The sequence below is a fragment of the Herpailurus yagouaroundi genome, unplaced genomic scaffold (assembly GCF_014898765.1).
Source record: "Herpailurus yagouaroundi ecotype Mexico unplaced genomic scaffold, PumYag 557, whole genome shotgun sequence".
In the NCBI taxonomy this organism is placed as follows: domain Eukaryota; kingdom Metazoa; phylum Chordata; class Mammalia; order Carnivora; family Felidae; genus Herpailurus; species Herpailurus yagouaroundi.
Window position 1 is genome coordinate 395,478 of NW_024412774.1, and position 71,424 is coordinate 466,901.

The 71,424-nt window shown below is 45.0% G+C and overlaps 2 protein-coding genes and 1 long non-coding RNA gene across 7 annotated transcripts in view; all 3 read left to right on the forward strand.

The window, feature by feature from the left end:
- The first annotated feature begins 21,604 nt into the window (after positions 1 to 21,604).
- On the forward strand, positions 21,605 to 34,857 carry ZNF329 (zinc finger protein 329). The gene is made up of 2 exons (XM_040465273.1): positions 21,605 to 21,669; positions 32,147 to 34,857. Exon 2 carries the CDS (start codon positions 32,155 to 32,157, stop codon positions 33,778 to 33,780), a length of 1,626 nt encoding a protein of 541 aa, XP_040321207.1. The 5' UTR covers positions 21,605 to 21,669; positions 32,147 to 32,154; the 3' UTR covers positions 33,781 to 34,857.
- Positions 34,858 to 41,974: 7,117 nt separating this feature from the next.
- On the forward strand, positions 41,975 to 54,032 carry LOC121023429 (uncharacterized). Of its 2 annotated transcripts, XR_005787384.1 has the most exons (4): positions 41,975 to 42,200; positions 43,104 to 43,262; positions 43,611 to 43,705; positions 53,893 to 54,032. It is a non-coding gene; the product is annotated as an uncharacterized LOC121023429 (long non-coding RNA). The 2 variants fall into 2 exon arrangements; XR_005787385.1 differs by lacking the exon at positions 43,611 to 43,705.
- A 4,747-nt stretch (positions 54,033 to 58,779) lies between these two features.
- Positions 58,780 to 71,424, forward strand: part of ZSCAN18 (zinc finger and SCAN domain containing 18) — a 13,759-nt gene continuing 1,114 nt past the window's right edge. The window contains exons 1-7 of one of the 4 annotated variants that reach the window (XM_040465285.1): positions 58,780 to 58,877; positions 64,435 to 64,916; positions 65,536 to 65,598; positions 66,646 to 66,737; positions 67,776 to 67,875; positions 69,235 to 69,327; positions 70,580 to 71,424. The exon at positions 70,580 to 71,424 is cut by the window's right edge and continues 1,114 nt beyond it. In XM_040465285.1, the coding sequence (XP_040321219.1) occupies positions 64,514 to 64,916; positions 65,536 to 65,598; positions 66,646 to 66,737; positions 67,776 to 67,875; positions 69,235 to 69,327; positions 70,580 to 71,322 (1,494 nt within the window). In that variant the 5' untranslated portion in view covers positions 58,780 to 58,877; positions 64,435 to 64,513 and the 3' untranslated portion in view covers positions 71,323 to 71,424. The other 3 variants (XM_040465287.1, XM_040465286.1, XM_040465288.1) reach the window with 3 other exon arrangements.

The window sequence follows — 71,424 nt, forward strand, 5'->3', positions numbered from 1 at the left end:
AGTCTTTGCTCTGTGACGCACCCTGATACCAGAGTAATTTTCCTATGCTCCAGGAACATCATTTTTGACTCTATGGTTCCACTGGTCTTGAACTCTAATCTCTCCAGCATTGTGACCTGGGCTCACTGGGAAGCCTTGGGCTTCCACTTTTCTCCTTACTAAATTATTTGGGTGTTCAACTGAGAGACATAAGAGCTGCGTATAGCCTACAGTCCTTAGGGAAGACTCATCCCAGGGACACTGCAGGCCGCAAGCAATCTTGTTGGGAGGAGGAGAAACATGGAGACACCAGGTCATGAGTGCAGTGTAAACCAAAAACACCAAGGCAGGAATGACTCTAGGCAAGAAAGAAGCCTGGCCTGCAAAGTTCAGGGAACATAGATGATGGAAAACATCCTAAATTGCACCATAAGGATCTGATCAACAAAATCCAGACCATGGGAAACTTTACAGTCCCACAGACCATGTTTCACAACAGATCAAGTAGAAGGAAAATAAATAGATGCTGGTATGGTAGGCAGCTTCCAAGATGGCCTCTGGTGATTCCCCACTCCTGGAATTCACACTTTCCTCTGGTTCCCTCCTTCCACACTGTGCTGGGATTGCTATGTGTGACTCAGAATGTGACAGAAGTGATGGTACATCCCTTCTAAGAGCAGATTATAAAAGACACTGTGGCTTTAGTCTTTATTGTTTCTTTATCTCTTCTCATTCTGGAGGAAGCCAGATGTCATGTTAAGAGGACAGTGAAGTAACCATGTGGAGAGAGGCTCAAGGAGAAACTGAGGCCTCTTGCCAACAACTACATAGATAAACATGTAAATGTACTCTCTATTGCTGTTAGGCTTCATATGACCAATGACCATCGCCCTGAATAATATCTCGATTACAGCCTCATGAGAGACCCTGAGAAAGAACATTCAGTTAAGCTGCTCCTAAATTCTTGACCTACAGAGACTGTGAGGATATCAAATGTTTGTTGTTTTAAGCAAGGAGTCAGCAAACTACAGCCTCCAGGCCTAATCTAGTTAGCTGTCTTTTTTGTTTTGGTTTGGTTTTGGATGGCTCACAGACAGGACAGTTTTTCCATTTTTAAATGGCTAAAAAAATCAAAAGAAGAATTATATTGTATGCCATGTGAAAATGTCAAATTCAAATGTCACTATCCCTAGAGCTTCATGGGAACACAGTCATGTCCATTCATTACTTATTGTCTACAATAAAAGCAGCATTGAGTAGCTGCAACAGAGACCATGTGGCCCACCAAATCTAAAATATTTACTATCGGGGTGCCTGGGTGGCTTGGTCAGTTAAGTGTCTGACTTCTGCTCATGTCATGATCTCACAGTTCCTGGGTTTGAGCCCCGCATCGGGCTCTGGGCTGACAGCTCAGAGCCTGGAGCCTGCTTTGGATTCTGTGTCCCCCTTTCTCTCTGGTCCTCCCCCACTCATGCTCTGTCTCTCTCTGTCTCACAAATAAACATTAAAAAATTAAAATATTTACTATCTGGCTCTTTATAGAAAAAGCTTGCTACTCTTATTCTAAGCCATTATATTTTGGGGTAATTTTTACCCCAAGTGTAAAATTTATATATTATACACACATATATAATATATAAAATAATATATAACTATATATTAGTTATATAGTGTATAACTAATATACACTATATCTCCTTGCCCCTGACTTTGGACTAAGGCACGAGACTTGCCTTGGCAAATAGGAGGTTAGCAGGTATGATGTGAGTAGAGGTATAGAATGTGCTAATGTGGCTGGATTTACCCTTTTGTGCCTCTGCCGTTGTCATGACAAGAACAAGATGATCATTCTGAAGGCCAGCTAAACCCAGCCTAGCTCAGCAAACCCCCAGTTGACCTGTGGGCATATTGTGCCAGAAGAAATGACTTTGTTGGGGTACCTGGGTGGCTCAGTCAGTTCAGCACCCAACTTCAGCTCAGGTCATGATCTCATGGCTTGTGAGTTGAAGCCCTGCGTCGGGCTCTGTGCTGACAGCGCAGAGCCTGGAGCCTGCTTCGGATTCTGTGTTTCCCTTTCTCTCTGCCCCTCCCCTGCTTGCACGCTGTCTCTCTCTCTCAAAAAATAAATAAATAAATAAATAAAGGGGTGCCTGGGTGGCGCAGTCGGTTAAGCGTCCGACTTCAGCCAGGTCACCATCTCGCGGTCCGTGGGTTCGAGCCCCGCGTCGGGCTCTGGGCTGATGGCTCAGAGCCTGGAGCCTGTTTCCGATTCTGTGTCTCCCTCTCTCTCTGCCCCTCCCCGTTCATGATCTGTCTCTCTCTGTCCCAAAAATAAATAAACGTTGAAAAAAAAATTTAAAAAAATAAAAAATAAAAAAAAAATAAAATAAATAAACATTAAAAACAAAAATGAAATGAAATGTTGTTTTAAGCCACTGAATTTTAAGGGCGACTTCTTGCACAGTTTTCTTATGGTAATAACTGACCGATACATATTCTCAGTTATCAGTGGCTTTTGGTCAAAACAGAAATGGTCATTGTTTTTAATCTTGATATAAGGTTAAAAAAATTCTATATGGTATGATCTTAACTAGGACAAAAGAAAAAAGCACAAGGAGAAGAAAACAACTAATGAAAGTAAGTATGCTAAAATCTTCACAGAGACCATGTTTCAAATAAGACTTGTTCCATTGTTGCTAGTAATAACTTACTGTAAGCAGTTGTGGAAAACAAGAAAATTTGTTCTGGAATCCAAGAAAGCATGGAAGAACTTTGCTACAAAAAACGTAGCTCCTGCCTTCTTCTGCCAGAGCTTATAGTCTTTGTGAGGATAGCATCACCATCCATGAGTCCCAGCTTGTCTATCTGCCGGCTTCCGTGTTCCTGACCACATCATCCTGGAGGAGGACTGAAAAGGGCCTAACCGCAGTCAGGTACCCACATCCGCACCAATACACCAGAGGCAGAGCATAAGCCACCTGCCAGACAGCAACCACCTGTGATGTGCTGTAGGTGGGCAGCATTGCCTGAAGAGGTAGATGTGAGGACAATTAGAGTCCCCGCAGTCCTCCCCAGGGAGTCCCTTGGGCAATTCCCTTCCTATTTTTCTCTTTTTACTAAACATTTGAAAATTATTTTTGAAAAGTTTTTTAAATGTTTATTTATTCTTGAGAGAGGGAGACAGCGGAAGTGGGAAAGGGGCAGAGAGAGAGGGGGAGACAGATCATCTGAAGCAGGTTCCAGGCTTTGAGTTGTCAGCACAGAGCCCAATGAGGGGCTCGAACCCACGAACCACGGGATCATGATCTGAGCCGAAGTCAGATACTTAACCGACTGAGCCACCCAGGCACCCCCTGAACATTATTTTTAATGTTAATTTAATATTAAACTATTTCTAACTGATAAGGTCTTTAAATTTTTTAAATCCTGTAATCCATTTATATGATGCCAAAGTATACTCAGAGAAGTCTACCTTCCATCGCTGTCCTTTCTTTTCTTTTTTTAAAGCTTTTTAATCTATGTAAGTAATCTCTACACCCAACATGAGGCTCAAACTCATGACCCCTAGATCAAGAATGGCATGCTTCTCCAGCTGGGCCAGCCAGGTGCCCCCATCCCTGTCCTTTCAACTTCGATTCTTCTACCACCTGTAAATAAATCCTTTTTCATTAGTTTTGGTTTATTCTTCCTTTGTTCTTTAAATGTATATGAATACACACACACACACACACACACACACACACACACAGAAACATAGACATACATGTATATCACCCATATATATGCCTCCTTCCTAATCCCACAAGGAAGTCTTGCAAGTCACTAGCAAATGTGAGGACATGTAAGTGTCCTTTAGGGAAGGGTAGCAAAATATTGGGATCAACAATTCAATTGATGGTTTTTCAGTCATTGAAATCATTAAGCATCTAGTATGTGCCAGGTATGGGTAATGACCTAAAGAGGTAAAGGAATAATCTGGGCAGGTATCTGGTGGAAGGGTGTTCCAGTCAAGAGGTACAGCATGTGTAAAGGCCCTGAGGTGCGAGCATATCGTGCATGTAAGAGCGCCAGGAAGAGGACCTATGTGGCTGGACCTGAGTGAGGCAGAGGAAAAGGAGTGGACAATGAGCTCAGAAAGGCAATAGGAACTAACCTGGTCAGGCCTTTCAGGCTGTGGCATGGGCTTTTACCCTGAAGGAGGTAGAAACCCATAATAGTTTTGAGCAAAGGAGGGAGATGCCACAGGAACTCTGGCTGCTGTGGACAAATAGACCTGAGAACAAGGATAGAAGCAGGAAGGTTGGTGACATGATCACTCTAAGAGATTCTGGCAGCTGGGCAGAAAGTGAAAGCAGGCTGCATTCTGGGTGGATTTGAGCATGATACTGTCAGGACCTGCTGCCCAGTCACACTCAGGATATGAATTAGGAGGGTGCAGACACCAATGAGGTTTCAGCCTGCACCAGGGAAAGAACACAAATGCTGGTGACAATACAGACAAGGCTGTGAGAGGGGCTGGGAATGGGGGAAGCACCAGCATTTGGTTTGGGGCATGTAAGATGTTCATTAGACTTTCAAGTGCAGTGTCAAGGAGGCAGGTGACTGTTTTAGTCTGGAGTTCAGGGAAGAGTCTGGGCTGAGATTATACACTGGGGTCATAGAAAGCAATAGAAGATCCAAAGAAATGAGACGGCTGACTAGAAGAAGAAGCAGAAGGGGGAGTGCTAATTAGCAGAGGAGCCTGATAAATGGCAGAGAATGTAGTGTGGCAGATTGGGACTTTCTTTCCCAAACCTGAGGCACTTTGGCCTTCGTGGGCTTCTTCTTTCATTAAAAAAAAAAAAAAAAAAAAAAAAAAAAATTATATTTGATGACTGCATTGGTATAAAGATTAATGTAGTCCAGATAGGATTTTTCACTTCTAATTTTAAAAGAAATTATACCATTTTTGTGGACCCTCAAAGGTATCTTGGGCCCTGGATACTGTGTTTTCTGTAACTGATGGAGAAGTCTGGGAATTGAAAGAAGATCAGAGGCCACACACACCGAGGGGCTAGAGCCTGATGAAGCTGGGGGGGGGGGGGGGGGGCGCTCAGGGCTCAGATCAGGCATGGCCTTGTAAACTGAGTGAAGGATTTTATTTTTATTTTTTTTTAATTTTTTAAAAAATGTTTGTTTATTTTTGAGACAGAGAGAGACAGAGCATGAATGGGGGAGGGTCAGAGAGAGGGAGACACAGAATCTGAACCGGGCTCCAGGCTCCAAGCTGTCAGCACAGAGCCTGACGCGGGGCTTGAAGTCACGAACCGCGAGATCATGACCTGAGCCGAAGTCGGCCGCTCAACCGACTGAGCCACCCAGGCGCCCCAAGGATTTTATTTTTAAGAGGAATAAGTATACGAACGGAGAAGGCACCAAGGATAGACACTTGGTTTGGCTGCTGCCCAAATTCCCCTTCACGGAGGGTCCTGCTGTTAGCTGTGAGCTCTTTCAGGAGCCAAGGTAATGCTCCTTGCCCAGCAGCCCCGGCCACTCAGCAAATGAGGCCGTGGTCCAAAGGCCTGAATGTTTGCACTTAACATGACACTCCGTTAACTGGCCGTCTCTGTTTGGAGCTCATTGCTGGGTAGCACTGTGGTCTGACAGTGCCTCCTGCGCAATCCGGCTTCCTCCTCCTTTTATTTTTTTTCTTTCTTTTACCAGTGTTATTCCCCAACAAACCATCTGAGGGAGTAAGAATAGGGAAGCCTTGAGAAATTGCTGGAGGGACAAAAAACGGGGAAAAAGAGTCGGCCACCTCACAGACTTTTTGGCGATTAAACAACCTCTTTATATCCCTGTGGTTTCTCACTGCCACAAGCATCTTGTTTTCGCCCAAGCCCAAAGCACGCGTGCACACCAAGACACATTTAGCTTGCAAATGAGTGAGAATGACCGCATCCACTGGGGGCGCTAGCGGACTCCTGGTAGATCTTGGCTAGAGTAGCCCCACGAGAAAAATCATACTGCGCCTGCGTGTAGTCCAGCACTGCGCATGTGTAATGATACACAGAAGGCTTGGAAGTCCCCGCCTATTCCCAGAATTCTACATGAATATTTCACCTCTTTATTATAACTGTTCACAAAGATCAGAACCGTACACGTACCCTGCGACTAAGATGCTCTAGCTAAATGCCCCTGCAGCCCTCCCCCTCTTCAAGTGGGCTTTTTTTTGCTTTGCAATAAAGCTGATTCTGCTATACTTTACTCTGATTCATCCTTGAAATCTTTCTACCCTGAAGTCAAGAATCTGGCACTGGGTAATGGTCAAAGTCTCAGGTGTGGAGAACTCCCCTAGTTTCTGGTATCACTTTTGCACTTTTAACTCCCATCTCAGTGTATGCTGACCCTGAACTGCACCACCTAGGGAAGCCAGACAAAATCAGAGGAAAAGGAGCTTCCATGTAAAAGTTCATACACATTTATGAAATCAATAGATTCCAGCATAAAATGAATAAACAATATTAAGTGATTAGTCCCCCCCCCCAAACTGGGTATTAATGAAGCAACATACAGGAAATGTGCAAATTTGCTAATTATTAAGGACATGCAAGTTAAATCAACGATACACTGCAATTTCTGGATTGGATATTGTGGTAGACAGAATTGTGAGAATGTTATATCATGATTAGTTTGGGTTGTGTGGCAAAGACGAGGGGATTTTGAAGATAGGTTCCAAATTAGTTGACATAGGCTAATCAAAAGGGAGATTATTCTGGGTCGGCCTTAGTCTGAAGTCTTTAAAAGAGTGTTTAGAGACTCTCTCCTGCTGGTTTGGAAGAAGCAAGCTGTTGTGAGCTCTACAAGTGCAAGGAGATGTACTCAGTCACGACCCAAATGAGCTTGAAGCAGAGTCTTACCCAGTCAAGTGTATACATGACACCCTGACTGCAGCCTTTGTAGACCCTTAGACAGAGACCCAGTTAAGCTATGCCAAACTTCTGACTCACAGTGACTATGAGATAATAAATGCATGTTGTTTTCAGCTGCTAAATTTATGGTAGCTTGTTACACAGCAAGAAAAGCAATAGAGATATGAAACGGACCTGGGAACAAGCCCCAGGTGGGGGAAAAAACATTGTGTACCTGGGGCGCTTTCTGGTGTTGCACTGCTTCTTCTACAGAGTAGAACCATGATGCAGCCAGGCTGGGGCCCCGACTTATATATACAAGCTAGACTTCAAACAGGATCCTGGCTCCAAAAAGCACTAAAAGAGCTGGCTGAGTAACCTGCCAATATCGGCCAATCAGGGCCAATCAGAATGACGCATTCCTCCCCCCCCCCCCCGCCCAAATCAGAGTGTTGGGCCAGAGTGGGAACTTGAGAGAACACTCCTAAGTAAGCAGGGCCTTTCCCCTACTATGAGAGGTGAGTTTCACTGCTGTCTGTTAGTGCTGTCTCCTTTCAGCTTGAGCTGTGACCGCAATAAAGCCTTGCTTGTGCCTTTGATTTCTACTCCCACTTTATTTGTATAGTTGCTGGTCCCAAGAACTTGACTCTGGAGACACCTGCTGGTGAGTGTAGGTGAGATGTATGAAGGGAGATTTCATTAATACATGAAACTTTTTTTTTTAAGTTTATTCTTTTTAAAATAATTTTTATGTTTATTTTTGAGATAGAAACAGAACACGAATGGGGGAGGGGCAGGGAGAGAGAGACACAGAATCTGAAACAGGCTCCAGGCTCTGAGCTGTCAGCACAGAGCCTGACACGGGGCTCGAACCCACCAACCGTGAGATCATGACCTGAGATGAAGTCGGACGCTTAACAGACTGAGCCACCCAGGCGCCCCAAAGTTTATTTATTTATTCTGAGAGGGAGAGAGAGAATTCCAAGCAGGCTCTACACTATCACTGAGGAGCCCTACACAGGGCTTGAACTCAGGACTGTCAAATCATGACCTAAGCAAAAGTCAGGAGTCAGATGCTTCACTGACTGAGCCACCCGGGTGCTCCTGTATAAAACTGTTTAAAACGTTCATACGATTCTTTCTGGCATTTACGAATTCCACCTCTATAAGTTCTTTAAAAGGCCTTAGTAGTTAAACAATAGTAAATTCGCATTGAGAGTTTAGTGTGTGTAGAGCACATAGGTATTAGCAATACAGTCCTCACACAGCTCTCTACTCCGATTTTCAGATGACGAAGGTTAGTTTTAGAGAGTTGAGGTCTTTTTACTTAAGTGATGAAGCTAGAAAGCATCTGTGCTAATCTGAGGCACAGGCTGTGCCTGTTTGAATTCACAGCCATTCTTAATCTCATTTGATTATTATCAAAATAAGCCCAATGTTGGATATGTAGATAGTGATAAATCACATATTGCCAAATGTTTATTGTTCAATTTAGGGGCAGGGTACATGGGTGCTCACACAATCTTAAGTTTTCTGACTGTTTGAAAATGTTCTAAATAGAATGTTGAGGAAAAGTAAATCCAATAAATGCAATATTTTCTAAGGTTCATGTATCTTTGGCTGAGGGAGTTACCCCTCATTCCTTTCTAGACACAGTCTCCAAGCCATTGATTTTCCTTGTATTAAAAAAAAAATCCTGGGGGCGCCTGAGTGGCTCAGTCTGTTAAGCGTGGGACTCTTGATTTCGGCTCAGGTCATGATCTCACGGCTTGTGGGTTCAACCCCAACTTTGATCTCTGCACTGACAGCATGGCACCTGCTTGGATTCTCTCGCTCTCGCTCTCTGCCCCTCCCCCAATTGCTCCTGCTCTACCTCTCTCACCATATTCTGGTAAGAATACCTAGGTCTCTACCGCCCCCTACAGGCCATCTCCGTGTAGCAACGCATGTAGCCCGCAAGGGTGAATCCAGGGAGGACTGCGGTGGGTTTCAGGCTCTGGACGGCCTGAGCTAGACTCCCCGGACGATTTTTCCTTCCACTTGGGAGGTCACCTTAGAGCCCAGCGGCCAGGATCCTCCCTGAACACCTTGAAGACCTAGACATCCACGATCCGCTGCCCTCTCCCCCCGTCGCTGGTAGAGGGCGACACCGCTGCAGCTAACTAGATTCCGCGAGGAGATGGCGCGCCCGGTCCCGCGGCCTTCTGGGAGATGTAGGCGACCGGGGGGGCGGGGGAACACGCATGCGTAGTGGAGAATCTCAGAAGCGGGTGACTTGAGCAGGGAGGGGTGGGCGTCTGCTTCGCTAGTGGCAGGCGGTGTAGAACCTGGCGTCTATCTTGCTGCCGGTGGTAAAGCTGCGCGGGTAGCGCTAGAGACGAGGAAGCGGCGGGGCAGCCGGGAGGACCCGGGCGGGGTCGCAGGCGGCTCCAGCGCGGGGCAGGTGCCTACTGGTGGCCATCACTGGAGGTCGTCCCCCAGATCCGCTGTCCCGGCGGGGGCCTCACTTTCTCCGGGTCCAACGCCCCCTCCCCCCTCCCAAAGGAGTAGTTCAAGTCCTGTCCAGTCACAGGAGACAGCTCAGGTCCCAAGAGTCCTCGGACCCACTGACCTTGAAGCTAACAGGCAAGTTCTGAGCCCCATCCCCACTCCCAGTGTACGGTGGTGAGCAGGGACTGGATTCTCAAAGGAAAAGGCAGTTTCCAGTGTACAGCACTTAACGAAATCCTGCCCTGATTACAGAGGAGGCTTTTTTTTTCTTTTCTTTTTTTTTTTTTTAGACCCTGATTCCTCCCTCTGAGAGAAACCCCCTATTCTATGTCCTCTGGGATCCCTGGCCAGGCCTCTGGGAGGCCTTTTCTCCATTCTGGAAGGGGGCATCACAGACACCCAAATCAAAAAATAAAATATTAACATCACCCCCAGATACCCCCGCTTCTGTTTCATTCCAGTCAATATCATTTCCCCTCCAAAGGTTCACAAACATTATCCCGATTTCTGTTACCATGGAGACTTTTTGTCGGTTTTTGAACTTTACATAAATGGGGTTTTGAAGTATGTGTTTTTGTTTCTCTTCTTTTGCTCAACGCTGTGTTTGTGAGATTCATCCTTTTTGTTGTTGTTTTTGTAGCAGTTTGATCCAGCGTTCCACTGTATGAAAACGCCAAATTCACTTAATTCTACTATTGGTAGATATTTGGGTGGATGACGCTTTGGGACTTTCATGAACACTATTGTTATGGACATTCTTGCATGTACACTGGTTGCATCTTGGTATGCCTTTCTGATTGCGAATAGGCCCAGGAGTGGAATTGCTGGGTGACAGGTTGTCCTATTGTTGAGCTTTAGTAGATGCTGCCAAACAGTTTTCCAAAGTGGTTATATTACTTTATACTCCTAAAGTAGTATGTAGAAGTTTCAATTGCTCTACATTCTTGCCAACACAAAGATATGAGTCCTTTTAATTTTAGCCATTCTGGTAGGTGTGAAGTGCTATGTCCATTTTTTTAAATTTCCCTGATGGAGCTATAATTTATGAGCCACAAAATGCACCCATTCTAAGTGCATACATAGTTCAGTGTGTTTTGGCAAATGTATGCAATCCTATAACCACCCACATAACCAATGCAGGGAACATTTCCATTACTTCAAAAGTGTCCTGTGCCCCTTTTAGTTGATTCCCTCCTCTCACCCAAGACTCTTGCAACCCTGATCGCTTTCTGTTTCTACAGTTTTGTCCTTTCTAACATCTGATATAATCTCTGGTGTTCAAGCTGGTGTAAGCCAATTACAGCCTATCTCTCCAACTGACTACAGCTGAAATCTCTGAATAGAATTGAAAAACTACCTGGGGTGCCTGGGTGGCCCAGTCAGTTAAATGTCCAACTGCTGCTCAGGTCATGATCTCATGATTCGGTTCGTGGGTTCAAGCCCCGCATCAGACTCTGTGCTGACAGCTAGGAGCCTGGAGCCTGCTTTGGATTCTGTGTCTCCCTCTCTTTATGCCCCTCCCCTGCCCACACTCTGTCTCTCTCTCTCTTTCTCAAAAATAAACATTAAAAAAAAAAAAACACCCAGGGGCGCCTGGGTGGCGCAGTCGGTTAAGCGTCTGACTTCAGCCAGGTCACGATCTCGCGGTCCGTGAGTTCGAGCCCCGCGTCGGGCTCTGAGCTGTTGGCTCAGAGCCTGGAGCCTGTTTCCGATTCTGTGTCTCCCTCTCTCTCTGCCCCTCCCCCGTTCATGCTCTGTCTCTCTCTGTCCCAAAAATAAATAAACGTTGAAAAAAAAATTAAAAAAAAAACAAAAACAAAAAACACCCAACTACCTAAGAATGCTGAAAAGTAAACAATATCAGGCAGATTGGGTGATTTGGTACAGAATTTAAAAACTTGAATAATGAAATGTGTGTAATAGAGGTGTGTTTGTGTTTTCTCCCCTTATATTTTCTCCCAGTTTTGACAGATGGACAGCCCAAATCCTGGAACTGTAAAATAGGCTCAGACAGCAAGACTCCAGGAAACTCCCCCTCCCCCATTTCTAGCCAGAGGACCAGTAAAAGAAACCTTAGTTGACTGAAGAGTTTCAGGGGAATTCTAATCTTTCCCTGCTCTTTCCACCCACCACTTTGCCTGGAAAGCACACCCCATTGCACAGAACTGCACAATAGAACAAAGCCAAAGCTTAGAGAAACCTGCCTCTGTGGTCAGAGAAAGCAGAAAGAGGACACTTCTGTCTGAAGAATGTGGGGGAATTTCGCAATTAGTTTTTCTGTTGCTTTCTTCTCACTCCTAAATCCCAAAGATGGCCCAGTGGCACAGAACTGAACTCTGAAAGAAACCCAAGTTTCTGGCCAGAGAAACTAGGGAAAAGAGCTGCTGGTTGCCCAAAATTGGGAGGGGAAATCCTGGTGAGGAGAGAGCTGAAGAAGAGGATCCTCACACTCCATTTATGAGCTGACATAAGTCCTGGGCTCACCCTCATGAGCAAACATGAAACAGAGCCAAAGAGGCATAAGAAAGGCTTTGGGAACTGAAACAAATATAAAACAAAACCAACATTCCAGGATACCCCTGAGTGATGCATATGTCAGGTAGACCCCAACACCATAGGATACTTTGAAACTGAAATGACATTGGAATACCATCCACAGAAAATGAGGCAGAACTTACAGTCTAAACCTAGCTGGTTTGATTGCTGGTAGAACAAACAATTCGACATTTCCAGCTAATTTTAACAAATCCCGGAGTCTCACAACATAATATTCAAAATATCCAGGGCACAATCCAAATTATTTGATATAAAAATGACCAGGGAAATATGACCAATGACCAACACTTAAAGAAAAAGACTCAGATGCCAATCCTGAGATGACCCAGATGTTGCAATTATCAAAGACTTTAAAGCAGCTATTATAACCACACTCCTTGAGGTAAAGGTAAACACAAATGAAATAGAAAGGTGGAATTCTCCCTCAGTACGGAAGTTAAAACTGGAACTTGAAATTAGACCATAGCAAATTTTGGACTGAAATGGAGAGTTCACCAAATGGATGTGCTCAGGAGCAGAATAAAATAGCAGAGGAAAGAATCAGTGAACTTGAAGATAGATCAAACTGAAGAATAAGCAGAACAAAATGATAAAAAAAAATAATGAACAGAACCTCGGTGACCTATGGGAAAATATCAAAAGATCTCAAGTTGTGTCATTAAAACATCAGGAAAGGATAAAGAGTAGTGAAGGAAAAAATACTTGAAGAAATAGTGGCTACAAACTCCCCAAATTTGGAAAAAGGCATACATTTACAAACTCAGGAGTCTCAGTCATCCCCAACAGAAAACTTATGCCCATATATCATAAGCTGCTAAGTACTGCCCCCCACCAAAGGAAGGAAGGAAGGACAAAAGAGAATATTGAAAGCAACAAGCTAAAAATAATTTTAAAAAGGAAACATTTCATGTAAAAGAGCAATCATTCCAGTGATGGAGGACATCACATCAGAAATCATAGAAGTGACGAGAGAGTGGGAAAACATCTTTAAAGTGCTGAAAGGAAAAAACAAAAACAAAAACAAAAAACGCTCTGTCAAATGGAAAACCCATATCTAGCAAAAATATCCATCAGAAATGAAGCAAAGGAACGGCATTCTTAGATGAAGAAAAAGTAAGAGACTTCATCACCAGCAAACCTGCTCTATTAAAATGCTAATGGAAGTTCTTCAGGCTGAAAGGAAATAACACCAGAAGGATAACTGGAACTTCAAGAATGAAGGAAGAACAGCTGAAATGATAACTATTTGGGTAAACATAAAAACTTTTTTCTCCTTTTTAAAAAACCGTTATATCCACTCTTGAGAGAGAAAAGAGGGAAAGAAAGAGGGGGGGGGGCAGAGAGAGGAGACACAGAATCTCCAGACACAGAGCAGGCTCCAGGCTCTGAGCTGTCAGCACAGAATTTTGAACAGAATTCCATTAGAAAAAAGCAAGAGTTCAGGTGATGACAGTTTCTCATTGGCTCAGTTGTAGGGGCGGTTGATTTCTTGTGGGAAATGCAGTTTCCATCTTCTGTTGGGACCTGTAATAGATGATTCTTTTCTGTTGAGAGTCTTCTGATGGGTTCTGTTACTGACAACTCTCGACGTGGAGTGGTACAGCATGACAGCTCCACCTCTGGCCTCCCAACTCCTTTGTAGTGAGTTTTCCCTGTATTAATTTCACCGTGTGAATATTGACAGCAAAAATTATATTGCCTGAGAACTTTTCTTTTTTTTTTCTTTTTTTATTTAACGTTTTTATTTATTTTTGGGACAGAGAGAGACAGAGCATGAATGGGGGAGGGGCAGAGAGAGAGGGAGACACAGAATCGGAAACAGGCTCCAGGCTCTGAGCCATCAGCCCAGATCCTGACGCGGGGCTCGAACTCACAGACCGCGAGATCGTGACCTGGCTGAAGTCGGACGCTTAACCGACTGCGCCACCCAGGCGCCCTGCCTGAGAACTTTTCAATGTATGTAGATATAATACACATGGGTAAAGGGATCTATGTGACCGTAAGGCACCTATATTTTACTTGAAGTATAAAATATTACCCCTAGATAGACTACTACAAGTTAGATATGTGGGGCGCCTGGGTGGCTCAGTCAGCTGGGCATCCGACTTCAGCTCAGGTCATGATCTCACACTCCCTGAGTTCGAGCCCTGCGTCGGGCTCTGTGCTGACAGCTCAGAGCCTGGAGCCCGCTTCAGATTCTGTGTCTCCCTCTCTCTCTTCTCCTCCCCTGCTCATGTTCTGTCTCTCTCTGTCTCAAAAATAAATAAAAGCACTAAAAAAATTTTTTTTAAATAAAAGTTAGGTATGTATACCATAATCCCTAGAGGAACTACTAAAAAATGCAAAGATATATAGTTAAAATGTCTATAGATAAACAAAGATGGAATGCTACAAAGTGTTCAAATAATCCAGAGAAGTCAGGAAAACGGAAACAAGGGAACAAATCACGGAAGAGATAAACTGAAGACAAACAATATTTTAGGCCTAAATCCAACCTTATAAATAAGTACATTAAAAGTAAATGATGTAGGAGTGCCTGACTGGCTCCATCCATAGAATATGTGACTCTTGATATCAGGGTTGGGAGTTTGAGCACTACATTGGGTGTAGAGTTTAGTTGTTCTTTTTTAAATTTTTTTTAACGTTTATTTATTTTGAGACAGAGAGAGACAGAGCATGATCAGGGGAGGGGCAGAGAGAGAGGGAGACACAGAATCTGAAGCGGGCTCTGGGCCCTGAGCAGTCAGCACAGAGCCCGACGCAGGGCTCAAACTCACGGACCATGAGATCATGAGCTGAGCTGAAGTCGGACACTTAACCGACCGAGCCACCCAGGCGCCCCTGTAGAGTTTAGTCTTAAAGAAAGTGAATGACAGGGGTGCCTGGGTGGCTCAGTCAGTTGAGCATCCGACTTCAGCTCAGGTCATGATCTCACAGTTCGTGGGTTCAAGACCCAAGTCGGGTTCTGTGCTGACAGCTTGCTCAGAGCCTGGAGCCTTGGATTCACAGAGCTTTGAATTCTGTGTCTTCTTCTCTCCCTGCCCCTCCCCCATTCACACTTTGTCTCTCAAAAATAAATAAATGTACAAAAACTTTTTAAAAAGTGAATGACATAAACAAATTAAAAAACAGTGTCATATTGTTGAAAACCAACCCCCATGCTTTGGAGCCACAATATAATGCAAAGATAGAGTTTGGGATAAAGAGAAACAATAGCTGTATTGCTTTTCCGGGCAGAGAAGGTTACAGCAGGCAATGACCTTCAAAAAACTACAAGCCTGTCTGGAGGAAGGGGTTGGGGGATTCATAGGGAAATACAGGATCTAGATGTTTTTGACAAGAATTGTGTGTTTGCTGCTAGCCTCCTTTGTCCGACTGAGACACCCAGGTGCCCCTATTTATTTATTTATTTTTAAATGTTTATTTATTTATTTTTGAATGAGAAAGTGAAGGCAGGGGGAGGGGCAGAGAGACAGGAGAGAGAGAGAATCCCAAGTAGGCTCCAACGCTTAACCACCTGAGCCACCCAGGTGCCCAGAAAAAGGTTACTTTAAAAGCAAGCTTTGCAGGCACCTGAGTGGCTCAGTCAGTTAAGCATCTGATTTTGGCCCAGGTCATGATCTCTCAGTTCCTGAGTTCGAGCCCTGCATCGAGCTCTGCACTAACAGATCAGACCATGGAGCCTGCTTTGGATTCTGTGTCTCTCTCTGACCCTCTGCCACTCATGCTCTGTCTCTCTCTCTCTCTCTCAAAAATAAATAAACCTAAAGAAAAAATTTTTAAATAAAATAAAATCAAGCTTTGCTGAAGCATTAGTGCAGCCATTTTGAATTTTGTTCAGCTTTATGCGTTTAAGTAGTTTTGATAATGGATAAAACACAAAAACAAGACCCAACTGTATGGTATCTTCAAGATTCCCATTTTAATACAATGATATAGGTAGGTTAAAGGTAAAAATATGGAAAAAATATATATGGCAAACACCAATCAAAAGAAAGTTGGAGTGACTATGCTGTTATCAGACAAAGTAGACTTTTTTTTTTAAGTTTATTTACCTATTTTGACAGACAGAGACAACGTGAGTGGGGGAGGGGCAGAGAGAGAGGGAGAGAGAATCCCAAGCAGGCTCCGTGCTGCCAGCGCAGAGCCTGATTTGGTGCTCCAACCCAGGAAGGTGAAAGATCATGACCTGAGCCAAAACCAAGAGTCTGATACTTAAGCAACTAAGCCACCCAAGCGCCCCAGACAAAGTAGATTTCAGAGCAAAGAAAATGGCCAAAGATTAGAAAGGACATAACATAAAGATAAAAGTTCAAATTTATGAAGAAGACATAATTCATCTAAATGTGCATGCGCCTGACAATAGAACTCCAAAATAAATGAGGCAAAAACTGGTAGAATTAAAGAAAAACTAGATCCATAATTATAGTGGGAGACTTTAATACTCCTCTCTCTGTAATTAATAGAACAAGTTGGGTAGCTCAGTCAGTTGAGCGTCTGACTCATTTAATTTCGGCTTAGGTCATGATCTCATGGTTCATGGGATCAGGCCCCTTGTCTGGCTCTGTGCTGGCAGTGTGGAGCCTGCTTGGGATTCTCTCTCACCCTCTCTCTGCCCCTCCCTGCCTCTCAAAATAAATAAATAAACATAAAAAAAAAAAGAGAACAAGTAGTTGGAGATTTATGAAAATATAGAAGACTCAAATAACACTATGAAGAAACTTCACTAGTTTGTGATTTGCCCCATCATAAACCACATTTCTGACCCATTTTCCCATACTTAAAAAAAAATTATTTTAAGTGGGCTCTACACCTAACGTGGGGCTTGAATTCATGACCCCAAGATCAAGAGTCACATGCTCTACCCACTGAGCCAGCCATGCACCACTTCCTATACTCTTTTTTTACAAAAACTGAATCACAATACTGCTTAATATAATCTTTTGCTCACTATGTGGTGAACTTATTTGTATATGAATAATTATAGAATTGTTGTGGGACCCTTGAGCGTGAAGGTCAAGAAAGAATTCTTAAGACGTTTTCCAGGTCGAGTTACTTAAGTTTATTTAAGTCACACAGGGACAGGACCTGTGGGCAGAAAGCTGCACTTTTGCTGTATGAAACTGGTGTTATATGCTTTTAGTGCTGAAGGTGTGGGGATGTGCAGGGCGTATTAGGTCATAAATGTCTTCTTTGAATTTCCACTTGTAAAACTACTTTTGCAAGATTTCTCTGGTACTTATCATTCAGCTGGATATTAACTATCAGTGAGATGTTCAGGCAGTCATGAATCTCTTTAAGAAGAAGAGAAAACTTTGCACCCTCAGCAACCTTAAAGATTTAAGGGTCAAGATTGTTCAGGGGGTCATGATGTGGAGAACAAAGGCGGAAGGAAATGGTAGATAAAGTAAATTTCCTTATAACCCATTGACAAATACTTGAGTCAGGCACAGTATAACATTTCTCCTGGAACCCCACTTCAAATTACATTAATTGGATTGAATAAAAATGGCATGATGAAACTATTAAAAAAAAAAAAAGAATGTAGCAACCAGTACTTATTTGACCTTTGTTGGAACTATGCAGGCTATATAGTTCAGCCTTCTGGGCTAAAGGTGAACATTTTTCTGCTTCTATCCCTTTTCAGGACTAGAGCTTTCTTCCTATCTTTTTTTTTTTTTTTAATTTTTAGGTTTATTTATTCTTGAGAGAGAGAGAGAGAGAGAGAGAGAGAGAGAGAGAGAGAGAGACTTACACAATGCATGAGTAGGGGAGGGGCAGAGAGAGAGAGGGAGACATAGAATCCGAAGCAGGCTCTAGGCTCTGAGCTGTCAGCAGAGAGCTAGACTCGGGCCTCAACTCACGAACTGTGAGATCATCACTTGAGCCGAAGTTGGACACTTAACCAACTGAGCCGCCCAGGTGCCCCTTCCTAAATTTTTATCTTAGAAATAATTTTAATCTTACAAATGTTAAAAAGCAAAATTCAACCAAGAAAATTTGAACTCTGGGGGATGAAGATGGCCCATATAACAGATTACGTTTTCGGTACAGACTAGGAAATTTGTGACAACAGGTTAAGACTATACTTCTGAGGGAGATTGAGAGTGCAGTTAGTTTAGAATGTATTAAATCCGGATTTGATTGCTAGGCCTAAGTAACACCATTTTGGGCCTGTGGTTTTATATTTTTAAGATTTTATTTTATTTTTCATATGAAATTTATTGTCAAATTGGTTTCCATACAACACCCAGTGCTCCTCCCAACGGGTGCTCTCCTCAATGCCCATCACCCACCCCCTCTCCCTCCCACTCCCCATCAACCCTCAGTTTATTCTCAGCTTTTTTTTTTAATTTTTACTTTTTATTTTTAAAAATTTACATCCAAATTAGTTAGCATATAGTGAAACAATGATTTCAGGAGTAGATTCCTTAATGCCCCTTACCTATTTAGCCCATCCCCCCTCCCACAACCCCTCCAGCAACACTCAGTTTGTTTTCCATATTTATGAGTCTCTTCTGTTTTGTCCCCCTCCCTGTTTTTATATTATTTTTGCTTCCCTTCCCTTATGTTCATCTATTTTGTATCTTAAAGTCCTCATATGAGTGAAGTCATATGATTTTTGTCTTTGACTGACTAATTTCACTTAGCATAATACCCTCCAGTTCCATCCACGTAGTTGCAAATGGCAAGATTTCATTCTTTTTGTTTCCCGAGTAATACTCCATTGCATATATATACCACATTTTCTTTATCCATTCATCCATCAAGGGACATTTGGGCTCTTTCCATACTTTGATAGTGCTGCTATAAACATGGGAGTACATGTGTCCCTTCAAAACAGCACACCTGTATCCCGTGGATAAATGCCTAGAAGTGCAATTGCTGGGTCGTAGGGTAGTTCTATTTTTAGTTTTTTGAGGAACCTCCATACTGTTTTTCTGGAGTGGCTGCACCAGCTTGCGTTGCCACCAACAATGCAAAAGAGACCCTCTTTCTCCACATCCTCGCCAACATCTGTCGTTGCCTGAGTTGTTAATGCTAGCCATTCTGACAGGTGTAAGGTGGTGTCTCATTGTGGTTTTGATTTGTATTTCCCTGATGATGAATGATGTTGAGCATTTTTTCATGTGTCAGTTGGCCATCTGGATGTCTTCCTTGGAGAAGTGTCTATTTATGTCTTTTGCCCATTTCTTCACTGGATTATTTGTTTTTTTGGGTGTTGAGTTTGATAAGTTCTTTGTAGATTTTGGATACTAACCCTTTATCTGCTATGTCATTTGCAAATATCTTTTCCCATTCTGTCGGTTGCCTCTTAGTCTTGCTGATTGTTTCCTTTGCTGTGTTAAGATTTTATTTTTAAGTAATCTCTACACATAATATGGGGCTCAAACTCACAAATTCGAGATCAAGAGTCTCATGCTCCACCTACTGAGTCACCCAGACACTTGTATGGATACTTTTCTTTTTAACACGGAAAAGTTGTAAAAATAGTAGACTTCCTGTAGACCTTTCACTAGCTTTCCCTAATGTTAACATTGTAGGTAACCATGATATATTTATCAAAGCTAGGAAATTACCAGTGTGCCTGGCTGGCGCTAATCGAAAAAGCATGCGACTCTTGATCTTGGGGGTTTGAGCCCTACGTTGGATGTAAAGATTACTTAGAAATTAAAAAAGAATTTTTTTAACCTAGGAAATTACCATTGGTTCAATGCTACTGACTGAAGTACAGACTTTATTTGAATTTTTTCCCCCCTAATGTCCATTTTTGTTTCAGGATCCCACATTGTATTTATTTGTGGTGTCTCCTTAGTCTTCTCCAGTCTGTGACAATTCCTCAGTCTTTCCTGATCTTTCATGACCTCAATACTTTTGCAGAATACTGCTCAGTTATTTTCTATAATGTCTCTCAGTTTGGGTTTGTCTGGTGTTTTCATGATTAGATTGAGATGGTGCATCTTTGACAAGAATTCCACGAAGGTCATGGTTAAGGTGATGCCTGCCAGGTTTCTCCACTGTCAAGTTACTGTTTTTCCCTTCATAATTAAATAACAGGGGTGCCTGGGTGGGTCAATTTGTTAAGTGTGGGACTCTTGATTTTATTTAGCTCAGGTTAGTCTGCACACTGGGCACAGAGCCTGCGTGAGATTCTCCGATTTCCTCTCCCACTGCCCCCCCACCCCCTACTGATGTGATCTCTCTCTCAAAAAAAAAATTAATTAATTAAAAATTAAAAAAATAAACATATTGTGGGAGATTCTAGGAGAATCATCTCATTCTTTCCCAGGCTGTGTTGGAGGATGCCAACCTAGTACCTTGGGCCTCAAACCCTACATGGGCTACTCTGGGGGTCCTACCATCCATTCCCAATGTTAATGCTGGATGGTGGGAGTAGGAATATTTATTTTTTTGTATATATCCGAATGGTTATTGGAATTTACACACATATATACATAAGACTGAGAATGTGTATCTTTTTTCAAGCATATTATCTATTACTAATTATAACTTACATATTTTTTCTGTAATGCATACACTGATTTTTAGTATTCATATTCTATCTAAAATCCTTACTTAGCTTTCCTATTAATTCAAAATTGTGCGGGTACCTGGATGGCTCAGTCGGTTAAGTGTCTGAGTCTTGATTTACCCTCAGGTCATGATCTCCTGGTTCAAGAGACAGCCCGGAATGGGGCTCTGCACTGACAGCATGGAGCCTGCTTGGGATTCACTCCCTCTCTCTGCCATTCCCATACTTACTCTCTCTCTTCAAATAAATAAACATTAAAAATTGTGTAGCTTATTTTGATTAAGTAAATAATAATACTGTCAATGAATAATGAGTGTACTTAATCTGAATTTTATTTTTATTTATTTAAAGTTTATTTATTTATTTAGAGAGAGAGAGAGAAAGCACGAGTCAAGGAGGAGGAGAGAGGGAGAGAGAGAGAATCCCAAGCAGGCTCCTCGCTGCCAGCGGCAGGGCTGGAACCCAGGAACCATGAGATCATGATGCAAGGCGAAGTCCAATACTTAATCCACTGAGCCACTCAGGTGCTCCTGCATTTTAACAGATTTTTCTGAAAAAAAAAAAAAATACGCAGTAAGTAAAAATAAGGCTGTATACAATAATAATGGCGTCGGATTAAAACCACAGGAGAGGGGCGCCTGGGTGGCTCAGTCGGTTGAGCGACAGACTCCAGCTCAGGTCATGATCTCATGGTTCGTGAGTTCGAGCCCCGCGTCGGGCTCTGTGCTGACAGCTCGGAGCCTGGAGCCTGCTTCGGATTCTGTGTCTCCCTCTCTTTCTGTCCCTCCCCCGCTCATGCTCTGTCTCAGAAATAAACATTAACAAAAATTAAAAAAAAAAAAAACCACAGGAGAAAAAAATTACCCACGAGTCCATATTGATGTCAATAAATAGGTAAATAAATAATTGGAGACGACAGGACAGCTCTTCCGGACAACTTTCTCCGACGACCCGCGCCGGTGGGGGTCAGGGCTGAGTGAGGCACAGGCGCACGACCCGCCAGCTGAGTCCTGACCCCAGCCCTCCCACGGATGTCGCGGAGGGTCTACAGCTCCGCGCAGCCACCAGAACAGCGGAAGTCCCGAAACTGCCGCGCCACGGCCCGGGGCGGGGCGGGGCCGCGGAGCCTCCTGGGACGCACACATCCGGGTCTTGGCGCGCGCACGCGCACCCGCCCCAAACATGGCCGCCGCCTCGGGCCCGGCCGTCCGCCTGCGGGAGGTGAGTGCCGCCGCGCCCTTCGGCTTCTCGGTTCCTCACTTTCCCTCCGGACAGTGATGTGGGGGGCGGGGAGGGGTCAGCCGGATGTCGGTGTGGTGTGTACGGTGCGTCCGCGGGAGGTTTTCACGGGTGGAGCGGGTGCGTCCGGCTCGTAGGGGCGCGGGTCGGCCCGGGGCATGGCTGCCCTAGCGACTAAAGACGCAAATCCGCAGCTGGTGTGGACGTTCCCCGGTGGGGGTGGACGCCCTCGGCGGGTGAAGACGTCTCAACTCTTTCCTTCGCGTTGCTCAGGGTATCTGCGCTCGTATCCGGCTGGTCCTTCCCCAGGGAACGTTTGCCCCGGCCTGCCGGGTGTCCTGGCCCGGCCGCTGGGGCGAACCCGTAGTCGACCGCTCATCTGCCGGATAGTAGGTAGATCCGCGTTGGTGGGTCTCAGGCCAAAGTGGCCGCGTTGCGCCGGTAGACTGTGCCATTTCTCACGGAGTCCCGCAGGTGTCACCCCGTACCTGTTGTTTTTTTTTTTTTCCCCCTCCACCTAATACCTGGAAGTCAGATCTTGCCACTCTCAGGGCCGCGTTGTTCCACCTGTTTAGGGGCCGTTTCACTTTCCTCTTCCTTGGTTTCGTGGTTCATTTTTTTTTTTTAACTCCTCTAACCCCCAGTAGTTCTTTTTTTTTTTTTTAATCCCTCTAACCCCCCAAAAGTTTTTGTACATACAGAGAAGTTGAAATACTTTTGCGACCTCATACCGACCCGTTAACATCTGATGTATATTTGCTGTATCGGTATATTTTCCTCTGTCCATCCTTTCAGCCATTCATTAATCTTTTTGGGGCGCATTAAAAGTAAGTTGCAGATAGTACAGTGTTTCCCCCTCAATGTTTCCCTCTCAAACACTACACTACTGCTTTTTTAAGTTTTTGAGGCAAAATTGACTTACAGTGAGATGGTGAAATGCATAGATCTTCATTGTACCACTGCATAGTTTTGACAAATACTACCCAAACTTTTATCAGAATTACCATGACCACAGAAAGGTCTGTTATCCTTTGCCAATTAAAAAAAAAAAAAAAGTTGTTGTTAGGGACTTGAGCTTGTAAAAATATGTGTTGAATACGAAGCCTTTGTTTTCTTTCTCCCCCTGCCACCCCCAGCAGAACTTTCCTCCATTCTATTGCTTGTTTCTCTCTTCACACCCAATTTTTTTATTTTTAAAAGTTTCACACAGAGAAGTGGCAGGAATAGTTCAATTAAGACTTGTAAAACTATCCAGATTCTCAAGTTATTAATACTTTGTCACATTAGCTTTTCTCTTCTCCCTGCCTCAAACATGTGCACACACATACTGTTTTTATATTTTACACACACACACACACACACACACACACACACACACACCCCTCCCAAGAGAGTAAAAGGTTTATTACTCACATAAGACGACTTTCTTGGGAGAGTAGGGCAGATTCCCCAGGTAATCCAAAAATAGCTTGAGAGCAGGAAAAGGAGACTGGCTGGGCTTTAACTGTGATTAGAGAGTGGAATTGGGATGAGGGTGGCCTAGCTTTTGTTGGGGCTTGCATGGTGTGAGCACCCTGCTAACACCAAGGAGAAAGTACACAGGCTTTCTAGTTAGCTTACCTACATGTGGGGCAGTAGGGGGGGACAGGGGAGGCTTGAAAAATGCTAGCAGTCATCATCAAAATGGAGTCACACTTTGTCACAATTGGCATTAGGATAGAGTTGAAGTTGGTGGGAAACTATTTTTGTTAAAGAATACATCACTTAAACAAGTAAAGTAAACATTATCATGGGTGGTCCAAAGAGATTGGGGGGAACCATGTGGATGGGGTTGGACAGCTGAGGTCTGCCACGATTTGATGTCAGACATCCAGGCATCAAGCCTAGGTGGAACCCTTTGCAGGGTTGTAGAGACTGGGGATAAAGCCCTTCAGATGTCGGTGCCTTGGAATAGATTTCTATACAAGCTTGGCACATCCATATAAAACTGTTACTTCTCTTGTGAAATCTTAAGGTATCAGAAGCATTCCAATGGGATCTAGACAAGTGGTTCTGACCCCAGCAGACTCATCACCTTTTTTTTTTTTTTTTTAAGACAGCTTTATTGACTAGCGCCTGGGTGGCTTGGTCAGTTAAGCTTCCGATTTCGCCTCAGGTCATGATCGAGAGCTCTGGTCAGACTGTGCTGACAGCTCAGAGCCTGGAGCCTGCTTCAGATTCTGTGTCTCCCTTTCTCTACCCATCCCCTGCTCACGTTCTGTCTCTCTCTCAAAAATAAATATGAAATTAAAAATTCTAAAGACAGCTTAATTGAGATATAATTCACAGCTTTATTGGTATATACAATTAACCCTTTAAGGTATACAATTTAGTGTTTCTTAGTATATTCACTATATTGTGCATCCATCACCACTATCAAGTTAAAATATTTTTATTATCCCCCAATAGAAAACCTCTGCTCCCCCCCCCCCCCAAAGAAAAAGGAAAAGAAAACCTGTGCCAATTAGCAGCCACTCCTCATCTCTTTTATCCCTTTGAGCCCTAGGCAATCATTAATCTTTTTGTCTCTATGCATTTGCCTATTCTAAACTGTTCATAAATGGCCATACAATATATAGTCCTTTTTGGGGGGGGCTTCTTTGACTTCGCATAATGTTTTCAAGGTTCATCCTTGTAGCAGCATCTATCAGTACCTAGTTCATTTTTATGTATAAGTAATGTCCCATTGTATGGATACACCTCATTTGTTTCCGTTCATTAGTAGATGAACATTTGAGTTGCTTCCACTTTTTGGATATTAGGAATAACACTTCTATAAACATTCATGTATACTTTTGTGGGGGTGGATGTATTTTTTTATTTTCTTGGATAACTGCATTAGGAGTGGGACTGATTATATCCATTCTACTGGGCATGAAGTGGTATCTCACTGTGGTATTGATATGCATTTCCCTGATAGTTAACGATGTTGAGCATCTTTTTCATTGTGCTTATCTGTCCATTTGTATATCTTTGGAGAACTGTCAGTTCAGATCCTTTGCCCATTTATTAAGTGGGTTATTCATCTTTTAATGATTGGGTTGAAAGGGTTACTTATTATTATCTGTGCCCTATCATATATATGATTTGCAAATATCTTAACCTACTCCGTGTTATTTTTTTTTAAGTTTATTTATTTATTTTGGGAGAGAAACGGAGAGGGAGGAGCAGAGAGAAAGGGAGAGTGAGAGAGAATCCCAAGTAGGCTCCAGTGCAGAGTCCAGTACTGTCAGTGCAGAGCCTGATGCAGGGCTTGACCTCATGACTTGTGAGATCGCACCCTGTGTCAAGATCAAAATTTGGACACTTTATTAATAACTTAATAATTATCAAATTTATTAAGCATACATTGACTTATTACAGGTTTATTGAGATATAATTCACATACATAAATTCATCCAAAGTGCACAATTCAGTGGCTTTCAGTATGTTTACAAAGCTGAGCAACCATCACTGCTATGTAATTCCAAATGTTTTCATCAGGCCAACAAGAAACCCCATGCTCTTTCTCCTAGCACCTAGCAACCACTAATTGACTTTCTGTCTATATAGAATTACCTGTTCTGGACATTTCATATAAATATGATCATACAATGTATAGTCTTTTGTCTCTGAGTTCTTTCACTGAGGATAATGTTTTTAAGGTTTATCTATGTTGTTGAAGCATTCATTTATCAGTACCGCATTCCTTCTTATGGCTGAAGAATATTCCATTGTGTGAGTTTCCATATTTTGTTTAGCCATTCTTCAGTTGATGGACATTTTATTTGAATTTCAACATTTTGTTTATTATGAATAGAGCTGCTATGAACTTGCAATTCACATACAAGTTTATGTTTGGATATATGTTTGCATTTGTCTTGAGTAGATAGGTAGGAGTAGATTTCTGGGTAACATAACTCTCTGTTTAACTTTTTGAGGAGCTGTCAGACTGTTATCCTAAGCAGCTGCACCATTTTAATTCCCACCAACTGGAAACTGGGTTCCAGTTTCTCCACATCCTCACAACACATGTTACTGTCCGTTTTTTATATTGGCAACACTTGTGAGTATGAAGTGGCATCTCACTGTGGTTTTGATTAGAATTTCCCTAATGACAATGATGTCGATCATCTTTTCATGTGCTTGTTGGCCGTCTGGATATCTTCTTTGGAGAAATGTCTATTCAGATCCTTTGCCTGTTTTTAAAAATTAAATATTTATTTTTGAGAAAGAGAGGGAGAGTGAAGGGCAGAGAGAGAGAGATTGATTCCAAAGCAGGCTCTCAGCTGTCAGTGCAAAGCCTGACACAGGGCTTGAACTCACGAACCATGAGATTATGACCAGAATTGAAGTTGGACGCTTAACCAACTGAGCCACCCAGGTGCCCCTATCTTTTGCCTATTTTTAAAATTTGGATTGTTTTGGTTTTGAGTTGTAAGAGTTTAATATCTTCTGTATACAAATCATTTATTAGATGTATGCTTTGTAAGTATTCGCTCCCATTTGGTGGGTTGTCATTTCAATTTCTTAAGGGTGAATAACTCTTATTTCAATAAAGGAAGCATCTATTATAGATTAAATGGATGTTCCCTTTACTCCTTAAGGCCTATTTTCCATATTCCCAGAACAGTCATGATCACAGCTTTGGTAGGTATCTTGCCAGGGCATTTTAATATTTTTACTTCCAGAATTTTTGTATGTCTAAAAAATTTCCCCAAGTGGTATCATGGTGTATATGTCTGACTTAGTTCTTTTAAATACACACGTTCATCCTTCCCCTACAGACCTCTAGGAAGGTGCTTTCCATCTTGTCTTCACAGGACATCCAAGGCCACCCAGGCCCCAGTGTACTCAGAAGGTCTAGTATGGGAAACATGCAGTATGGTGGCAAGGCAGCCTCAGGAGGCCTGTTCCTGTAGGTGAAGAACTCATAATGACCAGGAGTGACATCTGGGACATGGCCCTCTTGAGCAGCTAGCTCCTCCACATCACTATTGAATGCTGTGGATGTAGCAGGTTTCTAGGGTCTTGGTCTTGGCTTTAAAGTAAACTATTCTGGTATTTTATTATTAGGTGTGATATTTACCTTGATTCCTTATATCCTTAATTGTTAAGAATTTTCATCAGGAATTGGAGTTTTCCTTAAAGTACTTTCAGAATTTATTAATATAGGTTAAAGGGGTCTACTTTTTTTTTTTTTTTTTTTTAAGTAGGTTTTATGCCCAGTGTGGAGCCCAATTCAGGGACTGAACCCATGACCCCAAGATCAAGACCTGAGCTGAGATTGAGTCAGTCGCTTAACCAGCTGAGCCACTCAGGCACACCAAAGGGGTCTACCACTTTAATTGAGAGCATTTTGATCATGAATCTGGGTGAGATTTCCACAAATTACTTTCTTAATTTATTGAGATAGGGTATAGAGGACTTCTACTTTTATCTGAAAATATGGGGAATTGTATCAATTGACATTCTAATGTATCCCAGTCCCTGCATTCCTAGGATAAATCCAAGTTGCCATTTTGGTAACTTTCTACCGTTTCTTAGTTAAATCCCCTTCTCATGACTGATAATGCTTATATGTGCTTTTTTTTTTTTTAATGTATATTTATTTTTGAGAGAGAGAGCGCGAGCAGGAGAGGGGCAGAGAGAGAGGGAGACATAGAATCTGAAGGAGGCTCCAGGCTCTGAGCTGTTAGCACAGAGCCCAACACAGAACTCAAACCCACAAACCACGAGATCGTGACCTGAGTCAAAGTCGGACGCTCAACCGACTGAGCAACCCAGGCGCCCCTTGTGTGACTTTTTTTTTTATGATCACTCTCACCAAAGTGTGTCTGTTTCGTCAGGCTTTTCAAATAACAGACTGGCGGCATTTCAAATAAGAACATAGGGCTCGAACTCACAAACTGCGAGATCATGACCTGAGCTAAAGTTGGACACTTAACCAACTAAACCACCCAGGTGCCCCACCAACTTTTTTTTTTTTTTTAAGTTTATTTATTTTGAGAGAGGGAGAGAGAGAAAATCCCAAGCACGCTCTGTGCTGTCAGCCTGATGCAGGGCTTGATCCCACAAACTGTGAGGCCATGACCTGAGCCAAAACCAAGAGCGGGACGCTCAACCAACTGAGCTGTGCAGGCACCCCACAAGGCCAACACTTTCTGAGGAACTGTTAGCTGCATCCTCATTTGCCACATGTTTTGAGATACACCAGTTCCATTGTTTAGTTTAGTGCTAGGTGTTTCCTAATTTGTTGAGATTTCTCTTTAATCTGTGAATTACTGAGAAATAGGTTTTCATTTTTCAAAAAAAAAAAATAGAGGTTTGTTTTACTTACTGTTTTTCTTTCTTTTTTTAAGTTTCTTACTTATTTTGAGAGAGAGAGAAAGAAAGAAAGAAAACATGAGTGGGGGAGGGGCAGAGAGAGAGGGAGAGACAGAGAATCCCAAGCAGGCTCTGCTCTGTCAGCACAGAGCCTGATGCTGTCCTGGAACTCAAGAACTGTGAGATCGTGACCTGAGCCAAAATCAGGAGTTGGATGTTTAACCCACTGAGCCACGCAGCCACTCTATTTACTGTTTTTCTTATGTTTGGTTTTCTTTCTGCTACTCGTTTTTAACATGACCACATTTGTAGTCAAGAGGCTATGGTCTGTGTCATACTGTGGTGTGGCTTTGGTTGAACTTGTTCTTTGGCCTGGTATTGTCAGTGTTAGCAAATGTTCCACTTGCACCTGGAAAGCATTTGTTAGGCTCTAATTATTGACTCATGGCTCTTCATCCAGTTGTTATTGCTGCATTTTATATTATACTGGTGCATATAATATGGTCATTGCTAGATTTGATTTATATATTTTTTGAAGTTTATTTATTTTGAGAGCGCATAAGTATGAGCGGGGAAGGGGCAGAGAGAGAGAGAGAGAGAGAGAGAGAGAGATGGGGGGAGAATCCCAAACAGGCTCTGTGCTGTCAGCCTAGAGCCTAACCTGGCGCTTGAACCCATGAACCATGAGTTCATGACCTGAGTCAAAATCAAGAGTTGGATGCTTAATTGAATGAGCCACCCAGGAGCCCCTGGATTTGATTTAAATCCATGTTCATCATTTCCTTTTCTTTGCATTTCTTCCTTCTGGGTTTTGTTTTGGTTTTGTTTGTTTGTTTGTTTGTTTGTTTTTGTTTTTTTGTGAGTTTTTTTGGTGAAGAAAACAACTTTTTCTAATTCTTCTGGCTAATGTCCTTGGAGATAATTTTTTTTTGTTTTTCTGAAGCTCTCTTTGTCTTACCCTTACCTTTTTTTTTTTTTTTTTTAAATGTTTATTTACTTTTGAGAAAGAGAAAGAGCATGAGTTGGGGAGGAGCAGAGAGAGAGAAGCAGGCTCCAGAACCTGACATGGGGTGCAAACTCATGGACTGTGACCTGAGCCGAAGTCATACGCTTAACTGACTGAGCCACCCAGATGCCCCTTCTCACCCTCACTCTTGATTAATAGTGTATCTGAGAGGTTTTCCCCCTCAGCACTTTTTTTTTTTCCAGAGCAGAAAAAGATGGTTTTATGAAAGCACAGGGACAGGGTCCGTGGGTGGAAAGAGTTGCCTCTCCCTCAGCACTTTTGAAATAGGCTTCCATTACTTTCAGGTTTCTATTTTTCTCTCAAGTGGTCTGTCACGATACTTTTTACTCCTTCACCAGTGTTCTGTCTTCTTTCTGCTGGTCTTTAAGACTATCTTCTTAGGTATAGATTGCTCTCTATTTATGCTTGAGACTCCATGTTTTTTGAGTCTGAGATGCCTACAAGTGGAATTGCTGGGTAGTGGAATGTGCCCATTTTATATTTGGATGGTTGCTGCATATGGTTTTTATTCTCACAGCTTGTTTTATTTTTACTCATATGAAAAGTGCATATTTTGTGGGGGGTTTTTTAAATTTTTTTTTAGAGAGTGAACATGTGAACGAGGACGGGGCAGAGAGAGAAGGAGAGAGACCTTTTTTTTTTTTTTTTTTTTTTTTTAGGAGAGAGACATTGTTAAACAGTCTCCTTCTTGAGTCCCACAACCCTGAGATCATGACCTGAGCCGAAATCAAGAGTCAGATGTGTAACTGAGTCACTCAGGCACCCCTACATATTTTGTGTTCTTAAAGTTGCAATTTATAATTGTCTCAGTGATGGCGAGAATGAGCAGATACTCCTGTGTTCAGGATATTTGAATTTTCTCTCCATGAAGTGCCTTTTTGTATCTCCTCCCCCCCTTTTTTGTTCTGTTCTGTAAGAATTCTTTATAGATCTTGGGCATTATTCCTTTGCCTCTTTTGTATTTTATAATATTGTTTCTCCATTTGCCACTTGTGTTTTGACTCTTACTGTGTTTTTGTTGGTGTGGAAATTTAAAACGTTGATCCCACATTTGTTCATCTTTATCTGTATGGTTTTTGCTTTTTTTTTTTTAAGTTTATTTATTTATGACGGGGGGGGCGCCATAAAGAGAGAGGGAGGGAGAACGAATATGAGCTGAGGAGGGGCAGAGAGAGAGGGAGAGAGAGAAGCCCAAGCAGGCTGTCAGGGCACAGAGCCCAACACAGGGTTTGGACTCATGAACTATACAATCATGACCTGAGCAGAAATCGAGTTAGATGCTTTACTGACTGAGCCACCCAGGTGCCCCGGTTTTTTGCTTGTTGATCATGAAGGTGTCCTACATGATTTAAACTTTGATATTACGTTGGGATCTTTCTCCATTTAGAATATTTAAAAAAATATTTTTTTCTGAGGTAAGGATCTTACTTCATTTTGCTTACAAAAAATGAGGAGTCATTTGTCTTGATATCATGCAAAGGGTTGGGAGGGTGGTTAGAGGACAATCAGTAATGGTGGAGACACTGGTAGCCACTTACAGAATGGCATCCATTTCCCATGTCAGAGCTAGACTCAGACATGACCTAGCTCTCACAATAACAGTGAGGGGTGGTCATTCACAGCTCCAGGACTTTCAGAACTTCCAGGTCATGGAGTGAAAGCAGAACTCAACCACAAAGCCGGGATGAAAACTGCTCATTCAGCACTGTCATAAGCACATTGTGAAGTTGGGGCTTTGAAAACGTGTCCTGTTTGTTGATATGGGTAGTGGGTGGTAGAATAAGCACACAGTAGCCAAGGTGGTGTTCCAGTGAGCAGTGACACCTGGCCTCTCATCTCCCACATCTCACTTTCATTCTTTTGGTAATATTTATCTCCATTACCCTTCTTCCTGCTTCTTCTCTAGGAAGATGAAATGCTGTATGGCTCTTTTAACCTGTTCTTGCCTCCATCCCTAAAGTCTCACTTTACCTTCCCCTTATACAGATATTAATTTGAAAAAGTAAAAATACACAGCACAGAATGTAAATTGGTGCAACCACTGTGGAAAACAGTGGGGGAGCTTCCTCGAAAAAATTAAAAAGAAAAATACCATATTATCTAGTAATTCCACTCCTGGGTATTTACCCCCCAAAAGAAAATAAAACACTAATTCAAAAAGATATATGCCCCCTGTTTATTGCAGCATTATTTACAATAGCCAAAATATGGAAGCAACCCAAGTGTCTATCAATAGATGAATGGATAAAGATTGTGCTATGTACATATTACTCATACTTATGAATATTACTCAGTCATAAAAAAGTGAGATTTTGCCATTTGCAACAACACGGATGGATCTAGAGGCTGTTATGCTAAGTGAAATAAGTCAAGCAGAGAAAGACATACCATATGATTTCATTTATATGGGGAATCAAAAAAACCCAAATGAACAAACATATAAAAAGTAGAATCAGGGACGCCTGGGTGGCGCAGTCGGTTAAGCGTCTGACTTCAGCCAGGTCATGATCTCGCGGTCCGGGAGTTCGAGCCCCGCGTCGGGCTCTGGGCTGATGGCTCAGAGCCTGGAGCCTGTTTCCGATTCTGTGTCTCCCTCTCTCTCTGCCCCTCCCCCGTTCATGCTCTGTCTCTCTGTCCCAAAAATAAATAAACGTTGAAAAAAAAAATAAAAAGTAGAATCAAACTGAGATCAGACTGATGGTTGCCAGAAGGGAGGGATGTGGGGATGGGCAAAATGGTGAAGGGGAGTGTGAGGTATAGACTTTTAGTTACGGAGTGAACAAGTCATGGGATTAGAGGTACAGTATACGGAATATAGTCAATGGTATTGTAATGGTGTTATATGGTAACAGATGGTAGCCACTTGTACTGAGCATAGCATAACCTGTAGACTTGTCAAGTCACTGTGTTGTACGTCTGAAACCAATGTAACATAGTGTGTCATCTTTATTTCAATAAAAAAATAAGCCGGGCAAAATCAATTACAAAATAAAAATATGGATTCACATACCTGGCCTGTCATCATTTTTTATTCCCTTTCAGATATAACTTTATGTACTTAAGTCTTTTTCATTCTTTACTTTTCAGCCTGGGAAATGAGATTGAAAATGACACCTCAGAATATTCCTGAGGAAGAACTATCCTGTGACGTGGAAATGGAAGGATTTGCAAGAGAGGGTTCCCATCTTTCCATTCTAGGTAATAATCGGGACTTTAAGAACTGGGAGGGACATTTGAGGCAGTCAGCTTTAACTCAGGAGAAACCAGGGACTCAGGAAATAATTTGTGAATATTCTGGACTTGGGGAGCGTTTGGGTGCAAGTTCAGACCTTCTGCCATCTAAGAGAGTTCCTACAAATGGTTTTCATATACGTGACTCAGATGTTAAAAGTTTGGATTGCGACCCAGCTTTACACAGTTGTGCAAAAAATTATGTAGCTAAGAGAACTAGTGACAGTGATGCTTGTGGAAGAGCCTTTGACCATTCTGGCGAGGTTTTTCAACTTGGAAGAGATCAAACAAGAGAGAAATCCTATAAATACCCTGAAAGTGTTAAATCTTTCAATCATTTTACTCCTCTTGGTGAACCAAAAGTACTGAAAAAGGGGAAGAAACTGTATGAAGGTAAGGATTTGGGGGACATCTTTACCCTGAGTTCATCTCTTAATGAAAACAGGAGGAGTCACCTTGGAGAGAAACTGTATAAATGCAGTGAATGTGGCAAATGCTTCAAACGGAACTCTTCTCTTGTTTTGCATCACCGAACTCACACTGGAGAGAAACCTTATACCTGTACTGAATGTGGAAAATCATTCTCCAAAAACTACAACCTGATTGTGCATCAAAGAATCCATACAGGAGAGAAGCCCTATAAATGCAATAAATGTGGGAAAGCCTTCAGTGATGGGTCAGCTCTCACACAACACCAGAGAATTCACACTGGGGAAAAACCTTATGAATGTCTAGAATGTGGGAAAACCTTCAACCGAAATTCATCACTGATTTTGCATCAAAGAACTCATACAGGGGAAAAACCATATAGATGTAATGAGTGTGGGAAACCTTTCACCGACATCTCCCACCTCACCGTGCATCTCAGAATCCACACTGGGGAGAAGCCCTATGAATGTAGCAAATGCGGAAAGGCTTTCCGGGATGGCTCATACCTTACCCAGCATGAGAGGACTCACACTGGAGAGAAGCCCTTTGAATGTGTGGAGTGCGGGAAGTCCTTCAACCGAAACTCTCACCTCATTGTGCATCAAAAAATTCACTCTGGGGAGAAACCTTATGAATGTAAAGAGTGTGGGAAAACTTTCATTGAGAGTGCTTACCTCATCAGGCACCAGAGGATTCATACTGGTGAGAAGCCCTATGGCTGTAACCAGTGTCAGAAACTTTTCAGGAACATTGCCGGCCTCATCCGGCACCAGAGGACTCATACTGGTGAGAAGCCCTACGAGTGTAATCAGTGTGGTAAAGCTTTCAGAGACAGTTCCTGTCTGACCAAGCACCAGAGAATTCACACAAAGGAGACCCCATACCAGTGTCATGAATGTGGAAAGTCCTTCAAGCAGAACTCTCACTTGGCGGTACATCAGAGACTCCACAGCAGGGAGGGTCCCAGCCAGTGTCCTCAGTGTGGGAAAACGTTCAGAAGGAGCTCGTCCCTCATCCGACATCAAAGAAAACACTCTGGAGAGCAGCCCATGGAAACATAATGATTGTGGGCCACATTCATCTACTGACTGGCTCTCAAGAAGCTGTGTGAAGGAGGAATGTCTTCAGAGGTGACTTTTCCCTGTCAGACAATAATGTTTTAAGCTATTCAGTGAACTGATGAATGTGAGGCATTCCTTAGCCATACTATTAAATCTATACATTGAGGAACTCCTGGAGAAAACACAGGGTAGTAGTAAATGTAGAAGAGGCTTCAGGAATGATGCAGCTAGTACCAAACATAATAGCACACACACTGGAATAAAATCTGTGGATGTCAAGAAGGTACTCTGAAGATGCATCAGAGTGCTTAAGAAAGAACCTATGGATGTGTTCCGTGTGTAATCAGTATGTGGAATACTTTAATGAGGAACATCTGCCTCATACATAAGCAAACTTTTATTAGGATCAAGTGTAATTAGTGGCAGGAGCTCTTACCGTCTACTCTGTATCAACAAAGACATCCTGGTGATAGACCCCATGCAACACTCCACCCCACAGCAACCACAGAATCGCAGTTAGATTTTGCTGTTTGTATGTATTTCTATGTTACAGCCTTGTCAGATGTTCAGGATTTATTTCAAAAGGGGCAAGTAGGTGAGGACGTTGCTTGTGAATGAACAATGAAATTCTCCCTTTTAATACTGGAGCAGGCTTGTACTAAGATGGAAAGGGTTGCTGCTGAGAAATGTGATGCGTTGCTTTAGTTGTGGAAATAAAAATAGAACGAGTTCTTTCATTTCTGTTATTACTCCCCATTGTTCATCTAGTACACTACTAATTTGTTCCATGCAGTCATGCCGAACCATGATTATAAAGGTTTTGTTACCATGTTGAAAATGCTTATAATATGGAAGGCAACAACAACAATAAAAAAAGCATAAAATAGAAGGCTTGCTGTTACTACAGCCATGTAAAGATATGTGCACAAACGGATGTAGATTGGAAATTTGTCATAGAGAAATAAACATGGCTTTCTTAGGGGCCTCCATTCATGTCTGATTTATTCTATATTATAAAATATACATTGTTGCTATAATATTTTGATAAGGAATAAAAAGAGAAAGCCAAAAGGCAAATTTTGGGTTTCTTTGGACTTTTTTTTTTTTTTTTTTTTTTAATGAAAAGGGGCTAGTTCAGCGTCACAGGGCAGCTTTAAGTATGGATGAAAGGCATCCAGGAAGAAGTTTCTCTCAAGTCAGGGTTTCCCATGACCCAAGGCATAAGAATAATTTCCTTTTTTGGGGACCTGGAGGTGAGGAGAGAATAGGGCTGAGAAAATAGGAAGTGGGAGGCTGTTGAGAGGTCTAGGATGATCTGGGAACATCCCTCCTGAGGAAATACAGTGCTGGCCAGGGGAGAGCTGCCCAGGCTGGTTGGCAGGTCTGCAGAGCCCTGGGGGTGGCCCCCCTTGAGAGTCACTGAGTGAAGGCTGTGAGACAGTAAGTTCATGTTGTTTTAAGCTGCTGAGTTTGGGGTAATCTGTTACAGAAACAATAGAAAACTAACACACATTATAGAAAATACTTGCCTGCCCTTTCCCTCTCTTCCTTGCACTCCTTTCTGATACTCCAGCAGGGCCATTGCCAATTTACACCACTCTTTCTTATAAGTTAGGAAAAGAGCCCCGTTGGGGCAGTGGGGGAGGAAAACGCTTGCTTCAGAGCTATTACAACTGGGTGCTGGGCTGCATCTGTGGCAGGGCTAAGCGCCAAGACCGTGAGGCTCAGAGACTGAGGAGCCTGGTGCATCACCCCTTACAAGCCCTGCCTGACTCCCGGACAGTATGACTAGGTTTAACCATATGTCCAGACCCAAGACCTCCCCCATCCTCCCACAGGCTGGGTTGCAATTCTTCCTTAACAAACAATCAGGAACTCCTGTTGGAAGGCTAAATTATGGCTTCCCAAATGTGTCTACATCCTAATCCGTGGGACCTTTGATTGTTAGTGTAGATGCAAAGGAAATTTGAAGGAGTGACGAAGATCTTAAGATGTGGAGATGATGCTGGGTTATCTGGTGGAGGCGGTGTCATCACAGGGGTCCTCAATGGGTCAAAGTCAGAGGAGAGGTGATGATGGAGCCAGAAGTTAGAGCAATGCATTTGAAGATGGAGAGATGCCATGAGCCAAGGAATGGGGGCGCTCCTAGAACCTGGCAGAGGCAGGGAAACTGGTTCTCCCTCCACAGCCTCCAGAAGACACCAGCCCTGCTGACACCTTGTGAACCCAGTGAAAGTGATTTTTGGACTTAAGGCTTCCAGAACTGTAAGAGAGTATATGTGTGTATTTTTAAGGCACAAAGCTTGTGTTAACTTGCTACAGCAGCCATAGGAAATTAACACACTCCCATTCTAGTTCTTACAGACCTTTAACCTTCCCAGCTCCTGCTTGGTGTGGTATTCAATGTGTGTTTCTTTCTCAGCAAGTTAATAAACACAACTTGAAAAACAAAATCCTCTGCTAGTCTCTGTCTGCTTTGAGAGTAGGCACGGCCTACTCAGCCGGGTGCCGCTTGGGAATACACACAGCCCTTATTGCCAGAGCTAGTCTAGTAAATTAAGTCCTATTCATGAACGGCCATTAGTGAAAGGAAATTTCAGAAAAATTAAGGAAGAGATGCCCTTTACCTCTACTTAACACCTCCCACACCCTAGGTTGGGTGAGAGGAACACACCTTTCAGCATCCTGGAAGAAGTCTATAGCCTAAGAATGTGTGTGGAAGGTCCAGATGTGCTGTCTAATCCAATATGAGACGGGATGTTCATGATGGTTGCCACCGTATTTCTAGTTTCATTAATCCACAGCCCTCTTTGTATTCATCAATGTGTAATATCTCAAAGAAAAGAAAGGGGGCCTGGAATTTTATACAGTCAGATAAAGAAGGGAGTCATCCATGAGTCTTACGGGAGACAGGAGGAAGGATTGAGTAACTGAGGAGGAGTGGAGCCCCTGTCTTCCTGGGTCTTATCTTGGAATATGTGAGAGCAACGTGGTCCTTTGTGTGGTTAGCCATTTCTTGGAACAGAGGGGTGAGGGAATTTCTCCAGGAGAACAGATCTCAAATAAAATTCAACTTCTCTTAATCCTCAGGCTGCAATAACAAACTACCATAGACTGAATGGCTTAAATAACAAACACTTCTTTCTCACAGTTCTGGATACTGGGAAGCACACAGTCAAGGCACCGGCAGGTTTGGTGTCTAGTGAGAACCTGCCTCCTTGTTCACAGATTGGTTGTCTTCTCACTGTCCTTACGTAGTAGAAAGGGTGAGAGAGCTCTCAGGGGTCTCTTTTATAAAGGCATTAATCCTTTTCATGTGGGCTCTACCCTCAGATCTAATCACCCCCAAAGGCCACCACCTCCAAGTACCATTATTTGGGGCTTAGGAGTTCAGCATAGATTTGGGCAAGACACAAACCTTCAGTCTCTAACACGTAGGTTTTCATTTCTCTTGGATAAATACCTAGGAGCCCAATTGCTGGGTCATGTGGTAAGTCTGTGTTGAACTTTGTACGAAACTGCAAAGTTCTTTTCAAAGTGGTGGTACCATTTTGCTCTCCCACCAGCAACAAAGGAGATTTCCTGTTGATCTACATCCTTGCCACCACTTGAAATGTCAATTTTTTTTTTTTTTTTTTTGTCACTCTGAATTTCAACCTTAAAGCAGTACTTCTAATGGTTTCTTGTATGAGGCAGCTTAAGGTAAGTTATGCTACAGTAACAAACGACAGCAAAAGTCTTTGGGGCTCCTAACGCCAGTGCTCTACTTCATTTTGCCTTCGCTCGGCCAGGGAGCAGCCTCTCTGGGGCATTGCTGGCCTCCTGGCAGAGGGAAGGGAGGACCAGTGGATCCATCCAGAGGCTCTGAAAGCTTCTGCTCAGAAATAGCACCTGCACTTCCACTCACCTTTTCTTGTCAAAGCAAGTCCACAACAAGCCTGAAGTCACTGGGACAGGGATGGATAATCCTCACTGGGGGAGAGGAAGCAAGTACCTTCAACCATAATCAGGTTGTCTCCTTTGTCTTCCATCATTTCTTTGGTCTGGCAATGGTTTTTTTGCTTTTGTTTTTTAAGTTCATTCTGAGAGAGGGAGGGAGGGAGGGAGGGAGGGAGGGAGAGAGAGAGAGAGAGAGAGAGAGAGAGAGAGAGAGAGAGAATGAATCCCAACAAGCTCCACACTGTCAGTGCGGGGCTCGAACTCACGAACCATGAAATGACCTGAGCCAAAATCGAGTGAGACGTTTAACCCCCTGAGCCACCCAGGTGCCTTGGCCTGGCAGTGTTTTTTAATTGACAGCTCTGTCACCTCCCTAGCCCCTTCTCTGATACCCACCTTGGTCACTCTGTTCCAGTCTCAAGGCCTCCCTGCGATTCCTCAAATGCCAGTCTTGTTATCTCAGGACCTCTGAAGTCACTTTCTGCTGTGGGATCCTCTCCCCCCAATACATTTGGGCTCACTTCCTCACTTAAAATTCATTATACATCACCTTTTCAGTGAGCCCTTTCCTGATTTCTCTATTTAAAATTGCAACGGTCCCTGCTCAACACACATTCCCCATCCTGTTTCCTTGCTTTATTGATACATGATGCATTGTATGTGTTTATCTCCCCTACTGGACTGTACACATCTTGTTGCTGCTGTATCCTGGCCCTTAGAATCGTGCAGCAAGTGCCCAAGAAATGTTTGTTGAACTAAGATGGAGGTGAACCAGTGTTAGTGAACAGTGGGCACCCATATCTTGAGTGCATATCTTTGTTGTTTTCTGATTCGAACAATTCTACTCAGAATGTACAGAAAAATATGAGATTAAGAAATTGCGTCCAGAATCTCTCATGTCGTTGGCAATCATTTTTAATACATTGGAATATGTCTTTCAGTTCATTTAAATTGGCAAACATTTGGTGAGTATCTCAGATGTTGGCACGTTGATCCCCTGCGGAGTATAGTTGGGAATACAACAGTGTGTCCAGCCTCATGGAGCAGTCCAGCTAGAAAGCAAGATGGCCGTTTATTTATCAAACAAGTGTGAAAACATCAATGTGAGCTATAATAGGGAAAAGAACGAAAATAATAGCAGGGAGCTGTAAGAGGAGGAGAGACTAACCTGGGGGTAGGGAAGGAAGACTGCTGCACACAGGGACTGGTACGGTACATGATGATGCAGGAGGGGATGTGGGGCATCAGAGAGAAAGAGATGAGGAGAGCGGGCAGGGTGAGGTAGGCCAGAGCCTTGTAGACTTCTCATTATGTTAGGTGAGCACTAGGGATGGTGGCCAAAGAACCAATTGATTGTGGGAAAAACAAAGGAGGCAGCCAGATGAAGAAATGGCCTAGGAGGGAGGAGGGAAGCCAGGGTGGGTGATGTTACGGACCAAGAGAGAACAGATTTAGGGAGGAGAGACTCCACCCATCGAATACCAGAGAGGGGCAATAAAGCCATAGGTGGAAACCCTTCATGGGCAATGGTTAGAGAAATGGATTCACTGGAGAAGAGGTGGGTATGGGGTGCAAGGCTGCCTGTGCCAAATAAAAAAAATCCACATTTACAAGAGCAACACTAAGACCCCAAGAGATAAAGAGGTTGAGAGTATGTATAAGCAAGTCCCTGGAGAAAAAATAGCAAATACAAAAGTATATGGACGTCTGGGCTTAGTGTGACCAAAGGAATTCAGCTGAATCAGTAGCCATTTCTGGTAAAATAGATTAAACAATTTTTTTAAAAATTTTTAAAGTTTATTTATTTATTTTTAGAGAGACAGAGTGGGGGAGGGGCAGAGGGAGAAGGAGACAGAGAATTCCAAGCAGGCTCTAAATTGCCAGTGCAGTGCCCAACATGGGGCTTGATCCCACGAACTGTGAAATCATGACCTGAGCCAAAACCAAGAGTTGGATGCTTAACGGAGTGAACCACCCAGGGGCCCCTAGATTAAACAATTTTTAAGTTAAACAATTAAGTGTGTGTTTCAGTGGTTTTTAATATTTTCACCAGGTTGTGCACCCATAACCATTCTTTTAAAAAAAAAAAAAAGCATTTTTTTTTTAACGTTTATTCATTTTTGAGACAGAGAGAGACAGAGCATGAATGGGGGAAGGTCAGAGAGAGAGGGAGACACAGAATCTGAAACAGGCTCCAGGCTCTGAGCTGTCAGCACAGAGCCCGACACGGGGTTTGAACTCACCAACTGCGAGATCATGACCTGAGCCGTGGTCGGACACCCAACCGACTGAGCCACCCAGGCGCCCTCTTTTTTTTTTTTTAATGTTTATTTATTTTTGAGAGAGAGAGATAAGAGTGTGAGCAAGCAAGGGGCAGAGAGAGAGGGAGATACAGAATCTAAGGCACGCTCCAAGCTCTGAGCTGTCAGCATAGAGCCCAATGTGGGGTTTGAAGTCATGAACTGTGAAATCATGACCTGAGCCAAAGTCAGACACTAAACTGACTGAGCCACCCAGGCACCCCCACCATTCTTTAATTCCAGTACATTTCATTAGCCTCCTAAAGGAAGCAAATACCAATTAGCAGTCACTTTTCATTTCTTCCTTCTCCCAGTCCCTGGCAGCCACTAATCTAGCCACAGATTTAACTGCTCTGGACATTTCATAGAAATAGAATCATACAATAGTGGTCCATTTTGACTGGCTTATTTCATTTAGCATTATATTGTCAATGTTCATCAATGTTGCAGCATGTGTCAGTACTTCACTCCTTATATGACTGAATAATAATCCATTGTGTGGATATGCCAACTTTTGTTATCCATTCATTCGTCAGTGGACATTTGGATTGTTTCCACTTTTTGGCTATTATGAATAATGCTGCTATGATCCTTCATGTACAAGTTTTTAGTGGATATATGCTTTCAACACTCTTGAGATACTTTGCATTTATTTTTTTAATTTATTTATTTTTAGAGCATACATGAGCTGGGGAGAGGAATGGGGCGGGGGGGGGGAGGGAGAGAGAGAGATAGAGCGAGCATCTCAAGCAGGCTCCACGTTCAGCGTGGAGCCCATTGAGGGGCTTGATCCAACAACCCTGGGATCATGACCTGTGCCGAAATCAAGAGTAGGAGCTCAACCCTGAGCCACTCAGGCACCCCTTGAGTAGATACTTTCGAGTGGAACTGCTGGGTTACATGGTGGTAACTCTCTGTTCAAGCTTTTGAGGGATTGCCAAATTTGTTCACAACAATTGTACCATTTTACATTCCCACCAACAGTGTATAAGCATTCTGATTTCTCCACATCCTTATCAACACGTGTTACTGTGTCTTTGGGTTACAGATATCCTAGTGCGTAAGAAGTAGTATCTCCTGGTTTTGCAAACATTTTTAAATAGTTAAAATCCAGTGATCATATCTCACTATACAATCAGGAGTCAGCAAATTTTCTGTAAAGATAGTATTTTAGGCTTTGCACACTATATGGTCTCTGCTACAACTACTAGACTCAACTGTTGTAGTGTGAAAGCGGCCACAATTTGTAAGCAAATGGGCATGGTCGCATTCCAATACATTTTTATTTATGGACTCTGAAACTTGAATTTCATATAATTTTCAAGTGTCATGAATACCATTCTTTTGATTTTTTTTTTTTACAACATCTAAAAATGTAAAAGCCATCCTTAACTCTTGGACCATACAAAAACAGGTGGATTTACAGTAGTTTGACGACCCCCTACTATCCACAAAACTCAGTTCATGAGGATTGTAGCTCTAAATGTGAAAGGCAAAACGATATCGTGCAGATGAAAATACAAAGCATCTTTGTGATCTTGGCATAGACAAACGTTTCTTAACTAAACCAAGGAAAATTGATAAGGCTGGCTATATTAAAATTCAGAACTGTGTTCATTAGAAAGTATTATGTAAGTGTATTATGCAAGTGGAAAGGCAAGCCGGAGTGGGAGAAGGTAACTGTCGCTCATAGACGCAACAAAGGACTGATATCCAAAAGTTATAAAGAACTCGGCATCTCAATAAGAAAGGAAATGCAGTGGAAAAATGGGCAAATTACTTGACCAGCCCCCCTCACGAACACCCGAGCCCAGCCGCCCCGAGGCCTCGCTGGAGAAGCCTCATCCGGGAATCTGGCGCGCGCGCACGCACACAAAACGAGCGGCGCGCGCCGCCGGAGGTGAGTTCCCTTCTGGCGGTTTCTCCGGCTTCCGGTGAGTCCCAGCTAGAGGACCGGCAGGTCACAGCGGCCCAGCTCCGAGTGGGGGGGCGGCTGGGGGGTCCGGAGTGGGACCCCCCCCCTCCGCCTTTTGCTGGCCCCGTGCAGTGCAGACCCTCGTTGTCTTCGCTCGGCCGGTGGGCACGGACCCCTCTCCCCTCTTCTCCCACGCGGACTTTCCTTCTCCCCTTGGGCGCGGACTCCCCATCCCGGGGCGCCGGGTGCCTTTTCTCTCCACTCAGGTGCGCGCCTCCTGCTCCCACCGTGCACGGGTGGACGCCCCTTCTCTCTCCCTCTCCTCTCCCTCCCACAAGGTTTGGGCTCCCACAGCCTTCTGTGTTTCCTGCGTGTTCCTCCTGCCACAGCCCTGGTCCTGCGCCCTCGCCTACCCCCTTCCAAAGACCGATTCGCTTCATCGAGCCTTTGGGGTGCCTGTGAATGTTTCCTTCCTCCCCTTCCCACCGAATTCGCCCTCCCAGGCTTCACCCCCACCCTTAATCCCCTGTCGTGGACTGGGTTGCCCCTCCCCACAGGCCCCTAATGCCCTGAAGCTGTCCCCTACCCCGCGAAGGACAACTCAGACTTCGGGGTCCTCAGCCGAGCCTCTGGTCTCCCCCAAACCCACTCCTTCCAGCCTCTGTAAACGGCGACTCCTTCTTCTGCCCATAATCCTCAACGTCCTCCTTGATGGTTTTCTTTCCCCCGCCCCCATATCATTTCTGCCCCCAAATCCCATGTCTTTACCTGTAAGGTATTTCCAAAACTCAACCGTTGGGCCACCAGCTTCTCTAACAGGCACCTCCTCCCTGCACCCCTGCCTTCTGTGCTCCCCACTATCTGTTCCTCTTCGGTAGCCACTGGGAGCTCACGTGTCAGATCTTGCCACGTCTGTGCTCCGAGCCTCCCATGGCCCCCTCAGTAGCAGCCAGAATCCTCAGGGGCCCTAGTGCTGGGGCCGCTGGCCTAGTAACTGTTTGCTGGGGCGTTGCAGGTGGTTAGGAGTTTGCATCAGATCGAAAAATCAGAGTTCTGCCTCCTTCCTTGAGCAGTGTGCTCCTTGAATCTGCTTGGTTTGTCAGTTTTGGACAGTGGGTAGAGATTGGGGCAGTCAGGGATGCCAGTACTAACTCAGAAAACTGACCCAGGTCTATGTGCATCCTGAGTTTGCAGAGCGTTTGATGGAGATATCTTGCAGTTGGCTCTTTGTGTCTTCCCCACTAGAAAGCCAGCTGCACCCGGCAGTGGTCTTCATCTGTCTCATCCACCGCTGATTCATTCCTACCAAGAACAGGGCCTGGCACACAGTAGGTGTTGAGTAAACATTTGCTTAGTGAATGAAAAAGCTGGCCCTCTCCAGACTTGAGATCTCAGAAGGGGTTTGTGACACAGCTAGCACTTAACCGTTGTCTTCAGGATGTTGTTGAGCTTTGCCCTTTATAATATCTATAGCTTTGAGCTGTATGGGTATGGTTTGTGTGTGTGTGTGTGTGTGTGTGTGTGTGTGTGTGTGTGTGTTTGGGTTTGATGTGTTTGATGTGTGAACTTCTGTAGTGTGCCTCTGTCTCCAGTCTTCCATTTCTTCATGTACCATTTTCGCTCTTGTGCGGTAATTCTACCTTGTGAAATGCCACCATTTATTCCCCCGACCCAAGCCCCACCTCTGATGCACAGCTGGGAAGTTTGCAGTTTTTCAGCCGTCCCTACAGTGCTTTAGCGGGCATCTTGAACATGTGTCTTTGTAAATCAGGTAAGGATTTCTCCAGCCTGGGGATTTTCAAGTTATGTTTGACCCAGGCATTAGAAGAAACACATTTACATTCATGACTCACATGCATATGTAAATGGAGCAAAAGTTTGATGAAACAACACTGACTGTGAGGTCCTCTTATTTTTTTTTTTAATTCTTTTTCTTTAACGTTTATTTATTTATTTATTTATTTATTGTTTCAACGTTTATTTATTTTTGGGACAGAGAGAGACAGAGCATGAACGGGGGAGGGGCAGAGAGAGAGGGAGACACAGAATCAGAAACAGGCTCCAGGCTCTGAGCCATCAGCCCAGAGCCTGACGCGGGGCTCGAACTCACGGACCGTGAGATCGTGACCTGGCTGAAGTCAGACGCTTAACCGACTGCGCCACCCAGGCGCCCCAACGTTTATTTATTTTTGAGACAGAGAGAGACAGAGCATGAACAGGGGAGGGGCAGAGAGAGAGGGAGGCACAGAATCTGAAACAGGCTCCAGGCTCTGAGCGGTCAGCACAGAGCCTGACGCGGGGCTCGAACTCAGGGACCGCGAGATCATGACCTGAGCTGAAGTCAGCCGTTTAACCGACTGAGCCACCCAGGAGCCCCTGTGAGGTCCTCTTAGATCAAGTTTTGTATTTTTAATTTTTTTTTATTTTTAAAAAAAGTTTATTTTTTTAACTTTTTTAAGTTTTTTTTTTTTTTAACATTTATTTATTTCTGAGAGACAGAGTATGAGTGGGGGAGGAGCAGAGAGAGAGGGAGACACAGAGTCCGAAGCAGGCTCCAGGCTCTGAGCTGTCCGCACAGAGCCCAATGTGGGGCTCGAACTCACGAACCGTGAGATCATGACCTGAGTGGAAGTCGGACGCTCAACCTCTCAACCAGCTGAGCCACCCTGGCACCCCTGTGTTTGTTTATTTTTGAGAGAGCACAAGCCGGGGAGGGACAGAGAGGGGGACAGAGGATCTGAAGTGAGTTCCACACGGACAGCAGTTAGCCTCGTGTGGGTCTTGAATTCATGAACTGCGAGATCATGACCTGAAGTCGGACACTCAACACACTGAACCACCCAGGCCCTCCAGTTTTGAATTTTTAATGTTGATCTACCACATTGCTTTGCATTTTGTATTTCAACCCAAATTTGTTCTTCAAAGGCGCTGCACCATTTTTTCTGCCTATGAAGACATGTTAATGATATGGAAGCTACCCATAATATAATATTTACTGGGAAAAACAAAAAAAAAGACCCCGAATTGTATATACACAGTTTGACTCTAACTATATCAAAATGATTCTCTAGGAAGAAAACAGGAAATAAATGCACCCAGGACTTAATTTTCTTTGTACTTTGTTTTCCAAGTTTTCTGTAATAAGCATGTATTATATTTTGTAGTGAGATTTTTAATAGTAAAATATTTAAGTGGATTGGATGCAAGTTTTATATAAGTAGGGTGCTTCCCTGTAGAATCTAAAATACAATTGTAAAGTCTTGGGAATAAAAGGTACAGCATAAGGAATATAGTCCATAATACTGTAATTGCATTGTATGGTGGCAGGTGGTTGCTAGACTTGTAGTGAGCATAGCATACTGGATAAATTTGTCCAATCACTATGTTGTACACCTGGAACTAATGTAACATTGTCAACTACAATAATAAAATAGAATTCTATTTGCCCTGCTTTTATTTACTTGCGAGTTTTCAGAAACTTATTTAGGTCATAGAGCAAAGAGATTAAATAGTTTTCAACTTGAATCAGTTGCCAGCTTTGGGGAGCAGCTGTATAGGGCCAGGTGATTCTGGAGCTGGTTGGAGGAAACTGAGTGGACAGCCTTGCCCTGTCTGGATCCCAGTTATTCCAGGCGAACACTCCTGGCTTCCCTGTTTTCTCCTGCATCAAACTTACTGTGCAGAAAGGGTTTTACAAGTCAGCATTTTCCCGGGGTAGTAACTCTGTGGTTTTCTTTTTTTTAATTTTTTTTTAACGTTTATTTGTTTATCTGGGACAGAGAGAGACAGAGCATGAACGGGGGAGGGGCAGAGAGAGAGGGAGACACAGAATCAGAAACAGGCTCCAGGCTCTGAGCCATCAGCCCAGAGCCCGACGCGGGGCTCGAACTCACGGACCGTGAGATCATGACCTGGCTGAAGTCGGACGCTTAACGACTGCGCCACCCAGGCGCCCCAACTCTGTGGTTTTCTTATAGCTCCCAACTGGTAACGTATTCCACCCCCCGCCCCCCCACTCCTCAGAATACCTATAACTATCTCTTGAATACCTTTTGAGAAAACTGTTATAAATTCTTTCTCACCTAAGTAATAATGAATGCTGATCCCTTGGTGTAGTACCTCTCTCTGGAAGCATTAACATATCCCCTGCCTAGTTTCTCTTTTGACAAGTTTCTGAAATATTGAGAAAAATTGAGAGAAGAGTATAATGAGCACCCATCACCCACCACCTCAATTTTTATGTATGCAACATATAAGTTATGTATTATGTGTTTATAATGTATTTTATACATGTATGTATGTTTGCGCATATGGGTATTTGTGTATATTTATATGCATGTGTTTTATGTGTTGTTGCTGAGGGGGGTATGTATGGATTTTTGTATGTATATAAATGTAGATGTGTTTATGTATGCATGTGTGTATATTTTTGTATATGTATACATGTATATGAGTGTATATGTATGTTTATGTGTGTGTGTATTTACTTGTGTGTGCACATATAGATATTTCTTTATGTGTATGTATATAAGCATTTGAAAGTAAGTACCCCTAAAAATTTTAGGACGTATATTCTAAGAATAAGGACATTCTTCCACACAACCATAATACTATTGTCACACCTAAGAAAGCTAACAGTAGTTTCCTGTTATCATCTGGTAACCCATCCCTATTCCAACTTTCCTAGTTACCCCTATTGCCTTTATTCCTGTTATTTCAGGCCAGGTCCTATCGAGGGTCTTGTACCATTTTTGTTTCCTTTAAGCTTCTTTATTTGAAATAATTATAGATTCATGGGAAGGCACAAAGAAATGTACAGAGAGGGCCTGTGCGTCTTTTACCCAGCCTCTTCCATGGTTAACATCTCGCACAACTGTAGGACAGGGTCAAAGGCAGAACCTGGCATCGGTACCATCTGCAGAGCTCATTCAAAGTTCACTCGTACTCATTTGGGTGTGTTGGAGCTCCATGCCATCTTAGGATGTGTATCTTGGTATGGCAACCACAGTCTAGATGCTTGACTTGACGTCACTGCAGAACTCCCTCATGTTCCTCCTATTCAGCCACCCTGCTCCCTACCCTCCCTCCCTACTTTCTGGCAACCACTAATCTGTTCTTTGTGGTTATTATTTTTTTAATGTTTATTTATTTATTTATTTAGAGAGAAAGAGCTTGGATGGGGGAGGGGCAGAGAGAGTGAATCCCAAGCAGGCTCTGCACTACCAGTGTAAAGCCTGATGCAGGGCTCAAACCCATGACCTGTGAGATCATGACCTGAACCGAAACCAGAGTTGGATGCTTAACTGACTGAGCCACCCGGGTGCCCCTTCTCTGTGATTATTTAACAAATATTTCAGTCTTGTTGGTGCTATTGTAAATACAGTTTAAAAATTTCCTTTTAAGATTGTTTATTGTTAGTGTATAAAAATGCAACTGATTTTTGTATGTTGATCTTATATTTTGCAACTTTACTGAATTTGTCTATTAATTGTAATGGTGTGTGCATGTGTAATCTTTAGTGTTTTCTAATATATAAGATCATATCATTTGCAAATACAGATAATTTTGCCTCTTCCTTTCCAATTTAGATGTCTTTTATTTCTGTTTCTTGCCTAATAGCTCTGGGTAGAACTGTTATACCAAGATACACATCCTAAAATGGCATAGAGCTCCAACACACCCAAGTGAGTACAAGTGAACTTTGAATGAGCTCTGCAGATGGTACCAACTGCTGCATGAAGGTGGTGAAAGTGGCCGTCCTGTGTTGTCATCTTAGAGGAAAAGCTTCCAGTCTTTCACTGTTGAGGATGTTAGCTGTGGGTTTTTCATATATGACCTTGATTATGTTGAAGTACTTCCTTCTATTCCTAATTTGTTAATTTGGAGAGAGAGTGAGGGAGCAGAGAAGAGAGAGGATCTTAAGCAGGCTCCACACTCAGTGTGGACTTGATGATGGGATCATGACCTGAACCTAAATCCAGAGTCAGATGCTAAGCCACCTGAGCCACCCAAGTGCCCCAGCCTTAGAGTCCCCTGGTAGGGAGGGCCAGGATGCTGCTTACTCATGCTTTGGGAGAGGGAAGTGGGAGAGTTTTCCTTAAAAATCCACCCTCCTCCCGACTCCTCCTCTGGTAAGCCAGTCTTCTTTGGGAGATATTCTTCGTCCTCTACTAAAATTAAAAATCTCTAAAGCTATTTTTATTCTATATAAATGGCTCCCTCTTTTACCATCATCATGAGCTCTTCCTGCCCTACAGGTCTATACCTGAACAAAATCTATGGGTGCCTGGCTTATTTTGGGATGTGTGTATGATTTTTGAGAAATTTCCATGGAAATATGCATGCTGAAAAATATAAGTGTACAGCTTAAAATTTTCATGAAGTAAACATACTTTGCGTCTTTTATTTAACATTATGCTTGAGGGATTTACCCATTTTGTTTTGTGTACTTGTAGTTCATTTGTTTTTGTTGACATGTAGTATTTCATCATGTGAATAAACCACAGTTGATTCATCTACTCCCTAGTTTTGGACATTTGGGTAGTGTCCAGTCTTAGGTTGTTATGAACCGTGTTACTCTGATTGTACAGACATATTTCTCTTGGTTATACACCTACAAATGAAATTACTCTCATGGGGTGGACAGAGGATCACTTTTAGTAGATTTGCACCTGACCAATTTAAATATTTACATGCCACACTTTAACTTCCTTTTTCCCTTCCTTTTAAGGATTCAAATATTTTCTCCCTTTTCTCTTCTAGCTTAGAAAACAAAGGTCAGGGGCACCTGGGTGGCTCAGTTGGTTAAGCATCCAACTCTTCATTTTGGCTTGGGTCATGATCTCATGGTTCATGGGTTCGAGCCCCACATCGGGCTCTGTGCTGACGGCACGGAGCCTGCTTGGGATTCTGTCTCCCTCTCTCTCTGCCCCTCCCCTGCTTGCTCTCTTTCTCTCTCTCTCTCAGAAGTAAATAAACATTTTAAAAAGTTAAAAAAAAAAAAAAGAAAAGAAAACAAAGGTCAAAATGAAAGCATCAAGGCAGGATGTTGTTGGAGTGGAACCACTTAATTTCCTGATGATGGAAAGATTCATGAAGGATTATTCCTGTTTATATGCATTAGGAGAAAAATGGGAATGTGAGGAACAGGTAGAAATGCTTCACAAAAACCCAGAGAAGCATTTGATGCAAACAGCATCCACCCAATAGAACACAGTGGGTTTGGTGAGAGGCTGTGGTGGTTGTGAATATGGAGAAAGCATGGGTGTCTGCTCAGTCTATTTTTTTTAAGTTTATTTATCTTGACAGGGAAAGAGAAAGCATGAGCAGGGAAAGGGCAGAGAGAGAGAATCCCAAGCAGACTCTGTGCTGTCAACACAGAACCCAACATGGGGTTCATTCCAGAGAACCACGAGATCATGACCTGAGCTGAAATCAAGAGTTGGACACTTAACCAACTGAGCCACGCAACTGCCCCTGCTCGGTCTTTGCTCTGTCTCAGAAAGGTCCTGCAACAGAAGCTTTCTGTGAACATGATTCAGATGGTAAGCATTCCTGATATATATAATATAAATAAATGTAAATATACATATAAATACACACACAGACACACACACATATAGTGAAGGTCACACACTTGATGAAAATTATGACTGTAGAATAGCCATCAGTCAAGTTGGTCAACTTGGCCACATTGGTGGAAATCTAACAGGAGATGGGCCCTCCAGTTGTAACAAAAGTGGTGATTTTACAACCATTCTGTACCTCTTACTGAACAGGATATAATTGTTGGAGAAAGGCAGCCACACAAAGGGATGGTATGTGATGAAGTGTTTGATCGGGGCACTGGCTCTCATGAGCAGAGGAGAAATAATGAGATGAATGCCATGACTTCAACAAATGTGGACAATCCATCAGATAGAAATCTCACTTCTTTGGTACCTGAGGACTCATACTGGAGAGATTTTATACTTGTACTGACTGTGGAAAATCCTTCTCCAAGAATTACAACCTGATTGTGCATTGAAGAATCTATACAGGAGAGAAACCTTATAAATTCAATAGTTGTGGGAAAGCATTCAGTGCCATCTCTGCCTTTATCAATCACAAGAGGACCTGCACAAGGGAGAACCCCCATGAGTGCAACCACTGTGGGATGTCCTTCAGCCACTACTCTTCCCTTGTTTTGCATCACAGATTTCATACTGGAGAAAAACCATATAGATATGAGTGTGAAAAATGTCTCCAATATCTACTACCTTATTGCCCATTTAAGAATTCACACAAGAGAGAAGCCCTGTGTATTATGGAGTGTGGAAAGGCCTTCACTGATATCTCATGCTTTATTAAATATAAGAGAAGTCACACCAGAGAGAGATCCTGAAAGTATGTGGATTGTAGAAAATCCTTCAACTGCAGTGGTCACCTCATTGTGCATTAAAAAAAAATCATTCTGTGGTTCCTGGTTGACTCAGTTGGTAGGGCATGCGACTCGATCTCAGGTTGTAAGTTGGAGCCCCAATTTGGGTGTAAAGATTACTTAAAATCTTTAGGGGTGCCTTTGTGGCTCAGTCCATTGAGTTCCAACTCTTGATTTGGATTCAGGTCACGATCACAGGGTTGTGGGATTGAGCCCCGCAGCAGGAGCCTGCTTGAGATTATCTCTCTTCCTTCTGCCCCTCTCATGCTCAATGTGCGCATGTGCTCTCTCTCAAAAATAAGTAAATAAAATCTTGAAAAAAATCATTCTGGAGAGAAACATTATGACTGTAAAGAATGTGGGAAAACTTTCATTGAGAGCTCTTAACTCTCATTGAGTGCTCTGGCACCAGAGATGCATACTATTGAGGAGCCGTATGGCTATAACCAGTGTCAGAAACTTCAGGAATATCACTGGTCTCATTCAGCACCAGAGGACTCATACTGGTGGGAAGCCCTGTGAGAACAGTCAGTATGGCAAAACTTTCTGGGACAGCTGCGTTCTGGACAAACACCAGAAGATATATGCTCAGGAGACCTTGTACCAGTGTTTCAAATGTGGGGAAAATTTCCAGAATAGGTATGCTTTTATTAGACATGGGAATTATCACACTAAAGAGACACCTGTGGGGGATTCAGTGAATATGACAGAGCTCTATCAGATTCCCTTTACTTACTCATTGTCAGAGACTTCATATTGATGAGCAGCTCTTTGAAAATAGTGGAGTTCATCCTTTCCTCCTTGGATCAGAAACTTTTGAGACATTGTGTCTGCATAAGAAATTGGGAGAATTCTTTTGCTATGGTTACTTTTAAATTTGAATTCTTGCCTGTCCTTGTATCAGAAGATTTGGTTAATGTGAAGAGTTGGGGTTTTGGTAAGAACTCTTGCCAAAACTCTTGGGTAGAAAATATGAGTTTTTGTACTAGCCAATATAGAGTGATAATATTGAAAAGTAAGTTGATGTTAACCTTTGTGTGGTAAGACATCTTAGACCTGAGACAGACAGCCAACATATAGTCTACATGGGAAAGCTTTCAGTTGGAGATCTGATCTTCCAGAGTAGCTCTGTCTGATAGAAATATGTGAACCACATACATAAGTTCAATTTTGTTTTTAGTGGCCACATTTTTAATTAAAACAATTTTTTTTAATGTTTTGGGAGAGAGAGAGGAGGATAGAGGATCCAAAGCAGGCTCTGCGCTGACAGGCTGACAGCAACAAGCCTGATGCGGGGCTCAAACTCACAAACCATGAGATCATGACCTGAGCAGAAGTTGGTTGCTCAACTGAGTGAGACACCTAGGTGCCCCACGTGGCCACATTAAAAAAAAAAAAAAAAAACAACAAAAAGGAACATGTGAAATTAATGTCAATAACATTTTATTCTACCCACCTATATCCCAGATACTATCATTTAAACATATGGCACACGTTACATTTCTAATTCTGTGTGTCTGCACATCTGGTGACTACTTCGTTGGGCAGCACAACTAGTGCATCAGAGAATGAGTTCTGGAGGAAACACCCAGTATAGGACATTCATCCCATTACAAATCCACAATCAGGTTTTTAACACAATTCTAGGGAAAAATGTGTGCCAGGAAGTTAGTCCTGACACAGAATTTGAGTCACAGTATTTAATTTATTTTAATATACATGTTCTTTTCATTTTGACATTTTGACAGATCAGGGTAATTAATGGCATGCTGTATGTTAATTGGCAGCCTTTTTTCCTTAGAAACACATAAGATGTGCATATTACCATTAATTGTTCTCTGATAACAGTAATATCAAAAGGAAGAAAAACTGAATGACTAGTGAGATTGATCCCTTTGAGGAAAGACTAGAGCTTTGAAGGAAAAGGCTGTTACTGAGGTAACAATTAATGGCATATTTGTGGGAGCAAGAGAGGGTGATATAGTCCTCCTCCATTGCTGGATATTAAATGTTACCTAATTTCTTTCTTGTAGCCTGTATTAGTTGTAACTGTTATCTTTTATTGTAAGGTTGAAAATTATTACAATGTGGAGGGAGGCAATATGCAAAACTATACATAAGCTTTTAACAAGCTGGTAAATAGAGAATTTTTTGCCTTCATAGGGCTTCTGTTCTAACTTATATATTGAAATATCCTCTGTACAGTATCATGTGTATGCATGGTTGCACTTTGGACTTTTTGTTTATAAAAGAAAACACTGTGCCTGATTGTCAATGAGTGTTCATTTAAGTAGCAAACCCTTGGTTGCTCAGAAGGCCTGTACAAGATATGCAATCCCAGTTGAAGAAAAATTGTATGAAATTGCATGAAAACATTGGACCAGGACCATGCCCTGTGAGTGTTAGTGTCATGGGTAAGAGTGCATCTTTTGACTTCAGTCATCCTTGGGTTTCTCATGCGTTTACATCTCAATAGCTCTGTGACCTTAGGTGAATTATTTTTTCTTTAAACATTATTTTTAAGTTTATTTTTGAAAGAGAGACCATGTGAGTGGGAGAGGGGCAGAAAGAGAGGGAGAGAGAGAATCCCAAGCAGGCTCCACACTGTCAGCACAGAGCCCAGTGTGGGGCTCCAACTCATGAAACCATGAGATCATGACCTGAGCTGAAACCAAGAGTTGGGCGCTTACCTAACTGAACCACCCAGGTGCCCCTAGGTGAATTATTGTGCCTTACTTCCTCATTTATAAAATGTAGACAAGCCCTAGCTCATTTGGATTAAGAGAAGTTAGGTGTGGAGAAGGTCTGGGATGTAACAGTTTTTAGTGTGTATTGGTTGCTTCTGTGCTCATGTTCACACCCTTGTTGCTATTATTGTTCTCTTATTATTACTGCTGCTCGTGTTGTTGATGTTTTGTTATTGTTGTTGATTTTGTTGCTATTGCTGTTAATGGCGATGACATTGATGTTACTCTTCTCTGACTCGGGAGGCTAAAATAGAAGGTTCACCAGTGGCCTTCCCAACAACCATATCACCCATAGTTCATAGATGGCATTGCTTCCCAAACTCTGGTATACATGATTGCCTGGAGGCCTCCCAAGGTGGGTAGAGTTGAAGAAGCTACCTGGGCAGGAGGACAAGAGGGCTAGAATCTCAAGAATGTGGATGATGGCGGCTGGAGTGTGTATGAATGCCTGACACAAGTGGAGGCAAAGCTCTAGGCACTGAGAAGATGAGGTCTTGATGGGTTGACCATTGGGTAGGTGTGCCCCCAGAGTAATGGCATATATTGGGATGAGATGGAAGATGTTACCCAGTGCTCATTCCATTGTGGTATATTTCCATCCCACAGAGGTTGCAAAAAACCTAGTCCTGTTTGGACAATTCTGTGTTCATAAATTCAATAAGTTAGGTAAAGGGGCACAATTTCTTAAAAGACAAACTATCAAAATTTACTGTACAAGTAAACTAGTAAACTGAATAGGCTTATATCTGTTGAAGAAGTTGATGTTTTTTGTTTTTTTGTTTTTTTCAAAAGAACTGCCAGACCCAGATAGTTTTGTTGATGAATTCCACCCAACAGTTAAGGAAGAAATGATGCCAGTTCCACACTTTCAGAAAATAAAAGGCAGACACACTTGATTCATTTTATAAGGTCAGCATTACCTGGATTCTAAAACCAGACAATGACAAGAAAACTACAGAGTGATATCCCTCATGAATATAAACACAGATATTCTCATTAAAATATCAGCAAATTGAATTCTGTAATATAGAAGAGCAGCAATGCAACATGACCAGGGGGTTTATCCTGGAAATGTAGGCTGTTTCAATATTTGAAAACCAGTAAATATAACCCATCGTATTAACAGACTAAAGAACAAAAACTGCATGATCTCACAAATACATGCAGACAGAACCTTTACAAAATTCATTATCCTTTCATAATAATGATAGCAAACTAAGAATAAAGAGGAATTTCCTTAATCTGAAAAGGGCATATGTAAATAACATATAGCCAACATCATTATGGTGAACCACACATAAGGATGACAGATACCCCCACTGCTACTGAAATCATATTGGAAGTACTAGCCAATGCAATTAGGCAAGAAAACATATAAAAAGTGTACAAAATACAATTTTCATCAAAGTCCCAGCAAGATCTTTTGTAGACGTAGACAAGCTTTTTTTTTTTTTTTTTTTAAAGAAAGACAGCATGAGCATGGGAGGGACAGAGAGAAGGGGAGACACAGAATCTGAAACAGGCTCCAGCCGCTGAGCTGTCAGCACAGAGCCCTATGCAGGGCACGAACTCACAGACTGCAAGATCATGACCTGAGCCAAAGTCAGACACTTAACCTACTGGGCCACCCGAGCACCCCTAGACAAGCTTATTTCAGAATTGATATGGGAAAGCACTAGACTTAGAATAGAAAAAAAATGTTTTTGGAACAATTGTTTTTGGAACAAATTTTTTTTTAAGTTTATTTGAGAGGAAAAGAGAACATGAGCAGAAGAAGGGCAGAGAGAGAATCCCAAGCAGGATCCACATTGTCAGCACAGAGCCTAATGCAGGGCTTAAACTCACAAACCATGAGATCATGACATGAGGTGAAACCAAGAGTTGGATGCTTAACTGACTGAGCCATCAGGTGTCCCCAAAAGCAATTTTTGAAAAAGAAGAAAAGTGAGAGGAATAACTGATGTTAAGGCTTACTATTTAGCCACAGTAACCAAGAGTGGTTTTGGTTCACACATAGGTCAATGGGATGGATAGAGAACCCAAAAACAGACCCACAAAACCAACCATGCTTAGCTGATTTTTGACAATTGTGCAAAACTATTCAATGGGGAAAGGATAGCCTTTTCAATGAGTGGTATTGGAGCAGTTGGATATCTGTGATATAACAAAACATGTATTTGGTCATTGTCCCTCATTCCTGGAACAAACCCCTAGAATTTCCTGAGTGATAGGAGTGTCTTGTCATTCATTAAGAGCCCATTTTGACCACACCTGAGTTTATGCTAATAAGGTGACTTGGGTTGGCACTCCTCGAAAGCTTCAGCATGGGGAAGCATCACCAGAAGGAAGGTGGGAACTTTCAGCCCCCACATCTAAATCTCTAGGGAGGGGAGGGAGGCTGGAGATTTGTTTATAAGAACTGGTGGACAAGGAGATTCAGAGAGCTTTTGGACTGGTGAACACACTGATGTGCTGAGATGAAGACATTCCTGGAGGATGCAAAGGAGATTTGTAGACACCGCCCCACCTTCCCAAACCTTGCTCTATGCATCGCTTCCATTTGGTTGTTCCTAAGTTACATCCTTTATTACTAAATTGGTAAACATAGGCAAAGTGTTTTCTTAAGTTCTGTGAGTCATTCTAGTGAATACTTGAACCCGAGGTGGGTACCAGGGAACCAGTGAATTTGTAGTCAACTTAACAGAAGTGTATGTAGCCTATGGCCATCATCTGAAGTGAAAACAGTCTTGTGTGACTAAGCCCTTGACCTGTGAAGTTTGCACTAATTCTGGGTACTCTCAGGATTGAATTGTTGGACATCCAGTTGGGTTGGAGAATTGGTTGGTATTGGAAAAAACCTGCACATTTGGTGTTAGAATTAGTGTCAGAAAAAAGATGCCCAATATCCATAGGGGAAAAAATGAACTTCAACATAAATTTTACCTCTTGTACAAAATTTAAGTCAAAATGATGATTGAGTTAAATGTAAAAAGTAAAACATAAAGCTTTTAGATAAAATATAGGAGGAAATCCTTGGGGCTAAGCAAAGAGTTCTTAAACTTGACACAAAAAGCATGATCCATTAAAGGAAAAAGTGACAAATTAAGACATCATCTCAACTAAAATCCTTTGGTCTGCTAATGGCCCTGTTAAGGGAATAAAAAGACAAGCTACAGACTAGGAGAAAAGACATTTGCAAACCATATATCTGATGAAGAACATATCTAGAATATGTTCTAAATAGATAAAAATATATAAATATATATGTTCTAAATAATATGTTCTAAATAAATGTTTCTCAAAACTCAACAGTTTTTTAAAAATTAAAATATGGGCCAAAGACATGAACAGACATTTCACTGAAGAGGATATACAGATGGCAAACATGAAAATATGTTCAACATTCATAATTATTAGGGAAATGCAAATTAAAAGCAACATGAGATGTCACTACGCATCTATAAGGATGGTTAAAATAAAAAGATGGCAACACTGGGGTGCCTGGCTGGCTTGGTTAGTAGAGTGTATGACTCTTCATCTTGGGGTTATAAATTTGAGGCCCACATTGGCTGTGGGGATTACTTAAACATTTTAAAAAATAAAACAAAAAAAATGGTAATGCCAAATGCTGGTAAGAATGTGGAAAAACTTGTTCACACACACAGTTTTGCTGGAAATGTAAAATGGTTCTACTATTCTGGAAAAGAGTATGGCAGTATGTTACAACGCTAAACATGCGCTTGCCATATAACCCAGCAGTTGCACTCTTGAGCATTTATCCCAGAGAAACGAAGACTTATGAAGATTCACACACACACATTTACACTAATGTTCATTGCAGCTTTATTTGTAATAACAAAGTACTGGAAACAACCAAAATGTCCTTCAGTGGGTGAATGTTTGAAAAAACTGTGGTATATCCAAACCACTGAATACTACTTTGCAATAAAAAAGAACTATTGATATACACAACTTGAATGGATCTCAAAGGAATTATTTTCACTAAAAAAAGCAAATCTCAAAAGGTTACCTACTCTGAGATTCTATTTATGTGAAATTCTGGAAGGTGCAAAACTATAACCACAGAAAACAGATCAGTGGTTGCCAGGGTTGGGGCCGGGGGAGCATCAGGAAGGAGTTTGTTTTTGGGCATTCACTTTCCATGCCCCCTCCCTATAAAGTGAGCGTTCCTAGTCTTAATTTCTGATCTTATACTCTAATAAACTTTTGCCTGCTGCTCATTAAAAAAAACGGGGGGGGGGGAGGAGTTTGCCTGCAGTGGATCTATTCTTTGTTTTGTGTTGGTCGATATACAAGTTAAAATTGATAGAACTGAATGCCCCAAAAATGTGTTGTTGTATTTAAGTAAAATATTTAAAATAAACTGTTTAGATACACATTGTAAAAAATAAAGTTTACACAAAATGCCAGTCTTATTAATTCTTGTTATTTAGAAGATTCTGGAATGAGAAGCAGCGTCCTAACCTTTGTCCAGTCTATGCTGTATAGTGGAGTGGCAGCATCCACTTTGGCCTTCTGAGCACATCACTCACCACAGTTGCCTCTATTACATTCCCCACCATTTTAATGACTCCTGAAGCCCCCAGCATGGCTAGTCTTCAAATTCTATCAGTTCCTTGGATCTGCAGAACCAATCAGTGCCTTCATACCTCTGTCTCTGTGTGTCCCCACCGCTGTTTCTCGGGCTCCGAGCCTCTCCATCTCTGTTGTCTCCACGTTTCCGCTTTTTACCTTCTCTGGGTCTTCTTAGCTTAGTCTCCTGTCTTTGGGTCTGTTTTCCCAACGCTGGGTCTACCTATTTCAGTCTATCCCTGACTTTCTCACTGTCTCTGGGTCTCTATCCATATCTGAGTCTCCCAGTCTCTGGACCTCCCCTTCTTTTTTTAAAAGTAGGCTCTACATCCAATGTGGAGTTTGAACTCACGACCCGACCCCAAGATGGAGTCGCGTGGTCTACTGACTGAGGTGCCCCTGGACCTCCACCCCCCCCTTTTTTCTTTTAATTTTAAGAGTTTTTTTTTTTTTTTTTTAATAAAAAAATTTTTTTTTTTTTTTTTTAAGTTTATTTTTTTGAGAGAGGTACTGAGAGAATCTGAAGCAGGCTCCATGCCCTCAGTGCAGAGCCCAACACGGGGCCCGATCCCACCAACCGTGAGATCATGATCTGAGCTGGCACCAAGAGTCCGAAGCGTAACAGACTGAGCCACTCAGGCGCCCCTGGACCTCCCCTTCATGATCTTTCTCCCTTTCACCGTGCCTCTGCCTTTCACCTCCCCCTGTCTCTTTACCCTCCTCTCTCTATCCCACCATCTCTGATACTCTGGGACTCCTTGTCCCTATTTCTCCATCTTTGGATATGCGGAGCCCTGGGTCCTCTGGTTTCTGTCACTCCCTGTCGCTGTGTCTCCTAGTCTGTGTCTCTCACTGCCTCAGTCTCTCCCGGCGGTATTTTTCCGCCCCCCCCCCCCCCGCCCACCTGTTTTTTTTTCCCCCTCCACCTGTTTTACCGCGTTGCTATGGATCGAAAAAGACGCAGGCGCACGGGGGGCGAGATGCTGAGCGAGGCTAGCTCTGCCTCTGATTGGCAGTCCTTTCAGCCGTTGCATCTTCGCTCCGCCCCAACCCTGGGGGATGGCCAAGTGCCCTCTGGGGGTCGTAGTCCGCCGCGCAGGCCCAGCGCGCAAGCGCAGTCTGAGCTGACGCCATCGCTCCGAGCTCCTGGCGGCTGGAACCGGCCTGGGACCGCTACGCAAGAGGTAGGTCTGGCTCTGCAGTGCGCTACGCCGTGCTTTTCCTGAGCGGATCGTAGCGGTCCCGCCAGTGTGCGCAGCGCAGCAGCGTTCGGAGGTGACCTGGAGTGGTGGGGAGGATGGGGAGGGAGCGACCCCGGAGGGGGAAGGGAGGAGGTTGGGCCGGGGTGGGAGGCTGGGAGGGGGAGGGGAAGAGCCCGGGAGCCCCTGGAGTGGAAGTGAGGTGGGGGAGGCGTGTGGGTCGGAGGGGGCGGGGCTGAGAGACCGCAGGTGGAGAGGGCCTGGCTACCCCTCTTGGGTGTGGGAATAGGGAAGGGTTAAGGGCACCATCCTGCGGCCTGGTAGAGGGAGGGGGTTACGAGAGGGGACATAAGGGCTAAGGGTGCCCCTAGTAGGCGGGAGGGGCAGCCTGTGGCATCCCGGTGGGGAAGCAGGGACGAGGCGGAGGTTCCTCTAGTGTGCGCGTTCACCTGAGTGAGGGGTCGGGCCAAGCAGTCCTGGGGTGGAGCCGGGGGTGGGGCCAGGGGGTGGGACCTGGGGTGAGGCTGGGGGTGAGGCGTTGTCTGTGCGCCGGGGATGCTCGAGGCCCTTAGACGCCCTGACTCTTCCCAGTCACCTGGGGATGGCTTCAGTTTGAATTAAGTGTCTGCTCCTGCTGTAGGGTCCCTTTGGTGGGCGAAGAAACCCAAGAGAGAGGGTAAGAATGGGTTTCCGTGATGCTGCTGTGAAAGTAGCCCGCAAGGGGGAGTGGGGACGACTGAGGATGTTTTTTAGACCTTTTATTAATTAAAGAATTTATAGAAAAATTCTAAAGAAAGGCCTTATAACTGCATGCCTTTTGGTCTGATTCACCTGTTAGTATTTTGTACGTGTTGTGCCCTTTTCTCTCCTCGCTGCCCACTTCCTCCCCTTCTCCCTCTGTCAGGCTCCCCCCCTCCCTTTTCCACCTCCTCCCCCCTCCTCTCTCACAGACACGACGTGTACTGAGCTGACCCCTTGGAGGCTAAGGTGGACAACCTCACAGTCCTCTTCTCCATACCAGGGTCTAGCCTCCCATTGCCCCAGTCCTCCCAACCATCCTGTAGAAATTTCCTTTCCTGGTACAGGGCCACATGTGTATTGCTGCTGTTCCTCTGCCCATTCCTTGAGTCTGTGAGTTCCTGTCCTTTGAGTTCTGTCCTTGAGGCTTTGGGGAAGCTCAGGCCAGTTGTGCAGGAGGTTGCTTGATTTTCGTGCCGTCTGTGCTCTGGGGTGGATCCAGAGTTTGTGCTCTTGCCAGGGACCACAGAGGACAGGCGAGACGTTAAGGATGATCCCTTCATGTGCATTTTTTTTTTCAGTCTAAAGGCACCTTTCACCCCTTTGTAATGGGTGAGTAACTATTGGGTGATGCCAGGAGACCCTGTGAATGTCCTAAGTAACATCAGGTGGGACTGTGGGGAGAGGAGAAGGGGGGCACGGCAGGGCCTGGAGGTAGAGCTGAAGAGTTGGGAGCTAAGCGTGAGCCCTGCTTAGCCCAGTGGGAAAGGGATTTGCCTGCAGGAGGCCCACAGTGCTTGGAGACCTCTCAGCTCAGCTGCCCACCCCCCCCCCCCCCTTGGCTTCCTCTGCATCCCAGGACCAGGAGGGCCAGGCTCATAGGATCAACCTCAGACATGTCCATGGGGTGCAGGGGGAGTCTGGGCTCCAAGAAATTTCCATCCCCATCTGAGGCAAATCCTGAGTGGCCCTGAGATGTGTGTGTGATGGGGGGAAGTCTGCTTGGTGAGTGAGCCAAGAGGAACTTGGGCCATGGGGAATGGCCTTGCTCAAGGAATCTGGAGACAGGAAGGAGTTCTGGTGGTCCCTCTGCCTAACAAGGTCATCCTTGCAGCAGCATGACCAGGTTGTGAGGCTCTGATGAGAGAAGATAAGGTCCATGCATGCACACATTAGTGAGTTATCTTTGGCTACCTTTGTGGAGACAGGCCCCGGACAGGATGATCGTGCCTGTGGTATCTTAAGGAAACCAAAATTACTTGCTTATGTGACCACACATCTGCCCATATACCACACAAAGCCCCACGTGTCCTGTGCCTGTTGGGATAAATGTGGTCGTGCCAGCTGGCTGGAGCTGGCACACTTCTCTTGCCAAGTGAGGCTCTAGGTTAAAGGCAGAAACATGGTTAAAAGAGCTAGAGTCTGGAACTGGGATTGGGAAACTCTGGCCTACAGGCCAACCAGCAGCCCGTTTTTGTAATGAAGTTGTTTGGGGACACAGGCAGGCCCATGGCATGCGGGTGCTCTGGCTGTTTCAGCCACAAGGCGAAGTTGAGTTGTCTCAACCGAAACCACCTGTCCTGCATTTGCCAACCCTGGCCCCTAGCAGAATTAATGCAAGAGTGCATTAAAAAAAAAAAAAAAAAAAAAAAAATTAAGTTTATTTATTTTGAGAGAGAGAGAGTGTGCTCAAGCAGGGGAGGAGCAGAGAGTCCTAAGCAGGCTCCACGCTGTCAGCACAGATCCCAATACAGGGTTCACCCTGGGGCTGGAACTCATGAACCATGAGATCATGACTTGGGTCAAAACCAAGAGTCAGATGCTTAACCGACTGAGCCCCACCGGTGCCCTGAGTGCATTTCTAATCTTGAGTGCATTTCTAATTAAAAATTTGAAGGAAGCTCTTTATAAACAAGTTTCTGAACTCCACATCTTTTTTAGGAAGAAAAAAAGCACATTTGACAAGAAACATTAGAACTTTATGGTGTAGCAAAAAGAGAGCATGAAGTGAAAAGATAAGTCACAGACTGGGCTGCTGGCAAGACCAGGCCAGACAGACACCACTTTAATTATTTAATAGAAGGGAGCTGGAAGAAAATGGCCACTGAAGGAGTGCCTTGGTGGCTCAGTCAGTTGGTCGTCTGACTTCGGCTCAGGTCATGATCTCATGGTTTGTGAGTTTGAGCCCTGCGTCAGACTCTGTGCTGACAGCTCAGAGCCTGGAGCCTGTTTCAGATTCTGTGTCTCCCTTTCTCTCTGCCCCTTCCCTGCTCGCGCTGTCTCTCTCTCTTCCCGTCTCCCTCTCTCAAAAATAAATAAACATTAAAAATTTTTTAAAAAATGGCCACTGAAAAGCAGGCAGTTGACTCACAGAGCTAAAGCAGTCCTGAGAAAACTCTGACAGCAAAATGAGCAGATGGCCCAAAATGAAGTCTGAGGGCCCTGGTGCAGGGGTGTGAGGAAGGGCCACCCTGTTGAGCATTGCCATAGTGGGTGGCAGGAGTTAGGCTGCCTCATGTGGGCCGTAGTGGGTCATAGCACAGGCCCAGTGGTCCAGGTATCCCACTTGTAGGTTTACCTTCCCAATATATCACCACCCTGATCCCAGGGATAATGGCCAATGAAAATTCGGCACAGCCAGCAAGGCTCTTGATGAAAATAATTTACAGTCAACAGTGAGTAACCCCTGCTGTCATGGGGTTTACATTGCAGTGGGAGAGGCAGGTGGAAGGCAGGGAAGAGGGAGTGAGGAGGTATGGATGGGAGGAATTGAGCAGGCCGTGGAGGGAAGGTCTCCCTGGGGGACCCATCAGAGCCCAGACCCGGCTGGCACAGAAGAGCCTGCTGTGGGGAGCAGGGCGGGGGGGGGGGGGCGGTGGGGGGGTTGTGCTCAGGGAACAGAGGGGAGGACATGAATGGAGGGCGGTGGGAAGGGTGGCCTGGTGAGCTCTGTCTTCCTTGAGGGAAATGGAACTCTGACTCAGTCTAGGCTGTGGGAGAGGACGGCGGCGGGTGCCTCAGTTTCTGCCACCTCTTCTCTTTCCAGCAGCTTTATTAGATGTAACTGACACCCCAAAAGAGATCACCTGTGTGAAGTGTGCAGTTCAGTGGTTTTGCCCATATTCACAGTTGTACAGCCAACACCACAGCTGATTTTAGGACGTTTTCATCGCTCTGACCCTGACCCCCTCGTCTGCCCCCGGCAGCCACGGAGCTACTTTCCATCTCTGTGGATTTGCCAGTCCACGTACATGGAGTCAGACACCCCCGCCGCCCCGAGGTCCTGGGCCGCAGGCGCCGGTGAAATGTCAGAGCGCATCTTCACTTTCCATGGAGGAGGTCATCAGTGCCCGGTCCTGCATTGCAGAGGTTTCTCTGGAAAAGCAGGATTGCTGAGGAAACGTCCTCACCACAGCTGTGCTCACACACATTTTCCTAAATTCCTCAGACGTGTTTGGAAGAAAACATGGTTGGTTTCTGTGGTTCAGCCAGGGGGAGCATTCCCACCGGGTTTGGGTGCCGCTTCTCTTTGGGGGTGTCTCCCTCCCAGCGGGGTCTGAGGGTTTTCTGGTTGTGTGGGGAGAAGTGTAGACCCCACAGATTCTGAGAGGAGCTGGAGCTCTGTCCTTGGATGCTCATAGCCAGTGAGAACATCGTGGGCCCGAAGCTGGCAGCCAGAGGCCTGGTCCCCCGTGGCCCTGCCGGCTTCTGGCCTTCAGGTTGCTCGGTGTTTGTCAGGGGTCACAACCAAGAGATTTCACCTAAAGACCCCAAATCTAGCTTCTCCCAAGTGATGCGTCTGCCCATCAGGATCAGCCAGGGGAGGAGAGGATGCTGACAGGACCTGAACACCACAGTCCCTTCCCTCCCCCGCACCATCGATTCCCTACTCCTGGTCAACTTCTACCTCCCACCTGGTTCTGTGGGCGGGTCAGGCCAGGTCTGCAGTCCTGTGTCCTTCCCAGAAACAGATGCTGGTTGCCCACTGATCTACATTTGACCCTTGAACAAGGTGAGGGTTAGGGCATACCCGAAAATCCATATATAACTTTTGACTTCCCAGACACTTAACTGCCAATAGTCTGCTGTTGACCAGAAGCCTTACTGATCACATAAACAGTTGACTAACCTGTGTTGGGTATGTTATATGTATCATGTACTGTGTTCTTACAATAAAGTGAGTTAAGAAAATTTTACGGAAGAGAAAATGCATTTACAGTATTTTACTGTATTTATAAAGAAAATGCTCCTTAAAGTGGACCTGTGCAGGTCAAACCCGTATTGTTCAAGGTTCAGCTGTATTTTGGATTTTTAGTTGTCTTAAGAAGAGGAGCAGTCCTGGCACCTAGGCCTCCCAAATGTGGAAGGAAGTCTGGGATACACCCAAATCTGGCATGGTATCCCATGCATCGAGTATACGTTGTTGGAATGAAGTTAGTAACGTTTTAAAATTTTTATCTTTGAAAGTGAGATTGTCCTGTAACTTTTCTTTATCCTAATTGTGACTGATTTATTTTTTTTAATCCTGGTAATAGCCGTCTTACAAAATGAGTTGGCACTTCCAACATTTTCTGTTAACTTTTATCTGTACACATACAAGGCTCTGCTGATACTTAACAAGCAGATTGCTTGGAAACCTGTGTGGACTCTGGGTGTGGGGGGTGGGACTGAGGAGCTTATCCATGCTGGGGTCTGGATGCCCCATGGCTTGCTTCTCATTGTCTGTCTGTAGTCATGTCTGTCTGTCCTGTGCAGGGCTGAGATCCCAGAGCGTCCTGCCATCCCTGGTGTCTCTCCCTTGCAGCTGCAGTTACGTGAACTTGCCCTCCACGACAGGTGCCCTATCCCTGGATAGTCACATTTCCCAGTGTAGGTTTGGAAAGATGTTGCCGCTGGAGAAGGCGTTTGCCAACCCCAGGAGCTCCCCAGCTCCCCCAGAACTGCCCATGCTAGGATCAGCAGCTGAGGACCAGCAAGAGGACTCCAGGAGTGGCCTTGGGGAGGTCCCTGCCAACCTTGAGTCCTCCCGCCTGCATTTCCGGAACTTCATCTACCAGGAAGCTGCAGGGCCCCACCAGGCCCTGGACCAGCTGTATGAGCTGTGCCGCCAGTGGCTGCGCCCTGAGGCGCACTCCAAGGAGCAGATGCTGGAGCTGCTGGTGCTGGAGCAGTTCCTGAGCGCCCTGCCGGACAAAGTACGGTCCTCAGTGGTGGCACAGCATCCTGAGAACTGCCAGAAGGCAGCCTCCCTGGTGAAGGACCTTGCCGACGCCCTAGAGGAGCCAGGTGAGCCCACCACCCCAGAGGAGAGCACAGCACAGAAGAGATAGGAAGGGAGGTGGTCAGCCCTGGGAGGAGTAAAGTTGACAGCATAGGGCCCAAACTCCAATCAGTGGCTTACCTGAGAGTTGAATTCCCCTGTGTATAAGAGGCACAGAGGTGAGCAGCCTTGAACTGCTGGGGTAGCTCCTCAGCAGGGATAGCTGAGCAGCTCCTCAGCTGAGGTAGCTCCTCGGCCCCACCACCCTGCCCAGAGTTGCCTCATGGTCTGGGAAGGCTGCTTGGGCTCCTGCCCTCACATCTGCCTTCCAGATACAAGGAAGCTGGGGGAACCAGCCCCTTAAAAACAGTAAATGTCCCGGGCATCTGTTTCTGCGCTGGGGCTGGGTGGGCAGAGTCTCTACCACATCAGAGGGCGGGGCCTGAGGGACTGCTGGTGATGGGGTCCTGGAGCCTTGTCTGCTCCCACCCCCTGCAGGTTCACTGTGTGATTGTTAGCACATCTCTCACTTCCCCTCGAGTATAAACAGGGATGCTGTTGAGTCTGCCATGGGGCTGTCCACAGCTCTGAGCGAGGGGCAGCATGGGAAGCTCGCTGAGCCTTTGCCATCTGCTCTGTTACCAGATGGGTCCGTGAAGACTGGTGAAGACGTGGAGCCCAGTGAGACCCAGGCCGCCCCCAACATCTGTGAGTGAGCAGTTAGCCCTGGGACAGGTGTGGGCCAGTGCTTGGTTGGGGGAGGGCATGAGGCAGATGCCACGGAGGTTCTCATGGGAGCCAAGGTCTGGCAGTCTGTGCTGACTGACTTCTTCCTGTAGGCTCTGGTGAACACGACAGCTATTTATAATTAATCTTCAAAGATTACGCGGGTTGTACATGCTTTACCATAAACACCGAAAAGCATTGAGGTACAAAGAAAATCTCCCCCCGCCTCCATGTGCCCTCCACAGCTAAAACCAAATGGTGTGCCCTGGCATGTGTTCCTTCATCTCTTGCACACACACGCACACATCTCAGCCCTGAGCCCTGAGAGGGCTTGTGGCCAGTGTCCCTGGAGACGATATACTCGTGCTGGAGCTCGTGCTGATTGCGTGGAGCAACGTCTCACCCACCCAGGCACATCCAGGCAGTGGCCAGCACCATCTCCTTACTTTCTCGGCATTTCACAGGATCCGCCCTTCCTTGGCCTAGAGTTGGGATTTACGGCCATTAAGGTTTCTGCCTCTTCCTACAAATGCACCGTGAAACGTCCGCAGGCATGTGCCTTGTGTGGATGTTTTGTGTGTTTAGGTGGGTTCCTCACGATCACTGGACAAAGGACATTTCTGCATGGTCGTGCGAAATTTTGTAGCACATACGGTGCCAGTGCACAAGGTGCCCGTTTGCCCACATCTATGCTGTATTGTGTCATTGCTTTTTAAGATTTCCACCAATCTAACTGGTAGAAAAGTGTTACCTGCTTTGTGGGCTTTCGTTAGAAAGCCACTGTTGACCGTGAGCTTCTTTTTGCTTTCTTCTTGGCTACTCTGCTCTGTCACCTGAGGACAATCGTAGGGTCCCTTGAGCTTGAGACCTACCGTGACATGAGCACTGAGACCTTTGGCCTCTGAGTCTGACAACTCTTCCCTCTCTTCCTGGGGCCTGTGCGCGGGGGGCCCTGGGGTCTCCCTGATTGGCTTGGGCTGCCCAGCTGTGTGACACTAGTCTGCTCAGCTCTGTGTCCCCTTCTACCAGCCTGTCCTGCTCCAGACCCTGTGCTTCTGGAACAAGGGTGTGCCGGGGACAAGAAACCCGAACAGCCCAAGCCTGCTAAGGCTGAGCCAAAGGTGCGTGGGGTCTGTCTTGTCCAGGGTTCTCAGGGCCTGTCCCCAAGGAGGAGGAGCTGTCCCCCTAGCTTATTAGGCTCTCTCCTTGCCCCTGTCATTAATATGCTGCCAGCTGGCCCTGAGAGGGATGGGGGCCCAGCCACAGGAGAAGGGGGTCTGGGCTGAGGTTCCTGGGCTGCACACCTAGGCTGCTCCCTCCCCAGGAAGCCAAGAGGAGGTGGGGGTGAGGCAAGGAGAGGTCTCTGAGATCAGAACAAAGGGGCCCGAGTGCCCCCTTGGGGGTGTTGGACAGGTGGTCCCTTTCTGTCAGCCCCCTACCAACCTGGTTTGTGGTGACTCCCAGGCCCCAGTCCCTTTAGCTGCTTCCATCGCCCTGTTCTGTTGTCTCCTCTGGGCGAGTGCACTGTTCCTGCCACCACAGCCTCCTTGTCACCTCCTGCCGGGCCAGCTGCCCCTGTCCTGCAGGGTTCCCTCCCCACTGCCATACCCCCTTCTGCATTCTGGGCCTGGTCGTGCCCTATCCCCTGCCCGGTGGACACATCTCCCAGCCCTTGTGGGGCCCATGGCGCACTTGTCTCCTCTGTGGCCTTTGTCATGGGTGACTGCTTCTCCTAAGGGCAGTAAGCGTGGCTGTTCTGGTCCCCCTGTCCCCTGGGTGCCGGCCTGGGGCCCATGCAGGGATGGAGGAGATAAGAGACTTTGGGGTTTTGCCCTCGGGGGGACATTTGGTGACATCTGGAGACAGCTTTGGTTGTCAGTATTTGGCTGGGGGAGGAGGTGCTGCTAATACCCAGAGGAAGAGGCTGGGAAACAGCCTGCAGTGCCCAGGGTTGGTCCTGCCAGAAGGAAGTCCATAGTGTTGAGGCGAAGAAACCCAGCCCCCGTGTTAACCTGGGATCTGGGTCCAGGCCCTGCTAGGTGGTGGGTGAGAACCCCCAGGATGGTGCCACCCCCGCTGTGCTCACCGTGGTCATGGGACTGAGGGTCCACCCTCCCTCTGGACGGGAAGCCTCAGCCGTGGTGGTGCTGCCGTTTCAGAAGTTGACATTTCCGGAGATGCCTCTGTACCTGGGGGAATGGGGCCACCTGGACCCGGCAGAGGAGAACCTGAAGACCTTCCGGAAACTGCTCCTGTGGGGTGAGACTTGTCCCCCACAGCCTCATGCTGTACCCTGTCCTCTTCCAAGAGGATTGGCCTAGGGGATTCCGACTCCCACATGGAGCATTGGTTATGGCCCCACAGTGTTTTTTGTTTTGTTTTTTTTTAATGTTTATTTTTGAGAGAGAGGGGGAGAGAGAGAGAGAGAGAGAGAGAGAGAGAGAGAGACAGAGCGTGAACAGGGGAGGAGCAGAGAGACAGGGAGACACAGAATCAGAAGCAGGCTCCAGTCTCCCAAGTACTGACGCAGGGCTCAAACTCACAAACCACAATATTGTGACCTGGGCCAAAGTCGGATGCTGAACTGACTGAGCCACCCAGGCATACCCCCCCCCCCACAGTGTTTGTTTTTGTAATATTTACTTATTTATTAAAAAAACATTTTAATGTTTATTTTTGAGAGATAGGTCAGGGGAGGGGCAGAGAGATAGGGAGACACAGAATCCAAAGCAGGCTCCAGGCTCTGAGCTGCCAGCACAGAGCCTGACACACAGGGCTCAAACCCACGAACCGTGAGATCATGACCAGGCACCCCAATGTTTATGTTGAGAGAAAGAGTGCACACATGCTGGTGGGGAAAGGGCAGAGAGAGGGAGACAGAGGATCCGAAGCAGGCTCCATGCTTACAGCAGAGCTCCCGGTGTGGGGTTCGAACCCACGAACCATGAGATCATGACCTGAGCCAAAGTCAGACCCTTAAACCGACTGAGCCACCCAGGCGCCTTGAGGCCCCACAGCGTTTTGAACAAATTTGACGGTGAATGAATTTGCCTGTGTCCCCACCTTGGCCCCACCCTTCTCACTGTACAGGGTTGAGTTCTGCCACAGCCCTGGGGTTTTGAGTTTGCGGCCCCTGCTCGTAGGACCCAAAGCTTCCGAATGTGGAAAGGCCTCCTGGCACCAGTCGTCAACTTTACTATCGTCCTTGGTACACAGACGGAGCCTCTTGGCCTTCATGGCTCTTCTCTCTTGAGTGGACATCGTCGCCCACAACACAGGCCCCAACACAGACGTCTGAGCTCTTTGTGGTTGTAGTTTTATGTTCTTTTCTGACTTTGCTCTCCATTGAATTCCCCCACTTCCCTGTTGGCTGTCCGGCTCTGTCTCGGTAGGCCCTCTTCTTCACCCCTTCCCCAGTGTTCTTGGAACCCCCAGCACTCCAGGGCTCTGAGTGAGGCAGCTTCGGTGAGTGTCCAGGGCAGAGGAAAGGACAGTGTCCAGAGCAGAGGCCCTGCTGCCCTTCCTGGCCAGCCCATGGGGCTTGAGGCGCATCATTGGCTGCTTTCTACTCTGGCTTCAGTGTCTCTCTCTGTTTTTGTGTGTTTTGATCGCACTCAGGGTACCAGCTCGCCCAGCCTGATGACACCTGCAGGCTGGAGACAGAGGAGCTTCGGTTGGTTGAAGCTGAACCACCGGAAGGCAGCTTCTCAGGTGAGGCCCGAGAACTGTGGTGAGGCTGGGGTAGAGGGGCACCTTTCCAAGGCTGGTGGAAGCTCTCCACAGCTCCTCAACTTTGACCTCGCTCTTCTCCCACCACCTGTCCTGTACCTTGGCCGCCCCCCACCCCAGTGTCCGAGCAGGAGGCAGGAATCCAGCTGTTCTAACAGTCTTTCACTGTGTCACAAACGGCCCCCAAACTCAGTCTCCTAAACAGCAGCAGTGTTGGTGGTTATGATCCTGTGGATTGACTGGGATGGGATGGGCGTCTGTTATGCTCCCTTTGCTGGTTGCTGGGCCGCATACACAGCCACAGTCATCAGGAAGCTTGGCTGGGCTGGAATGTCCCTGGCGGTCTCACTCACACCAGCGGCGGTTAGTGCTGGCTCTTGCCAGGCAGCTCAGCTGAGGCTGTCAACCTGCGTTCTCCATGTTGCCCCTCCAAGTAGTTAGTTTGAGCTTCCTCATGGCATGGCATTTGAGTTCTGGAGCATTCCAGGAGGGGAGGCACCATTGTGCAGGTTCTTTTTAAAATTTTGCTTCTGTCATGCATGCTTAATGTCCTGTAGACCATAGTAGGTCATGTGGCCAAGCCAATGTGCATGGTTTGTATGTCTGTGCATGTGGGGGAGGGGGTACTCCCCAAGGGCCCAAATCCCAGGAGACTGGCTTCATTGGGGGCTGCCATTGTAACACATAGGGTATGTTAGTTACCACATAGGGGATTATTTGGCCCTTCCTGGTGAGGGATGCAGGCTCCCTCCAGCTCATGGCTGCATTGCCAGTGTCTGCTCTCGTGCGGTTTGGGATGGCTGCTGTGGCTCCCACATCCACAGCTGCAGGAAGGAGGGAGCCCCTCCACAAACCCTACACTTGTGCATCCATCCCATTGACCATAGCTTGCTCACGTGGCCGCTTCGGCTGCAAGACAGGCCGGGAGTGCCAGCAGGTGGGCAGTCGTGAGCTCAGGGAGTGCCAGAAAAGGGAAAGCACATGGGGACACACGGCAGTCTTCTGAGTGATTTTGTTTCAGCCCATTGCCCCTGGGTTTGTGGAGGGTATTGACTGATGGTGTGCATGCAAAGCCCTCTCACATCCTCACCCGCTTCCCCCTTGCTCCGGCTTTCCATCCTGTCCACCTTCACAGCCCCCAGCCCACGCCTTTTGTTAGGTTTCCGGCTCACATGGCAGCTTGCTTCTCTGAGGCCTGGGAGGTGGGACTGCTCACACCGTGACCTTGTTTTAGGGGATAGGAGGTGGCAGGAAAGTAAAGAGAGCATGTGCGAGACGCTGATGGAGAGGATCACAAGGGAAATTCTCGTTTGCCCCTTGACGGGTGCTGCTCCGGAGGAGGAAGAGCAGCCGCAGAAGGTTCTGGAACCTCAGGAGAGGGAACCAAGCCCTGTCCCCAGAGCCCAGAGGCAGTCAGTCATCCGGGAGCCAGCCCAGGACAGGGGCGCAGCAGGGGAGAGCCCTACTGTGCCTGTAGCTCCAGCTGCCCCACGCCAAGGCCTTGGAAGAAAAAGGCCCCACTCGAAGGATGTGGGCGGGCAGGGCCCTGAGCCTGTCTCCAGCATGAGCCACCCCCAGCAGCGCCATGTGAAGGAGCCCGCTGCATCTGGCCTCGGCGCAGGGTCCCTGGGCGCGAGTTGCTCTGCTGCCGATGAGCCTGGGCTGTCCCGAGGGAAGCCCTACGCGTGCAGCGAGTGTGGGGAGACCTTTGCGTGGATCTCACATTTCATTGACCATCTCCGAAGCCACAGCGGCAGGAAGCTGTACGCGTGCCAGGGCTGCTGGAAGACCTTCCACTTCAGCCTGGCCCTGGCCGAGCATCAGAAGACCCATGAGAAGGAGAAAGGCTACGCGCTGGGGTGGGCCCTGGGACCCCACCCTGCTGCGTGTGGTGCCCACGCTGGCGGGAGGCTCCGTGGGCTCCCGGGGTGTGTGGCAGGTGACATTTTCCCTGTGCAGCCTGAGGCTCAGCGATGAGCTGCTTTGCTGTAGGGTCCCTAGAGGCCAGCCTTGCCTCCCAGGTTTGTGTCCCTAGAGGCCAGCCTTGCCTCCCAGGTTTCCCTAGCAATGTATCTGCTG

Bases quoted from the DNA above. Each gene is read 5' to 3' on its own strand.
- ZNF329 (XM_040465273.1), top strand. From the start codon at position 32,155: ATGAGATTGAAAATGACACCTCAGAATATTCCTGAGGAAGAACTATCC.